At 42.0% G+C, this 72089-nt stretch overlaps 1 protein-coding gene across 3 annotated transcripts; it reads right to left on the bottom strand.

Moving 5' to 3' along the window:
• Positions 1-41450: 41450 nt before the first annotated feature.
• On the bottom strand, positions 41451-69969 carry LOC142655651 (HUWE1-associated protein modifying stress responses). Of its 3 annotated transcripts, none has more exons than XM_075830087.1 (5): positions 69871-69969; positions 69436-69754; positions 68745-68825; positions 51822-52097; positions 41451-43242 (listed from the first exon to the last, which is right to left on the bottom strand). In XM_075830087.1, exons 2-5 carry the CDS (start codon positions 69629-69631, stop codon positions 42998-43000), a joined length of 798 nt encoding a protein of 265 aa, XP_075686202.1. In that variant the 5' UTR covers positions 69632-69754; positions 69871-69969; the 3' UTR covers positions 41451-42997. The 3 variants fall into 3 exon arrangements, with proteins under 3 accessions (XP_075686202.1, XP_075686204.1, XP_075686203.1); XM_075830089.1 differs by having other exon boundaries at positions 69436-69742; positions 69871-69956; XM_075830088.1 differs by having other exon boundaries at positions 69436-69742; positions 69816-69916.
• Positions 69970-72089: the final 2120 nt, after the last annotated feature.

The following is a 72089-nucleotide window of genomic DNA, read 5'->3' as shown; positions in this document are numbered from 1 at the left end:
TCCTCTCCTAGCGTCGCTACTTATCCCTAATTTATATGGCCTTATTCACATGGACGTGTCCGTTTTGCGCACGCAAAAAACATTGTGTTTTGCGCGTGCAAAAGGTCCGTGTGGCATCAGCATATGGTGCGTGGCTGCGTGATTTTCGCGCTGCCGTTATCATTATGACACTCTGTTTTTGTTTACAAACAGAAAGGCACGTGGTGCTTTTCTGTTTTCATTCATTTATTTTACTACTGTAGCGCGCATTACGCATGGCACTCGGAAGTGCTCCCGTGTGCCATGTGCGATTTGCACGCACCCATTGACTTCAATGGGTGCGTGCTGAGCGAAACTCGGGCAAGTATAGGACATGTTGTGAGTTTCACGCAGCGCACATACATTCACTAACAGTCTGAACGGCCCCATTCACTAACATAGGTCCGTAGAACGGACGTATAACACGTTCGTGTGAATAAGGCCTAAGACTGTCAAAGTCAAGTTTTCTCTTCCCATTCAAGTAACCCTCTCCTTGCCTTCCTCCTCTTATCTTTAGCCATCAAAGTCCTACTTACCATACGTTGACAATCTCCTCATTTTGCATGCGTTCCTACACCCTTTGATCCACTTTTCTACCCTTTTATCCCAATGCGGCCACAGTAGCTCTCTGTTTCCTTGACTCCAGGGACGCTCTCGTAGCGCCGCCTGTGTTTTAACTCCAGACGCATCTCCATATGACACACATTAACCAATTGTGAGTACCGATCCACCCCCTGTTCCACCTATTGATCCCTCAGCTCCACTTGTTAATCCACCACATCGCTGCACCATTAACCCTAACCTTGCGTTCTCCCCACGAGCATGGTTGTCCGCTCGCCTCGCACCTGATAGTCCCTGTTAGTTTATTCATGTATTATTATTTTCCACCATTAATTATTCCCTGCTTCATCCTAATCATCTTTCTTCATCTCCCAGTTTTTAACATACACAATTATTAATTAACACTCGTAATCTCCCTGTTACTCATTAAATTAATTATGCATTCTCATGTGACTCTTTGCATCACCATGACCGACTTCAGAGGTGACCTTTGACCTTGCCGTTTTTGGCGGTTTTTCTCAGTTTTTTTCTTTCCTTCCCTCACTATTTAAATCACCTCCTCAGGCCTCATGCACACGACCGTAAAAACTCCCGTTATTACGGGTCGTAATTACGACCCGTAATAACGGGCTCATAGACTTCTATTGCCGACGGGTGCCTTCCCGTTTTCTCACGGGAAGGTGCCCGTGCCGTTGAAAAAGATAGAACATGTCCTATTTCAGGCCGTAATAACGGCACGGACAGTCCATAGAAGTCTATGGAGCTCTCGTAATGACGGGTGGCTACATGTGTGCACCCGTCATTACGGCAGCGTTGCTAAGCGACGTCAGTAAATAGTCACTGTCCAGGGAGCTGAAAGAGTTAACTGATCGGCAGTAACTCTTTCAGCACCCTGGACAGTGACTACCGATCAGAATAAACCTGTAAAAAATAAAAATAAAAGACGTTCATACTTACCGAGAACTTCCTGCTTCCTCCAGTCTGGTCTCCCGCCCGTTGCCTTGGTGACGCGTCCCTCTCGACATCCGGCCCGACGTCCTGGATTACGTTTCAGGCCATGTGACCGCTGCAGCCAATCACAGGTCAATCACAGGCTGCAGCGGTCACATGGACTGCCGCGTCATCCAGGGATGTCGGGCTGGATGTGAAGAGAGGGACGCGTCACCAAGACAACGGCCGGGTAAGTATGAATTTCTTTAACTTTTATTACAGAAAGGGCTGTCCCTTCTCTCTATCCTGCACTGATAGAGAGAAGGGGCTGCCGATTAGTGCAGTGCTATTTTGCCGCCAAAAACGTGCCCGTAAATACGGGTGGAATACGGGTGACACCGGACCCATATTTACGGGCACGGGCTCGTAAATACTGGTGCAAAACGGGTGGAATACGTGTGACACCGGACCCGTATTTACGCCAGTATTTACGGGTGGGAAAAAATACGGTCGTGTGCATGAGGCCTCACAATGTAATGCACTTAACCTGATGAAGACGCTAGTCCAGTGTCGAAATGCGTAGCCTATCTAATTGCCTATTTAAGTATTTTATTTACAACCCAATAAATCCCTTTTATTACCTCCCTGTCTGGACTTGCAATTGATGTTAGCAGCGCTGTATTTTTGGTTCTAATTTTTCTTCTTATATGTCTCATTGAGCAGTTGTCTTTGTACTACCAGTTTGGACCTAGCTGCAGCTACATCACCTCATAATATTATTACCTGCCTACATTAGAGTTGTGCCTACCCTTGCACAACTCCAAAAGGTGAGCAAAATCTTCATTACTGTACTTTCCCTGGATTTTCTCTTGTGATCTGCATCATGTGGCGCCATGGTATTTTCTAGTTTTTCCTCTATGTAGCCTAAAATGACTATGATGCCTGGAGTCCCGTTCACATGTACCGTGGTTGGGCTGGGAAATCTGGCTGACACACGGACCGTTTTTCACGGCCCAATCACGGACATGTGAATCCAGACCTTAATGTCATTTATTTACCATCATGGAGCCGGTACTGCACAGGGTCCTGCTCAGACCCTATTATGTAATCTCTACCCAAGTGACTACTCAGCGCGATCTGCCTGGCCCTGTTGCAATTTAGAGTGCTTACATCTGCAATATTGGAGACCGCCTGAGCTCGTGACTGGCATTGGGATGTTTGAGCACAATGGGGTATAAATCTGTTAAAGGGAAGGTGTTGCGAAAAAAATATATTTTATATAAATTTGCTTTTAGTATGTTATTAAAATAAATTGTATTTATTTGTGTTTTTGTGTTTTACTTTTTTCTTACTTTTACTTCACTATGGGGGCTGCCCTTTTTTTTTTCATCTCTGTATGTGTCGATTAACGACACATACTAAGATGCTATACGGCACATACAATCCCATAGAGAATGTGAACGGGAGCTGTTCCATTCTCAGGAGCGTGCGTTGTCTGTGTGGGAACTGCAGATGCGCAGTTCCCACACAGACCAGAGCGAAGCTCGATCATGGAGCGAAATCCGGCGCCATTTTCATGTGGAATGGAAGCCGCTGCCGGACAGTAAGATGACGGCTTCTGGCCATAAGTTCAACGAAGCAAAGGCGCCGCACAAGGAAGAGGAGCGTCGGTGGCAAGAACTTGTGTGTGTGTGTGTGTGTCTATATGCAGCAGAGCTGAGTATGTGTCTGTATGCAGCAGTGCTGAGTGTGTCTATGCAGCAGGGCTGAGTATGTGTCTGTATGTAGCAGAGCTGAGTGTTTCTGTATGAGGAAGAGCTGAGTATGTGTCTGTATGTAGCAGAGCTGAGTGTGTGTGTATAGCAGAGCTGAGTGTGTGTCTATATGTAGCAGAGCTGTGCGTGCTCGCGTAGCAGAGCTGTGTGTGCTCGCGTAGCAGAGCTGTGTGTGCAGAATGTGCAGAAGAGCTGTGTGTGTAGCATGCGCAGCAGAGCTGTGTCCTATTTTTGTGCAGCGGAGTATGCACAGGCAACACTGATCCTTCATAGCCGCTTATCAACTGTTTTGAAAAATAAGCGGTGAGCACCCCCCCCCCCCCACACACACACACACACATCCCCCCAAACATGCAAATTCAAGCGTAATCAAGCATTTTTTGATGCGTTTTTTTGGCACGTAAAATGCGCAAAAAAAAGTGTCAAATACACACCGTGTGAACATGTCAACTGAAAAGTCATTCACTTCACTTTCATCATTCTAAGCGTATGTTCCCACGCAGTGTATTCAGCCGTTTTTCGGGCCGTAAATGTCCCGAAAAATGTCTGAAAAATCGGAAGCAGAACGCCTACAAACATCTGCCCATTGGTTTCAATGGTAAATGCGGCATTCTGTTCCGACGGGGCGTTTTTTACGCGGCCGTTTTCCAAAAACGGCACATAAAAAGACGCCCGCCAAAAAGAAGTGCATATCACTTCTTAGAACGTTTTTGGAGCCGTTTTTCATTGACTCTATAGAAAAACAGCTCCAAAAACGGCCGTAAAAAATGCAGCCAAAAACACGAGTTTGATTAAAAAATGGCTGAAAATCAGGAGCGGTTTTCCCAGGGTTTAGTAAGCGTGTGAAAATACCCTTAGCCTTTTGGTGTGTCCTATAGCTTCTGCCAGCTGCATTTGTACAATCACACCCAAAATGGCAGCCGGACACTGCTTAGCAGTTTGAAGACACCTTTTCCTGGCTTGTAGGAGGGGGGGTGAGATTCCCTCCCACATTTACGGCAGCTGTGAGTCAGGTTGCTTTGACTTATTCACCTTGCTGTAATTCTGGGAAGTGCTCCCTCTGGTGGCCAACATAGGAAAACATGTCAAATTATTATTTCATTTTTAATACTTTCCACCATGTGGAAGAAAAAAAAAAAATGCAGCAAAAAACTTAAAAAATATTATAGAAATAAGTAACTTACTTAAAAAAAAAGGTTTCATTCGCGACACATTCCCTTTAAGATTAAGACGAGATGGTACAGAGTCCCATCCAAACTCCACAGTTAATACCCCGAGGTCTATCCCATGTGCTGGAGATGTGGTACCCAGGTGGGTGATCCCTTACACACTGTCTGGAGCTGCCCCAGATTGCAAGTCTTCTGGGACAATGTTTGGCGCGTTACTACCAAATTTACCGACTTTACGCTCCCCAAGTCACCACATTTCTTCCTGCTTCATCTGTGTGATATCACTCTCTCCGCTTGTTAAGGGGTAGTTGAGGAATGCCCTTCTCCCCACCCCCTCCCTTTCCTCTTTATTCCCTTCGCACGGACCTATATTAGTCTATGGGGCCATGCGGACATGTGCGTGATTTTTACTCAGCATGAGTCCGCTGAAAAAAAGTCACGACATGTCCGTTCTTTCGGCGTTTTGCGCGATTCACGCACCCATTGAAGTCAATGGGTGCGTGAAAACCATACATGCCGCACGGAAGCACTTCCGTGCGAACTGCGTGATTCGCGCAACAGCTGTCAAAAGGATGAATGTAAACAGAAAAGCACCACATGCTTTTCTGTTTACAAACATCCAAATGGAGTGTCTTAACCCCTTCCCTCTTTAGCCACTTTTGACCTTCCTGACAGAGCCTCATTTTTCAAATCTGACATGTGTCACTTTATGTGGTAATAACTCCGGAATGCTTTCACCTATCCAAGCGATTCTGAGATTGTTTTCTCATGACACATTGGACTTTATGTTACTGGCAAAATTTGCTCGATATGTTCAGTATTTAATTGTGAAAAACACCAAAAATTAGCGAAAAATTTAAAAAATTTGCATTTTTCTCAATTTAAATGTATCTGCATGTAAGACAGGCAGTTATACCACACAAAATTGTTGCTAATTAACATCAACCATATGTCTACTTTAGATTGGCATCGTTTTTTGAACATCCTTTTATTTTTCTATGACCTCACAAGGCTTAGAACTTTAGCAGCAATTGCTCACATTTTCAAGAAAATTTCAAAAGGCTATTTTTACAGGGGCCAGTTCAGTTGTGAAGTGGTTTTGAGGGCCTTATATATTAGAAACCCCCAAAAAGTCACCCCATTTTAAAAACTTCACCCCTCAAAGTATTCAAAACAGCATTTAGAAAATGTCTTAACCCTTTACACATTTCACAGGAATTAAAGCAAAGTAGAGGTGAAATTTACAAATTTCATATTTTTCTGCAGAAATAAATTTTTAATACAATTTTTTTTATAACACATAAGGTTTTACCAGAGAAATGCAACTCAATATTTGTTGCCCAGTTTCTGCAGTTTTAGGAAATATCCCACATGTGGCCGTAGCGTGCTACTGGAATGAAGCACCGGCCTCAGAAGCAAAGGAGCACCTAGTGGATTTTGGGGCCTTATTTTTGTTAGAATATATTTTAGGCACCATGTCAGGTTTGAAGGGCTCTTGCAGTGGCAAAACAGTAAAAATCCCCCAAAAGTGAACCCATCTGGGAAACTAGACACCTCAAGGAAATTATCTAGGGGTGTAGTGAGCATTTTGACCACACAGGTTTTTTACAGAAATTATTGGAAGTAGGCCGTGAAAATTAAAATCAACATTTCTTCAAAGAAAATGTAGGTTTAGCGATTTTTTTTTCTCATTTCCACAAGGACTAAATGAGAAAAAGCACCGCAAAATTTGTAAAGCAATTTCTCCCGAGTAAAACAATACCTCACATGTGGTAATAAACGGTTGTTTGGAGACACGGCGTGGCTGAGAAGGGAAAGAGCGCTATTTGGCTTTTGGAGTTCACATTTAGCAGGAATGGTTTGCGGAGGCCATGTCACATTTACAAAGCCCCTGAGGTGACAAAACAGTGGAAACCCCCAACAAGTGACCCCATTTTGGAAACTATACCCCTTGAGGAAATTATTTAGGGGTATAGTGAGCATTTTGACCCCACAGGTTTTTTGCAGAAATTTTTGCAAGTAGGCTGTGAAAATGAAAATCTACATTTTTTCAAATAAAATGTAGGTTTAGCTAATTTTTTTTCATTTCCACAAGGACTAAAGGAGAAAAAGCACCATAAAATTTGTAAAGAAATTTCTCCCGAGTAAAACAATACCCCACATGTGGTAATAAACGGCTGTTTGGACACACGGCGAGGCTGAGAAGGGAAAGAGCACCATTTGGCTTTTGGAACTCAAATTTAGCAGGAATGGTTTGCGGAGGCCATGTCACATTTACAAAGACCCCGAGGGGATAAAACAGTGGAAACCCCCCACAAGTGACCCCATTTTGGAAACTACACCCATTGAGGAAATTATCTAGGGGTATAGTGAGCGTTTTGACGCAACAGGTTTTTTGCATAAATTATTGGAAGTAGGCCCTGAAAATGACAATCTAAATTTTTTCAAAGAAAATGTAGGTTTAGCTAATTTTTTATAATTTCCACAAGGACTGAAGGAGAAAAAGCACCGCAAAATTTGTAAAGCAATTTCTCCCGAGTAAAACAATACCCCACATGTGGTAATAAACGGTTGTTTGGAGACACGGCGTGGCTGAGAAGTAAAAGAGCGCTATTTGGCTTTTGGAGTTCACATTTAGCAGGAATGGTTTGCGGAGGCCATGTCACATTTACAAAGCCCCTGAGGGGACAAAACAGTGGAAACCCCCCACAAGTGACCCCATTTTGGAGACTCTAAAAATCTAGGTTTAGCAAATTTTTTCTCATTTCCAGAAGGACTGAAGGAGAAAAAGCACCACAAAATTTGTAAAGCAATTTCTCCCGAGTAAAACAATACCCCACATGTGGTAATAAACAGCTGTTTGGACACACGGCAGGGCTTAGAAGGGAAAGAGCACTATTTGGCTTTTTGAGATCACATTTAGCAGGAATGATTTGCGGAGGCCAGGTCACATTTGCAAAGCCCCTGAGGGGACAAAACAATGAAAACGCCCAAAAAGGGACTCCATTTAGGAAACTACACCTCTTCAGGAATTCATCTAGGGGTGTAGTGAGCATTTTGACCCCACAGATGTTTCATAGAATTTATTAGAATTAGGCAGTGAAAATAAAAACAGTCCTTTTACTTCAATAAGACGTAGCTTTAGCGCAAATTTTTTCATTTTCTCAACAAATAAAGGAAAAAAAGAACCCAACATTTGTAAAGCAATTTCTCCCGAGTACGGCAATACCCCATATGTGGTCATAAACTGCTGTTTGGGCAAACGGCAGGGCTCAGAAGGGAAGGACCGCCATTTGGAGTGCAGATGTTGCTGGATTGGTTTCTGGGCGCCTGTGGGCCCAAAACAGTGGAAACCCCCCAGAAGTGACCCCATTTTGGAAACTACACGCCTCAATGCATTGACCAAGGGGTGTAGTAAGCATTTTAACCCTGCAGGTGTTTTGTAGAAATTAGTGTTCACTCGATGTTGCAGAGTGAAAATGGGATTTTTTTCCATAGATATGCCAATATGTGGTGCCCGGCTTGTGACACCATAACAAGACAGCTCTCTAATTATTATGCGGTGTTTCCCGGTTTTAGAAACACCCTACATGTGGCCCTAATCTTTTGTCTGGACATATGACAGGGCTCAGAAGTGAAGAGTACCATGCGGAGTGGAGGCCTAATTTGGCGATTTACAAAGTATTGGTTCACAACTGCAGAGGCTCAGATGTGAAATAATAAAAAGAAACCCCTGATAAGTGACCCCCACTATGGAAACTGCACCCCTCAAGGCATTTATTAAGGGGTGTAGTGAGCATTTTCACCCCACAGGTCTTTACCATAAATGAATGCGCTGCGGATGGTGCAAATTAAAAATTTATATTTTTCCCTAGATATGCCATTCAGTGGCAAATATGTCATGCCCAGCTTATGACGTTGGAGAAACACACCCCAAAAATTGTTAAAAGGGTTCTCCCGGGTATGACGATGCCATATATGTTGAAGGAAACTTCTGTTTGGGGACGCTGTAGGGTTCAGAGCCGAGGGAGCACCATTTGGCTTTTGGAGAGCGGATTTTGCTTGGTACTATATTTGTTTGAGTATTGCTGGTGTTTTATAATGTGGGGGTACATGTAAGCGGGGCGGAGTATATAAGGGGCATAGTCAGGTGGTATATAAAAAAAATAATAATCCATAGATGTGTGTTACGCTGTGAAGCAATCCTTTCCGCACAGGCCAGTGTCGCACTGATAAATGGTGTCATTTCCCCCTTTTGGTCCACACTCCGCACCTTTTGTAGTTTGGGGAATTTTGCTGGGAAAGTGTTGTCTTGGTATAATACGGGCACCGTCGCTTCCAGCGGATATGTTTGGGCTCTCCCCTTCCTGGTTCCCTAATTTTAGGTCCTTGATAAATCGCCTCTTGAAACAGAAGAAATGTTCCCCTCGGGCACAACTGCATATTTTTTTAGTTGGAGCCATAACTAATTTTATTTTTCATAGACGTAGCGGTATGAGGGCTGGTTTGTTGCGGGACGAGCTGTAGTTATTATTGGTACCATTTTGGGGTACATGTGACTTTTTGATCACCTTTTATCCTATTTTTTGGGATGCCAGGTAAACAAAAAAACGCAATTCTGGCACAGCTTTTTTCGTTTTTTTTATACAGCGTTCACCATGCGTTATAAATTACATGTTAACTCTATTCTGTGGGTCAGTACGATTCTGGCGATACCTAATTTATAGCACTTTTTTATGTTTTACAACTTTTTGCACAATAAAATTACTTTTGTAAAAAGAATGTATTTTTTCTGTCGCCAAGTTGTGAGAACCATAACTTTTTAATTTTTTTGTCGACGGAGGTGTATGAGGGCTTGTTTTTTGCGGGACGAGCTATAGTTTTTATAGGTACCATTTTTGGATACGGGCGACTTTTTGATCACTTTTTATTCTAATATTTGTAGGGCAAAGTGACCAAAAAACAGAAACTTCGGTAAAGTTTTTTAAGTTTTTTTTTTACGCTGTTCACCGCGTGCAATAAATAATATAATATTTTGATACCTCAGGTCGTTACGGTCGTGGCGATACCAAATACATATGGTTTATTATTATTTTTCAATAATAAAGGACTTGATAAGAGTAAAAGGGGGATTGTGTTTTATTTGATTACTTGAAACTTTTATTGTTTTCAAACTTTTATTTTTTGCACTTTTTTTTACACTTTTTTATACTTTTTTTTACACTTTTCTTCAAGTCCCACTAGGGGACTTGAAGGTCCAACGGTCAGATTTTTTTTTCTAATACATTGCACTACCTATGTAGTGCAATATATTAGATCTGTCAGTCATTCACTGACAGCAAGCCGATTAGGCTTCGCCTCCCGGCGGGGCCTAAATCGGCTTCCGTAATGGCAGAGCAGGAGACCATTGTGTCTCCTGTTGCCATAACAGCAGTCGCCAGTCCCGATTGCCTCTCAGGGCTGGCGATCTGCTAGTAACCGCTACGATGCAGCAATCGCTTTCGATTGCTGCATCGAAGGGGTTAATGGCAGGGATCGGAGCTAGCTCCGGTTCCTGCCGTTACAGGTGGATGTCAGCTGTACAGTACAGCTGACTTCCACCGCTGATGACGCCGGATGAGCTCCTGACCCGGCGCCATCTTGCCGGCAGCTACGGAAGCCGGTGCTAGGCAGACCGGGAGGCCAGTATTAGGCCTCCGGTTGCCATTGCAGCCACCGGAACCCCGGCAATTTCATTGCTGGGGCTCCGATGAGCTGCAAACACCTTAAGTGCAGCGATCGCGTTTGAGCGCTGCACTTAAGGGGTTAATGGCGGGGATCGAAGCTAATTTCGGTCCCCGCCGTTACAGTCGGATGTCAGCTGTAAGATACAGCTGAGATCCGACGATGATGGCACCGACTCAGCTTCTGAGCCGGTGCCAAACATTTGACGTAAATGTACGGCATTTTTTCGGGAAGTCAATGCTTTCCATGACGTACATTTACGTCAAATGTCGTGAAGGGGTTAATGATGGCGGCTGCGCGAAAAGCACGCAGCCGCACATCATATGCTGATGCCCCACGGAGCTGTCAAGTGTTTTTTGCGCACGCAAAACGTTGCGTTTTTGCGTGCGCAAAAACGCCACGCTTGTGTGAACCCAGCCTTACTCCTATTCCCTTTCCTTTACCTCTTTCTCCTCCTCTTGGAGGTTTCGTCTAGTACTGTCTAATCAGGGGTCTCAAGCACGCTCTGAGACTCTGGAATTCCCTGACATCGCTGTCCACATATGAACAGCGATGTCTGGGGCTTCCACAGAGCCGGAGTCCCGGGCAGAGCGCTGGTGTCGGCTCTGCTCCGGGACTCTGTGGAATTCCCTGACATCGCTGCCCATATATGGACAGTGTGTCAGGGTCTTGCCCAGAGCGGAGCAGAGCGCTGGTGTCGGCTATGCTCCTGGACTCTGTGGAATTCCCTGACATCGCTGTCCACATATGAACAGCAATGTCTGGGGCTTCCCCAGAGCCGGAGTCCCGAGCAGAGCGCTGGTTTCGGCTCTGCTCCGGGACTCTGTGGAGAAATCCCTGACATCGCTGTCCACATATGAACAGCGATGTCTGGGGCTTCCCCAGAGCCGGAGTCCCGAGCAGAGCGCTGGTGTCGGCTCTGCTCCGGGACTCTGTGGAATTCCCTGACATCGCTGTCCACATATGAACAGCGATGTCTGGGGCTTCCCCAGAGCCGGAGTCCCGAGCAGAGAGCTGGTGTCGGCTCTGCTCCGGGACTCTGTGGAATTCCCTGACATCGCTGTCCACATATGAACAGCGATGTCTGGGGCTTCCCCAGAGCCGGAGTCCCGAGCAGAGCGCTGGTGTCGGCTCTGCTCCGGGACTCTGTGGAATTCCCTGACATCGCTGGGGAAGCCTCTGACATCGCTGTCCATACATCGACAATGATGTCAGGGGCTTCCCCAGAGCAGGAGTCCCAGTGATGTCAGGAGCACAGCTGGAGTCCCAGGAAGAGCCTACTAGCGCTCTGCCTGGGACTCCAGCTCTGGGGTTGCCCCTGACATCTCTGTCCATATATGGACAGTGATGTCAGGAGCAGAGCTGGAATCCCAGCCAGAGTGCCAGAAGCGGCTCTGCTCCGGGACTCCAGCTCTGGAATTTATATTTTAGAGGCAAAGCACAGCAGCCTCATAAAATCTAGGAATTTCTTTAACCTCTTCCCGCAAAATCACGTACAGTTACGTGATGGAAACTGGTGTTTTAACGCATTTCCACGTAACTGTACGTGAAGTCGATAGAGCTGGCTCAGGAGCTGAGCCAGCGCCATCACCACCGGTTGCCAGCTGTATGTTACAGCTGGAACCCTGAGGTATCTGCCAGGACTGGAGCTAGCATCCGATCCGACCGATTAACCCCTCACATGCTGCGTTCAATAGAGATCGCAGCATGTGAGTAGTTTTTAGCCACGGGCACCCCAGCAACGTGATTGTTGAGTTGCCGGTGGCTGCAATAGCATTTTTCAGAATTTAAATGCATCTGCTTGCAAAACAGACGGTTATACCACCCAAAATAGTTACTAGTTCACATTTCCCATATGTCTACTTTAGATTGGCATTGTTTTTTGAACATTCTTTTATTTTTCTTGGACGTTACAAGGCTTAGAACATAAACAGCAATTTCTCATATTTTTAAGAAAATTTCAAAAGCCTTGATTTTAAGGTACCTGTTCAGTTCCGAAGTGGCTTTGAGGGGCCTATGTATTAGAAACTCCCATAAAACACCCCATTTTGAAAACTAGACCCCTCAAAGTATTCAAAACAGCATTTAGAAAGTTTATTTAACCCTTCAGGCATTTCACAGAAATTAAAGCAAAGTAGAGGTGAAATTTGCAAATTGAATTTTTCTTGCTGAATTTCAATTGTATTCAATTTTTTTCTGCAACACAGAAGGTTTTACCAGAGAAACACTACTAAATATGTATTGTCTAGATACTGCAGTTTTTTAGAAATGTCCCACATGTGGCTCCAGTGTGCTCGTGGACTAAAACACAAGCCCCAGAAGCAAAGAAGTGAATTTTGAGGCCTCTTTTTTTATTAGAATATATTTTAGGCAGCATGCCAGGTTTGAAGAGGTGTTGAGGTGCCAAAACAGTAGGAATCCCCCAAAAGTGACCCCATTTCGGAAAACTACACCCTTTAAGGAATTCACTTATGGTTGTTGTTACCATTTTGACCCCACAGTTTTTACACAGCACGTATTTGAATTGGGCTGTGAAATTAAAAATTAAATTTTTTTCCAATAAGATGTCATTTTTGATAAAAATTTCTTATTTTCACAGGGAACAAAATACCCCATTTTGTTGCCCAATTTCTCCTGAGTGCAGCAATACCCCATTTGTGGCGATAAACTGCTGTTTGAGCCCATGGGAGGCCTCAGAAGGGAAGGAGCGCTGTGTGTTCTTTGGAGTGCAGATTTTGATGGATTGGTTTTCGTGTGCCATGTCGCATTTGCAGGGACCCCAGAAGTATCAAAGCAATGGAAACCCACCAGAAGTAACCCCATTTTGGAAACTACACCCCTCAAGGAATTAACTGATGGGTAATGTGACCATTTAGACCCCATAGTTTCTTCAGAGAACTTATTTGAATTGGGTTGGGAATTTAAAAAAAAAATAATGTTTTCCAATAATATGTAGTTTTGGCTGAAAATTTCTTATTTTCACAAGAAATAAAATACCCCATTTTGTTGCCCAATTTGTCCTGAGTGCGGCAATGCCAAATTTGTGGTGACAAACTGACGTTTGGGCCCATGGGAGGGCTCACAAGGAAAGGACCACCATTTGGCCTACTGGGGATTTTCTGGTGCGCTGTCATGTATGCAGAGGCCTCTAAGGTACCAGTACAGTTGAAACCCCCAAGAAGTGACCCCGTTTTAAAAACTACACCCCTTAAGGCATTCATCTAGAGGTGTAGTGAGCATTTTGACCGGAGACATACACCCCATAAACTGTAATGTGTGTTCTCACGGGTATGGCAATACCCTCAATGTGGCTGTTATCACCTGCCTGGGCACATAGCAGGGCTTAGAAGGGAAAGATGAGGGGATAAGCTGTGCGGAGTGCATCATGGTAAGTAAAACTGGAGTAATTAAAAATCAAGGGATGTATGATACATTTTGAAGCACTCTTTCATACGAAGCCTTAGTTTATCGGGACATGTGTCACATTGATATATTGTGTCCTTCCTTATCCCCCTCTTATAGCAGACTTTGTACCTCTTTTGACTTTTTCCTTTCTTGCCAGTTTGGGGAACTTCTCCTGGAAAGTATTGCCCTGGTACGATGCGTGTGGCCCCGCTTCCAGAAGTACTGGGTGCCCCCCCTTCTTGGTCCCTAAAAATTAGTTTCTTGATAACCACCTCTTGAAATTCCAGGAAAGTTCCCGTCTGGCCTGCACATCGACGTAGCACGTACGCATTGTATCAATGCCATCGGTATGATGTGCACGGCCAGCTTCTTATACCACACCGCATGGCGCTGTAGGGCTTCAGGACTTGATCTGACAAGTCCACCCCTCCCATATACCTATATACCTTGGGTCTCTGTACTGGTACCTCGTACATCTCTCTTGTCCTTGTACTTGACACACAATATGTTGCTGCTAGATTGTGCCCTGCTCTCACCCCTTCTGAGTGTTTGCCCAAGCAGAGTCTTAGGGAGGCCTCTCAGATTTCTTCTAGCAGTGCCGCGTGCTGCAGGACTTCTGGAAGCGAGGCAGTTGAAGAGTGGGACACTGGTATAAAAATTATCCAGGTAGAGGTGGTAACCCTGGTCCAGCAGTGGGTGCACCAAATCCCACACAATTTTTGCATTAACTCCCAGTAAGGGGGGGGGGCATTCTGGGGGCTGAGCACTGGTGTCCTTCCCTTTATATATCCTAAATTTGTAGGTATACCCTGATGCCCTCGCGCACAGCTTATACATCTTCACACCATACCTTGCCCTCTTACCATGCAGGAACTGGCGGAATTGAAGCCTCCCTTTAAAATGTACCAAGGACTCATCAATAGAAATACACGTCTCGGGGGTGTATGCTTGGGAAAACCGGGCACTGAAACGGTCTAATAGGGGTCTCCGTTTATACAAACGGTCAAAACTGAGGTAATCTTGGAGTAGGCAATGCTCATTAGGAGAAGCGAAGTATTGCGTCATTTATTTATTTTTAGGTTCCAGTTCACTTCTGTTGCTTTGAGGGGCCTATATATTAGACACCCCTATGAAACACCCCATTTTAGAAACTAGACCCCTCAAAGTATTCACAACAGCATATAGAAAGTTTATGAACTCTATGGTGTTTCACAGGAATTTAGAGCAAAGTAGAGGTGAAATTTACATATTTATTTTTGTCAGAAAATCATTTTTACACCATTATACCACAAAAGGTTTTACCAGAGAAACGCAACTTAATACTTATTGCCCAGATTCCTCCGTTTTGAGAAATATCCCATATGTGGCCCTAGTGCGGTAATGGACCGAAGCCCCGGCCTCCGAAGCAAAGGAGCACCTAGAGAATTTTGAGGCCTTTTTTTTATTAGACACCATGCCCGGTTTGAAGAGGTCTTGTGGTGCTAAAACAGTGGAAACCCCCCAAAAGTGACCCCATTTTGGAAACTAGACCCCTTGAGGAATTCATTGTAGTTTTCTTGGGGTGCATGAGACTTTTTGATCAGTTTTTATTCTATTTTTATGTGGCGTGGTGACTAAAAAACAGCAATTCTACTATTGTTTTTTTATTCTATTTTTTTTTTACAGCGTTCACCGTGCGCTATAAATGAAATATTCACTTTATTCTGCGGGGCAATACGATTACGGCGATACCATATGTTTATAGTTTTTTTTATGTCTTATGGCGTTTACACAATAAAATAAGTTTTGTAAAAAATCATTCACTTTTTGTGTTACCTTATTCTAAGAGCCAGAACTTTTTTATTTTTCCATCAAGAAAGCCGTGCGAGGACTTATTTTTTGCGTAACGAACTGTAGTTTCAATCATTACCATTTTTAGGTACATGCGACTTTTTGATCTCTTTTTATTCAATTTTTTGGGAGGTGAAGTGACCAAACAATTGTGATTGTGGTACAGCTTATTATTATTTTCTTTTACGGCGTTCACCGCACGGGATAAATAACGAAATAATTTTGTAGTTCAGGCCGTTACGGACGCGGCGATACCAATTATGTATAGTCTATTTGTTTATTTATCTATTTTTAGTAATAATAAAGGACTGATAAGGGAAAAAGGGGGATTTTTACTTTTATTACTTTTAAAACTTTTATTTTCTTATTTTTAAACATCTTTTTTTGACTTTTTTTTTAACTTTATTACCTTGTCCCACTAGGGGACTTGAGGGCAGGAGGCCCTGATCGCTACGCTAATACACTGCACTACATGTCAGGACCCACTTGGCTTCCGTCGATGGCATAGCCGGGCGTCATTGTTTGCTGTCTGTTTGCCATAGTTACAATCGCCGGCCGCTATCGTGTAGCAGGCTGGCGATTGTAGCTTAACCCCTAAAAATCTGAGATCCCTATTGAACGCGGCTTTTAAGGGGTTAATCAGCGAGGGCACAGCGATCGGTCCCCACTGTAGGAGCTGCGGCAGCTGCTGTACGAGACAGCAGCTGTCACAGCTCCTGTATGTGTCGGGAGGACGGCCGAAATGGCCGTTACTCCCGTGACGTACTATTAGGTCATGGAGTGTGAACGATACAGCTACCATGACTTAACCCCTTCAGGACTGAGCCTGTTTTGGCCTTCAGGACGAAGCCGATTTTTCAAATCTGACATGTGTCACTTTATGTGGTAAGAACTCCGGAATGCTTTTACCTATCCAAGCGATTCTGAGATTGTTTTCTCGTGACATATTGTACATTATGTTAGTGAAAAAATTTGATTGATAAATTCAATATTTATTTGTAAAAAACACCAAGATTTGTAGAAAATTAGCAAAAATTAGCAAAAATTAGCATTTTTCTCAATTTAAATGTATCTGCTTGTAAAACAGATAGTAATACCACCCAAAATAGTTACTAGTTAACATTTCCCATATGTCTACTTTAGTTTGGCATCGTTTTTTGAACATTCTTTTATTTTTCTAGGACGTTACAAGACTTAGTACTTTAGCAGCAATTTCTCATATTTTCAAGAAAATTACAAGAGGCGATTTTTACAAGGCCTTATATATTAGAAAGTCCCCAAAAATTACCCCATTTTGAAAACTGCACCCCTCAAAGTATTCAAAACAGCATTCAGAAAGTGTATTAACCCTTTAGGCGTTTCACAGGAATTAAAGCAAAGTAGAGGTGAAAGTTACAAATTTAATTTTCTTCTAACAAAATTCATTTGTAATAAAAAAAAAACTATACCACAGAAGGTTTTACACGAGAAATGTAACTTATTATTTATTGCCCAGATTCTGCAGTTTTTAGAAATACCCCACATGTGGCCCTAGTGCGGTCATGGACTGAAACACAGGCCTCAGAAGCAAAGGAGCACCTAGTGGATTTTGGGGCCTCCTTTTTTTAGCATATATTTTAGGTACCATGTCAGGTTTGAAGAGGTCTTGTGGGGCCAAAACAATAAAGACCCCTAAAAGTGGCCTCATTTTGGAAACTAATCCCCTCAGGGAATTTATCTAGGGGTATAGTTAGCATTTTGAACCCACAGTTTTTTTGCTAAATTTATTTGAATTAGTTTGTGAAGATGAAAATCTACTTTTTTTCTGAAAAAATGTAGAAATTTTTAATTTTTTCAAGGAATAAAAGAGAAAAAACACCCCAACATATGTAAAGCAATTTCTCCTGATTATAGCAATACCCCATATGTGGTAATAAACTGCTGTTTGGACCCACAGCAGAACTCAGAAGGGAAGGAGCACCATTTGGATTTTGAAATTCTGATTTTGCTGGAATAGTTTTCAGTGCCGTGTCGCGTTTGAAATGCACTGGAGGGAACAAAATAGTGGAGACCCCCGGAAAGTGACCCCATTTTGGAAATTACACTCATCAAGGAATTTTTCTAGGGGTAAAGTTAGCATTTTGACCCCACGGTTGTTTTGCTGAATTCATTGGAATTATTCTGTAAATGTAAAAATCTGCTTTTTTTTCTGAAAAAAGGTAGCCATTTTAAATTTTTGCAAGGAATAAAGGAGAAAAAGCACCCCAACATTTGTAAAACAATTTCTCCCGATAATGGAAATATGCCATATGTGGTAATAAACTGCTGTTTGGACCCACAGCAAGGCTTAGAAGGGAAGGAGCACCATTTGGCTTTTGGAGCTCAAATTTAGCTGAAATGGTTTTTGGGTGCCATGTCGCATTTGCAAAGCCCCTTTGAGGCCAAAACTGTGGAAACCCCCCAAAAGTGCAAATTACACCACTTAAAGAATCTATCTAGGGATATAGTGGGCATTTAGACCCCACAAGTCTTTTGCAGGATTTATTAGAATTAGGCCGTGAAAATGAATATCAACATTTCTTCTACTAAAATGTTGCATTTTTTTCAATTTCACAAAGGATAAAGGGGGAAAAAGCTGCCCAACATTTGTAAAGCAATTTCTCCCGAGTACGGCTATACCCCACGTGTGGTCATAAATGCATTTTTCATTAGAAAGTAATTAACCCTTTCTGGACTGATCCATTTTTTTCCAAGAGCCACAACTTTTTTATTTTTCAGTCAATAGAGCGGTATGAGGGCTTATTTATTGAGGGACGAGCGGTCGTTTTTATTGGTACCATTTTTTGGTACATACAACTTTTTGAGCACTTTTTATTACATTTTTAGGTAAAGCCAAGGTAACCAAAAAAACAGCGATTTTGCCGTTTTAAATTCTTTATTTTTCACGTGAGACGCTCCATACATCACCCCCCACACTAAGACATGCTATGTTGTGGTGTGCGAAGGGGTTAATGCGCAGCGCATGGTGCGGAGTGAAAATTAAAATTTTCCACTCATATGCCATTTTAGTGCACTATATGTTATGCCCAGTTTGTGCCACTGAAGACAAATACCTCATAAAATATTAACCGGGTTCTCCCGGGTATGGCGATGCCATATCTGTGGACATAAATTGGTGTTTAGGCACGCTGCAGGGCTCAGAAGGGAGGGACGCCATTTGGCTTTTGGGGCGCAGATGTAGCTTGGCAGTTGTTCTGTTTGGAGTTTTACTGCTGTTTCAGTTTATAATGTGGGGGCATATGTTATTTGTGCGGGGTACATCAGGGTATATAATAAGAGGGTATAATAATGACATTATGTTTTGGGGGTGTTTCTCTGCTAAGGCCACAGGACTACTTCACCGCATCAATGGGAGAATGGATGGAGCCATGTACCGTCAAATCCTGAGTGACAACCTCCTTCCCTCCACCAGGACATTAAAAATGGCTCGTGGCTGGGTCTTCCAGCACGACAATGACCCGAAACATACAGCCAAGGCAACAAAGGAGTGGCTCAAAAAGAAGCACATTAAGGTCATGGAGTGGCCTAGCCAGTCTCCAGACCTTAATCCCATCGAAAACTTATGGAGGGAGCTGAAGATCCGAGTTGCCAAGCGACAGCCTCGAAATCTTAATGATTTACAGATGATCTGCAAAGAGGAGTGGGCCAAAATTCCATCTAACATGTGTGCAAACCTCATCATCAACTACAAAAAAGTCTGACTGCTGTGCTTGCCAACAAGGGTTTTGCCACCAAGTATTTAGTCTTGTTTGCCAAAGGGATCAAATACTTATTTCTATGTGCACAATGCAAATAAATATATATAATTTTGGCTATGTGATTTTCTTTTTTTTTTTTTTTTATATAATCTATCTCTCACTGGTAAAATTAACCTAGCCTAAAAATTCTAGACTGTTCATGAATTTGACAGTGGGCAAACTTACAAAATCAGCAAGGGATCAAATACTTATTTCCTTCACTGTATGTGGCCGGTGTCGCAGTGATAAATGGCGCCCGATCTTATCTGCTTTTGGACACTGCGCATTTTGCATCGCCATATTCTGGGAGCCAGAACTTTTTTATTTTTTCACCACCGGAGGTGTGGGAGGGTTTATTCTTTGCGGGACAATCTGTAGGTTTTCATTGGTACCATTTTGGGGTACCAGAAATTTTTTTGATCACGTTTTATTCCATTTTTTGGCAAGCAAGGTGACCAAAAACCATCAATTCTGACAATGTTTTTTATTCGTTTTTTTATGGCCTTCACCCTGGGCTATAAATGACCATTATACTTTATTCTGCGGGTCGATACGATTACAGCGATACCAGATGTATATAATTTTTTTATGTTTTGCAGCGTTTGTGCAATAAAATCACTTATTTATAAAATAAATAAATTTGTGTCACCATATTCTGAGAGCCATAACGTTTTTATTTTTCAGTCAAAAAAGCGGTGTAAGGGCTTGTTTTTTGCGGGAAGGGATGTAGTTTGTATTGGTACCATTTTGGCGTACATGCGACTTTTTGATCACTTTTTATTGTATATTTTGGGAGGGTTGGTAACCAAAAAAATTGTGATTCGGGCACTGTTTTTCGTTTATTTTTTTCGCGGTGTTCATCGTGCGGGAAGAATAATATTAGTTTTATAGTTGGGGTCGTTACGAACGCGGCGATACCAAATATGTGTACTTTTTTTCCTATAATAAAAGACTTATTATAGGAAAAAAAGCATTCTTTGTTTATGTCACTTATAACTTTTATTTTTACACTTTTTAAAAACATTTTTCTTACTTTTTTCACTTGTCCCACTAGGGGACACTTAGACTTGCAGCTTTGATCGCTGCTAGAACAAATTACACTACACACGTAGTGTAATGTGTTCTTACTGTCATTGTGACGTAACAGTAAGGCTGGGTTCACACGACCTATTTTCAGACGTAAACGAGGCGTATTATGCCTCGTTTTACGTCTGAAAATAGGGCTACAATACGTCGGCAAACATCTGCCCATTCATTTGAATGGGTTTGCCGACGTATTGTGCAGACGACCTGTAATTTTACGCGTCGTCGTTTGACAGCTGTCAAACGACGACGCGTAAATTGACTGCCTCGGCAAAGAAGTGCAGGGCACTTCTTTGCAACGTAATTTGACCCGTTCTTCATTGAACTCAATGAAGAGCAGCTCAAGATTACAGGCGTCAAAGACGCCTCGCATAATACGAGGAGCTGCTTTTACGGCTGAAACGAGGCAGCTGTTTTCTCCTGAAAACAGTCTGTCATTTCAGCCGTAAAAGCCAGCTAGCGTGTGAACATACCCTCACACTGACAGGAAGCATCGGAGGACCGGCCGGAGGCTGATCCTCCGAGGCTTCCGTACATGGCAACACGGAGGTCATTGTCTGGCCTCTGGTTGCCATGATAAGGATCGCCAGCCCCCGCAAATACATGTGGGGGGCTGCCGATCCGCTGTAAACCTCTTCGATGTGGTGATCGCAATCGACCACCGCATCGAAGGGGTTCAATTGCCGATTTCAGCGGCGACAGGCCGCTGATCGGCAACGGGGAGAGCAGGGCTGACACCCTGCACAGTTAACCGCCGCTGCGGTGTAGCGCCGCGCGGCGGTTAACTGTTAAAGCGCGGACGTAACTGCACGCACAGGTGCGCGAAGTTACTGCTCACCTGGACATGCATTTACGCCAAGGTGCGGGAAGGGGTTAATAGTACATCCAGGAGCGGGAAGGGGTTAACCCCTTCGATGCAGCGATCTAATGCGATCGCTGCATCCTAGCGGTATGTAGGAAATCGGCAGCCTGCCATGCGATGGCAAGGCTAGCGACTGCTACTATGGCAACAGGAGGCATAACAATAGCTTTCTATCTGCCATTACGGAAGCCGATTAGGCCACGTCCGGAGGCGCAGCCTGAATGGCTTGCTGTCAGTAAACAACTGACAGTTCTAATACATTGCACTACATAGGTAGTGCAATGTATTAGAACATCAAACAAACAGTTGGAGCTTCAAGTCCCCTAGTGGGACTAAAGAAAAGTGTAAAAATAAAAGTTGTAAAAAATACAATAAAAATTTCAAGTAATAACATAAAACACAAATCGCCCCTTTTCCCTTATCAAGTAATTTATTATTGAAAAAAATAATAAAGCCATACATATTTGGTATCGCCGCGTCCGTAACGACCTGAACTATAAAAATATTGTTATTTGTCCCGCACAGTGAACGCCGGAAAGAAAAACAAAAAAAATACTGCCATAATTGCTGTTTTTTTGGTCACTTTGTCTTCCAAAAATTGAAATAAGAAGTGATCAAAAAGTTGCATGTATCCAAAAATGGTACAAAAACTATAACTCACTATAACTCGTCTCACAAAAAACAAGCCCTCATACACTAAAAAATTAAAAAGTTATAGTTCTCACAACTTGGCGACAGAAAAAATACATTCTCTTTACCAAAGTAATTTTATTGTGCAAAAAGTTGTAAAATATAAAAAAGTGCCATAAATTAGGTATCGCTGGAATCGGACTGACCCGCAGAATAAAGTTAACATGTAATTTATAGCGCATGGTGAACGCTGTATAATAAAAACCTAAAAAACTATGTCAGATTTGCTATTTTTTGGTCACCTTGCCTCTCAAAAAGTAGGATAAAAAGTGATCAAAATGTCACATGTACCCCAAAATGGTACCAATAAAAACTATAGCTCGTCCCGCAAAAAAACAGCCCTCATACCACTACATCTATGAATACATAAAATTAGTTATGGCTCCAATAAGTCAGGAAAGAAAAAATATGCAACTGTGCAGGACCAAGGGGAACATTTCTTCTGTTTCAAGTGGCAAATTATCAAGGCCCCTAAAATTAGGGAACCAGGAAGGGGAGTGCCCAAACATATCTGATGGAAGCGAGGGTGCCCGTATTATACCAGGACAACACTTTCCAGCAAAATTCCCTAAACTTCAAAGGTGCGGAGTGTGGGCCAAAAGGGGGATAAGAAAGGACATTTATCAGCGCGACACTGGCCTGTGCAGAAAGGATTGCTTCACAGCGTAACACACATCTATAGATTATTATGTATGGTTTTTTACCCTATTATTATACCACCTGACTATGCCCCTGATGTACTCTACCCCATTTACAAACAGAAAACCCCACATTATAAACAGAAACACCAGTAAAACTCCAAACAAAACTACTACCAAGCAAAATCTGCGCTACAAAAGCAAAATGGCGCTCCCTCCCTTCTGAATTCTACAACATGCCCAAACAGCAGTTTACTAACACATATATGGCGTCGCCATACCCGGGAGACCCCTTTTTGGGGTGTGTATCTCCAGTGGCACAAGCTGGGCACCACATATTTGCCACTGAAATGGCATATATAGGGAAACATTTTCATTTTTACTTTGCACCTACCGCAGCGCAATCATTCATGGAAAAGACCTGTGAGGTGAAGATGCTCCCTACACCTCTTAATATCTTAATAAATGCCTTGAGGGGTGCAGTTTCCAAAATGGGGTCACTTCTGAGGGGTTTCTTTTATTACTTCACATCAGAGCCCTGAAATTGTGAACCAATACTTTGTAAATTGCCAAATTAGGCCTCAATTTCGCATGGTACTCTTTCACTCCTGAGCCTGGTCGACTGTCCAGGAAAAAGATTAGGGCCACATGTAGGGTGTTTCTAAAACCGGGAAACACAGCATAATAATTAGAGAGCTGTCTTGTTATGGTGGCACAAGCTGGGCACCACATATTAGCATATCTATGGAAAAAATCAAATTTTCCCTCTGCAACATCGAGTGCACACCAATTTCTGCCAATCACCTGCGGGGTTAATATGCTCACTACACCCCTAGGTGAATACATTGAGGCATGTAGTTTCTAAAATGGTGTCACTTCTGGGTGGGGGATCCACTATTTTGGTCCCACAGGGACTTTGCAAATGCGACATAGCGCCCAGAAACCAATCCAGCAAAATCTGTAGTCCAAAAGCAAATGGCACTCCTTCCCTTCTGAGCCCTACTGTGTGCCCAAACAGCAGCTTATGACCACGTGTGGGGTATTGCCGTACTCGGGAGAAATTGCTTTACAAAGGTTGGCGTTCTTTTTCGCCTTTATTTGTTGAGAAAATGAAAAATTTTGAGCTAAAACTACGTCTTATTGAAGTAAAAGGATTTTTTTTATTTTCACTGCCCAATTCTAATAAAATCTATGAAACACCTGTGGGGTCAAAATGCTCACTACACCCCTAGATGAATTCCTCAAGGGGTGTAGTTTCATGAATGGAGTCACTTTTGGGGAGTTTCCACTGTACTGGTTCCTTAGGGGCTTTACAAAAGCGACATGGTGTCAAGAAACCAATCCAGCAAAATCTGTGCTCCAAAAGCCAAATGCCGCTCCTTCCCTTCTGATCCTTGCCGTGTGCCCAAACAGCAGTTTAGACCACATAAGGGGTATTTCCGTACCCCAGAGAAGTTGCTTTAGAAATGTTGTCGTTCTTTTTTCCTTTATTTGTTGAGAAAATGAAAAATTTGGAGCTAAAGCTACGTCTTATTGGAAAAAAAGGATTTTTTTTTTATTTTCACTGCCCAATTCTAATAAAATCTATGGAAACCCCTGTGGGGTCAAAATGCTCACTACACCCCTAGATGGAGTCTTCAATGGGTGTAGTTTTCTAAATGGAGTAACTTTTTTGGCGTTTTCACGGTTTTGGTCCCTCAGGGCCTTTGCAAATGCAACGTGGCCTCCGCAAACCATTCCTGCTAAATTTGAGCTCCAAAAGCCAAATTGCGCTCTTTCCCTTGAGCCCTGCAGTGTGTCCAAACAGCCGTTTATGACCACATGTGGGGTATTGTTTTACTTGGGAGAAATTGCTTTTCAAATGTTGCAGTGCTTTTTCTCCTTTAGTCCTTGTGGAAATTAGAAAAAATTAGCTAAACCTTTCTTTGAAAGTATGTTGATTTTCATTTTCACAGCCTACTTCCAACCATTTATGCAAAAAACCTGCAGGGTTCAAATGCTCACTATACCCCTAGATAATTTCCTCAAGGGGTGTCGTTTCCAAAATGGGGTCACTTCTGGGGGGTTTCCACTGTTTTGGCACCGCAAGAGCTCTTCCACCCTGACAATGGTGCCTAAAATATTTTCTAATAAAAACGAGGCCCCAAAATCCCCTAGGTCCTCCTTTGCTTCTGAGGCCGGTACTTCAGTCTATAAGCACACTAGGGCCACATGTGGGATATTTCTAAAACCTGCAGAATCTGGGCAATAGATTTTGAGTTCAATTTCTCTGGTAAAATCTTCTGTGTTACAAAAAAAGAGACTAAAAATTAATTTCTGCAAAAAAAATATGAAATTTGTAAATTTCACCTCTACTTTGCTTTAATTCCTGTGAAACGTCTAAAGGGTTAAGAAACTTTCTAAATGCTGTTTTGCATACTTTGAGGGGTGAAGTTTTTAAAATGGTGGTGACTTTTCTAATATATAAGGCCCTAAAAGTCACTTCACAACTGAACTGGCCCCAGTAATAATAGCCTTTTGAAATTTTCTTGAAAATGTGAGAAATTGCTGCTAAAGTTCTAAGCCTTGTAACGTCCTAGAAAAAAAAATAAAAATGTTCAAAAAACGATGCCAATCTAAAGTATGAGGGATGTTAATTAGCAACAATTTTGTGTGGTATTACTATCTGTCTTACAAGCAGATACATTTAAATTCAGAAAAATGCACATTTTTGGAATTTTTCGCTAAATTTTGGTGTTTTTCACAATTAAATACTGAATGTATCGAGCAAATTTTGCCAGTAACATAAAGTCCAATGTGTCACGAGAAAATCTAAGAATCGCTTGGATACATAAAAGCATTCCAGAGTTATTACTACATACAGTGAAGGAAATAAGTATTTGATCCCTTGCTGATTTTGTAAGTTTGCCCACTGTCAAAGACATGAACAGTCTAGAATATTTAGGCTAGGTTAATTTTACCAGTGAAAAAAAAAAAGAAAATCACATAGTCAAAATTATATATATTTACTTGCATTGTGCACAGAGAAATAAGTATTTGATCCCCTACCAACCATTAAGAGTTCAGCCTCCTCCAGACCAGTTACACGCTCCAAATCAACTTGGTGCCTGCATTAAAGACAGCTGTCTTAAATGGTCACCTGTATAAAAGACTCCTGTCCACAGACTCAATTAATCAGTCTGACTCTAACCTCTACAATATGGGCAAGACCAAACAGCTTTCTAATGATGTCAGGGACAAGATCATAGACCTGCACAAGGCTGGAATGGGCTACAAAACCATAAGTAAGACGCTGGGTGAGAAGTAGACAACTGTTGGTGCAATAGTAAGAAAATGGAAGACATACAAAATGACTGTCAATTGACATCGATCTGGGGCTCCATGCAAAATCTCACCTCGTGGGGTATCCTTGATCCTGAGGAAGGTGAGAGCTCAGGAAAAAACTACACGGGGGGAACTTGTTAATGATCTCAAGGCAGCTGGGACCACAGTCACCAAGAAAACCATTGGTAATACATTACGCCATAATGGATTAAAATCCTGCAGTGCCCGCAAGGTCCCCCTGCTCAAGTAGGCACATGTACAGGCCCGTCTGAAGTTTGCACATAAACATCTGGATGATTCTGAGAGTGATTGGGAGAAGGTGCTGTGGTCAGATGAGACTAAAATTGAGCTCTTTGGCATTAACTCAACTCGCCGTGTTTGGAGGAAGAGAAATGCTGCCTATGACCCAAAGAACACCGTCCCCACTGTCAAGCATGGAAGTGGAAACATTATGTTTTGGGGGTGTTTCTCTGCTAAGGGCACAGGACTACTTCACCGCATCAATGGGAGAATGGATGGAGCCATGTACCATCAAATCCTGAGTGACAACCTCCTTCCCTCCGCCAGGACATTAAAAAAGGCTCGCGGCTGGGTCTTCCAGCACGACAATGACTCGAAACATACAGCCAAGGCAACAAAGGAGTGGCTCAAAAAGAAGCACATTAAGGTCATGGAGTGGCCTAGCCAGTCTCCAGACCTTAATCCCATCGAAAACTTATGGAGGGAGCTGAAGATCCGAGTTGCTAAGCGACAGCCTTGAAATCTTAATGATTTACAGATGATCTGCAAAGAGGAGTGGGCCAAAATTCCATCTAACATGTGTGCAAACCTCATCATCAACTACAAAAAACGTCTGACTGCTGTGCTTGCCAACAATGGTTTTGCCACCAAGTATTAAGTCTTGTTTGCCAAAGGGATCAAATACTTATTTCTCTGTGCACAATGCAAATAAATATATATAATTTTGACAATGTGATTTTCAGATTATTTTTTTTATATAATCTATCTCTCACCGGTAAAATTAACCTAGCCTAAAAATTCTAGACTGTTCATGTCTTTGACAGTGGGCAAACTTACAAAATCAGCAAGGGATCAAATACTTATTTCCTTCACTGTAAAGTGACACTTCAGATTTGAAAAAATTGGCTGTATCCTTAAAGAGGCTCTGTCTGTCACCAGATTTTGCAACCCCTATCTGCTATTGCAGCAGATAGGCGCTGTAATGTAGATTACAGTAACGTTTTTATTTTTAAAAAATGAGCATTTTTGGCCAAGTTATGACCATTTTTGTATTTATGCAAATGAGGCTTGCAAAAGTACAACTGGGCGTGTTTAAAAATAAAAGTACAACTGGGCGTGTATTATGTGCGTACATCGGGGCGTTTTTACTTCTTTTACTAGCTGGGCGTTCTGACGGGAAGTATCATCCACTTCTCTTCAGAACGCCCAGCTTCTGGCAGTGCACAGACACACAGCGTGTTCTCGAGAGATCACGCTGTGACGTCACTCACAGGTCCTGCATCGTGTCAGACGAGCGAGGACACATCAGCACCAGAGGCTACAGTTGATTCTGCAGCAGCATCGGCGTTTGCAGGTAAGTCGATGTAGCTACTTACCTGCAAATGCTGATGTTGCTGCAGAATCAACTGTAGCCTCTGGTGCCGATGTGTCCTCGCTCGTCTGACACGATGCAGGACCTGGGGAAGTGACGTCACAGCGTGATCTGCCAGAAGCTGGGCGTTCTGAAGAGAAGTGGATGATACTTCTCGTCAGAACGCCCAGCTAGTGAAAGAAGTAAAAACGCCCCGATGTACGCACATAATACATGCCCAGTTGTACTTTTAAACACGCCCACTTGGACTTTTGCAAGCCTCATTTGCATAAATACAAAAATGGTCATAACTTGGCCAAAAATGCTCGTTTTTTTAAAATAAAAACGTTACTGTAATCTACATTGCAGCGCCTATCTGCTGCAATAGCAGATAGGGGTTGCAAAATCTGGTGACAGAGCCTCTTTAAGGCCAAAACAGGCTGTGTCCTTAAGGGGTTAAGGCAGACATGGGCAAACTACGGCCCGCGGGCCACATACGGCCCGTTAGGCTTTTTAATCCGGCCCGCCGAACTTGTCCAAGATATATCCGTCCTCAGCAGCTGCTAGTTCGCGCAGGAGGACGGATATATCCGTCCTGTGATCGCGCGGGTACTGACAGTTTACCCACGCGATCAGCGGCAGGAGCATGGTTGTTATACACAGCCTGGCTCCTGCTGCAACTGCCGGAATCGAAGCACGCGCCGATTCCGGCAGTTTAACCCATTAAATGCCGCTGTCAACAGTGACAGCGGCATTTAATGTGTTTGACAGAGGGGGGAACTCCCTCTGTCTCCCGATCGGCGCCCCCGCAAACAAATCGCGGGTCGCCGTCGGGTTTCCATGACAGCCGGGGGTCTAACAAAGACCCCCAGGTCTGTCTTCAGCATCTGCCTGTTAGGCGATGCCAGAGGCATGACCTAACAGGTTGCCTGTCAGTTTTACACTGACAGGCAATAATGCTTTGGTATACGAAGTATACCAAAGCATTATATATGCGATCGGCATATCGCATAGTGAAGTCCCCTGGTGGGACTAAAAAAAAAAAAGTAAAACCGTTAAATAAAGTTTGTGAAAAAAAAAATAAAAAAAATTACAGTCAAAGTCAAATAAAACTACTTTTTTGCCCCAAAAAGTGGTTTTATTTAATAAAACGGTCAAAACAAATCACACATACACATATATGGTATCCCCGCGATCGTAACAACTTGACCAATAAAATGAACACATTAATTAAACCGCCGGATGAACGGCGTCCAAAGAAAACGCAAAAAACAACGGCAAAATTCTCTCTTTTCTCCCATTCCCCCCATAAAAAATAAAATAAAAGTTCATCTATAAGTCCTATGTACCCCAAAATAGTACTAATGAAAACTACACATTGTCCCGCAAAAATCAATCCCACGTACGGCCACATCGACGGAAAAATAAAAAAATTACGCCTCTTGGAACGCGGCGATGCAAAAACAAGTAATTTTTTTCTAAAAGGGTTTTTATTGTGCAAACGTAGAAAAAACATATAAAACCTCTACATATTTGGTATCCCTGTAATCGTGCCGACCCATAGAATAAAGTTAACATGTTATTTACGCTGCATAGTAAACGGCGTAAATTTATAACGTGAAAATTAATGCTGGAATAGCTGCTTATTTTCAATTCTCTCCTAAAATAGAGTTAATAAAAGTTAATCAATATGTTATAAGCATCTAAAAATGGTACAATTACAAAATACAACTCGTCCCGGAAAAAACAAGCCCTTATACGGCTATGTCGACGGAATAAAAAAAGTGTTACGACTCTTGGAATACGACCGTGGAAAAACAAAAAATAATCCTTGGTCATTAACGTGCAAAATGGCCCGGTCATTAAGGGGTTAATGTGGCGCGTATTTCTCTTTATTTCACTTTAATTTTCACTTCGTTTCACGTCACCATTAAGCCCTTCGGTTTTCAAAGAGTACAATATCAGCCGTCACTTTGCCACGAAGCATGCAAACTATGCTAGCAAGCAGTCAACACAAGAACGGGCGGCTACTGCTCAGAGGTTGGCAGCTAATTTACAGAGTCAACAGAACTTTTTTCTTGATAAATCACAGTGCGTATGTTATTTTAATCTATTTACATTTCCTCCTCCCAGTATCTGCGAAATAGTATGTAAATGCCATATCTTGCATATTCCTTGAGACAAATTTATTAACTGATAAGGGCTATTTTTCACATTTGAAAGACAGTTAATAAATTGGGTTGTAGTGTTCTTACTGTGCTATGAGGTTTGCACACACTACATTTAATGCTTTAGTATATCCGGCCCAAACACTCCCTCCAAATGCTCCTGGCCCGGCCCCTCCGTCAAATTTTAGAACCCATTGTGGCCCGCGAGTCAAAAAGTTTGCCCACCCCTGGGTTAAGGGCTCGTCCACATATAACTGATTTGCTGCATTTCGGCATCAACTAGCAAAAAATCTGCAGCATTTCAAGCGTTTGTTACTGAGGAAAATAATGCGAAATTTTGCTGCGTTTTTTTCAAGGGCTGCGTGATGGTGATATTTCTTCTTCCAGTGATGTAATTTCCACCCATGTAAGAAATTTGGCAGCGTTTTCACAGCAAATTACGCAGGAAAATCAGAAAAACGCAGGAAATCAGTCCTTTCCGCAGCAGTAATTGACATTCTGCGGAACTAAAATTACACACTGCAGGTGAAATTCTGCACTGCATTTTTCCGCAGCGTGTGGCTGACAATTATTAAATCACACCTACTTCGCTGCTACTGTATTCTGCTGCATATTTTCCATCCGCAATTCCGGACAGAAAATTCGCAGCAATTCCATTAAGTGAGGAATAGCTCTAAAGGTCAGCAGAAAAAAAAAGTAGGATATCAGAATCTACTGCTCTGCAGTCCACCAAAATGAAAACGTGCTAGGACTTTGAGAGGGCACAAAGCTGCAAACAGCAGGTGTAGAGACTCCTTCACTTCAAACTGGCACGAGTCCCGAAAAACAGGAGACTCCCACCATGTTTATCAGTCAGAATAGATCTATTTTTTTTCCCTTAAAGCTGCATTGCACATGTATGTTTTATTATAGGCTATGCTATTAGAGAAATTTATTTAACCCCTTCCCACCTCAGGACCTACTATTCGGTCACGCTAAGTAGAGCGTTCGCGCTCCGTGACCGAATAGTAGGTCACGGGAATAACTGCCCTTCCGCCACCCCAAAGGCACTTTTATGAGCTGCAGCTCCTTCCCCTGTGACAGATCGCGTTGTCCCCTGCCGATTAACCCCTTAGGAGCCGCGTTCAATCGCGGCTTCTTAGGGGTTTAAAGCACCATTGACAAATAATAAACAAAACCAGAATCACAATTTTTTTTGGGTCACTTCACCTTCCAAAAAAATTTAATAAAAAGAGATCAAAAACTTGCATGTACTTAAAAATGGTACTGATCGAAACTACAGTTAGTTACGCAAAAAAAAAAAGTCTTTACACAGCTTTTTAAAGGACCCCAGGGCTGTGTGTTCAGTATTCCTGCTGTTAGGGCACACTATGTTTTGCCCTAAAAGCAGCCTGTGTCGTAGTGACACAAAACTTATTTGCATGCTTCTGTATGCTAATACACTATACAAAGTTAAAGAGGCTCTGTCACCAGATTATAAGTGTCCTATCTCCTACATAATCTGATCGGCGCTGTAATGTAGATAACAGCAGTGGTTTTTATTTTGAAAAACGATAATTTTTGAGCAATTTATGAGCTAGTTTAGATTAATGCTAATGAATTTCTCAATGGACAACTGGGTGTGTTTTTACTTTTTACCAACTGGGTGTTGTACAGAGGAGTGTATGAGGCTGACCAATCAGTGTCCTACACTTCTCATTGTTCCAGCCTAGCATGATCCACAGCACAGTGTGATTGTGCAGTGAAAGAAGTAAACACGCCAAGTTGGAAATAAGAGAAAACACTCCCAGTTGTCCATTAGAAAGGCTCATTTGCATAAATATAAAATTGCTCATAACTTAGCCAAAAATGATCGTTTTAAAAAAAACAAAAAAAAAACGTTACTGTTATCTACATTGCAGAGCCGATCACATGCAATAGGAGATAGGGATTTGATAATCTGGTGACAGAGCCTCTTTAAATAAAAGTTGTTAAAGTACACCCCTTCATGTGAATAAAAAAAAAAAAGGAAAGGTCATGTAGCATAAATTGTATTTTATTGCCCAGACATTACATAAAAAAAATCTACACTTATTAGGCATCTACACGACCGTAATAACCTGAACAATTAATATCATTTATTTCGCAAAAAATGTGAGCGGGATTAAAAGAAACACAAAACAATCCCGAAAATGTTTTTGTTCTATATTCACTCCGCAAAAATTATAAAATACACAGAACATTTTTGCGACCCCCCCCCCCCCCCCCCCAAACATGTCAGGAAGAAAATAAAAATCTTCCTCCATTAAAACAAGCCCTCATATAGCCAGGTCAATGAAAAAATAAAAATAGTTATGGCTGCTGAAAGGCAGAGAGGAAACATTTTTGTGGTCATGGCATTTTCCAGCCTGGTTAATTAAGGACGCAGCAAATCTCACTTTATGTGGTAATAACTCTGGAATGCTTATACCTATCCGAGTGATTCTGAGATTGTTTTCTTGTGACACATTGGACTTGATGTTAGTGGTAAAACTTGGTCAATATATTTGGAAAAAATTTGCATTTTTCAGAATTTAAATGTATTTGTTTGCAAGACACATGGTTATACCACACAAAATAGTTACTATTTCACATATCCCATATGTCTACTATATGTTGGCATCATTTTTTTTTTAACATTCTTTTGTTTTTCTAGGATGTTACACGGCTTAGAACATAAGCAGCAATTTCTCATATTTTCAAGAAAATGTAGTCTTTTTTTAGGTACCAGTTCAGTTCTGAAGTGGCTTTGAGGGGCCTTTATATTAGAAACCCACATAAATCACCCCATTTTAAAAACTATACCCCTCCAAAGTATTCAAAACAGCATTTAGAAAGTTTGTTAAGCCTTTAGGCGTTTCGCAACAATTTATAGCATAGTAGAGGTGAAATTTACAAATTTGATTTTTTTTGCAGAAAATACTTTTCATTCAATTTTTTTCAATAAAACAGAAGGTTGTACCAGAGAAACGCAACTCTATATTTATTGGCCAGATTCTGCAGTTTTTAGGAATATCCCGCATGTGGCACTAGTGTGCTAATGGACTGAAATACAGGCCTCCGAAGCAAAGAAGCACCTAGTGGATTTTGAGGCCTCCTTTTTATTAGATTATATTTTAGGCACCATGTCCGGTTTGAAGAGGTCTTGTGGTGCCAAAACAGTGGAAACCCCCAAAAGTGACCCCATTTTGCAAACTACACTCCTCGAGGAATTTATCGAGGGGTATAGTGAGCATTTAGATCATACGTTTTGTTGTTGTTTTTTTTGCTGCATTTTGTGGAATTAGGCTGTAAAATTTAAAATCACATGTTTTTCCGATAAAAGGTACACATTTTTAATTTGTACAAGGAATACAGGAGGAAACACCCTAACATTTGAAAAGCAATTTCTCCCGATTATGGCAATACCCAACATGTGATCATAAACTGCTGGTTGGACAAACTGCAGGGCTCAGAAAGGCAGGAGCGCTATTTGGCCTGTAGATTTTGCTAGATTGGTTTCTGAGCGCCATGTCGCATTTGCAGAGCTCCTGAAGTACCAGTACAGGGGACCAGTACAGTACCCCTTAAAAGTCACCCCATTTTGGAATCTAGACCCATGAGGAATTTATTGTAGTTTTCATGGGGTGCATGCAACTTTTTGATGAGGATTTATTCTATTTTTTTTAAGAGGCGTGGAGACGAAAAAACAGCAATTCCACTATGGTTTTTTTAGTCTTTTTTTTTTTTTATACAGCGTTCAAGCGCTATAAATGACATTCTGCGATACGATTACGGCGATAGCATATGTTTTATAGTTTTTTTTTTTTTATGTCTTTTGGCGTTTGCCCGATATACTTTTTATAACAAATCATTCACTTTTTGTGTTGCCATATTCTAAGAGCCATAACGTTATTAACCCCTTAAGGACGCAGCCTAGTTTTCAAATCTGACATATTTCACTTTATGTGGTAATAACGTCGGAATGCTTAAACCTATCTAAGCGATTCTGAGATTGTTTTCTCGTGACACATTGGGCTTCATGTTCGTGGTAAAATTTGGTCGATATATTCAGTGTTTATTGGTGAAAAATTGCAAAATTTAGAGAAAATCTTGAAAAAATAGAATTTTTCAGAATTTAAATGCATCTGCTTCTAAAACAGACGGTTATACCAGCCAAAATAGTTACTAGTTCACATTTCCCATATGTCTACTTTAGATTGGCATCGTTTTTTGAACATTCTTTTATTTTTCTTGGACGTTACAAGGCTTAGAACATAAACAGCAATTTCTCATATTTTTAAGAAAATTTCAAAAGCCTTTTTTTTAAGGTACCTCTTCAGTTCTGAAGTGGCTTTGAGGGGCCTATGTATTAGAAACCCTGATAAAACACCCCATTTTAAAAACTAGACCCCTCAAAGTATTCAAAACAGCATTTTGAAAGTTTTTTAACCCTTCAGGCATTTCACAGGAATTAAAGCAAAGTGGAGGTGAAATGTGCAAATTTCATTTTTCTTGCTGAATTTCAATTGTATTAAATTTTTTTCTGCAACACAGAAGGTTTTACCAGAGAAATACTACTAAATATGTATTGTCCAGATTCTGCAGTTTTTAGAAATGTCCCACATGTGTCTCTAGTGCGCTCATGGAATAAAACACAAGCCCTAGAAGCAAGGAAGCACCTAGTGCATTTTGAGGCCTCTTTTTTATTAGAATATATTTTAGGCAGCATGCCAGGTTTGAAGAGGTGTTGAGGTGCCAAAACAGTAGGAATCCCCCAATAGTGACCCCATTTTGGAAACTACACCCCTCAAGCAATTCATTTATGGTTGTTGTTACCATTTTGAACGCACAGTTTTTTCACAGCACCTATTTGAATTGGGCTGTGAAATAAAAAAAATGTCATTTTTTCCAATAAGATGTCATTTGTGATCCAAATTTCTTATTTTCACAGGGAACAAAATACCCCATTTTGTTGCCCAATTTCTCCTTAGTGCGGCAATACCCCATTTGTGGTGATAAACTGACGTTTGGGCCCATGGGAGGGCTCAGAAGGAAAGGAGCGCTATGTGTTTGTTGGAGTCCAGATTAGCTGGATTGGTTTTCGGGTGCCATGTCGCATTTGCAGAGCCCCAGAGGTATCAAAGCAATGGAAACCCACCAGAAGTGACCCCATTTTGGAAACGACACCCCTCAAGGAATTCATTTATGGGTGTTGTGACAATTTAGACCCCATAGTTTCTTCACAGAACTTATTTGAATTGGGCTGGGAATTTAAAAAAAAAAAATTTTTTCCAATAATATGTCGTATTGGCTCAAAATTTTTTATTTTTACAAGAAATAAAATACTCCATTTTGTTGCCCAATTTGTCCTGAATGCGGCAATACCCCATTTGTGGTGATAAACTGTGGTTTGGGCCCATGGGAGGGCTCAGAAGGAAAGGACCACCATTTGGCCTACTGGGGATTTTCTGGTGCGAAGTTATGTATGCAGAAGCCCCTGAGGTACCAGTACAGTTGAAACCCGCAAGAAGTGACCCCGTTTTAAAAACTACACCCTTAAGGCATTTATCTAGAGGTGTAGTGAGTATTTTGACCGGAGACCTACACCCCATAAACTGTAATGTGGGTTCTCCCGGGTATGGCAATACCCAACATGTGGCTGTTATCAGCTGCCTGGGCACACAGCAGGGCTCAGAGGGGAAAGACGAGGGGGGATAAGCTGTGCAGAGTACATCAGGGTAAGTAAAATTGGGGTAAATTATAAACCAAGGGATGTATGATAAATTTTAAAACACTTTCATACAGAGCTCTGGTTTTTCGGGAGACGTGTCACATTGATATATTGTGTCCTCCCTTATCCCCCTCTTATAGCAGACTTTGTACCTCTTGACTTTTTCTCTTGCCAGTTTGGGGAACTTCTCCTGGAAAGTGTTGCCCTGGTACGATGCGTGTGGGCCCGCTTCCAGAAGTACTGGGTCCCCCCCCCCCCTTCTTGGTCCCTACAGATTAGGTTCTTGATAATCACCACTTGAAATTCCAGGAAAGTTCCCCTCTGGCCTGCACATCGACGTAGCACGTACACATTGTACAAAGCCATCTGTATGATGTGCACGGCCAGCTTCTTATACCACACCGCATGGCGCTGTAGGGCTTCAGGACTTGATCTGACAAGTCCACCCCTCCCATGTACCTATTGTCGTCCAGGATGCAGTCTGGTTTGGGGGTCTCTGTACTGGTACCTCGTACAGGTACATGGGTACTGGTGTGGCATCTCTCTTGTCCTTGTACTTGACACACAATATGTTGCTGCTAGATTGTGCCCTGCTCTCACCCCTTCTGAGCGTTTGCCCAAGCAGAGTCTTAGGGAGGCCTCTCAGATTTCTTCTAGCAGTGCCGCAGGACTTCTGGAAGCGTGGCAGTTGAAGAGTGGGATGCTGGTATAAAAATTATCCAGGTAGAGGTGGTAACCCTGGTCCAGCAGTGGGTGCACCAAATCCCACACAATTTTTGCATTATCTCCAGTAAGGGTGGGCATTCTGGGGGCTGAATACTTGTGTCCTTCCCTTCATGTATCCTAAATCTGTTGGTATACCCTGATGCACTCTCGCACAGCTTATACATCTTCACGCCATACCTTGCCCTCTTACCCGGCAGGTACTTATGGAATTGAACCCTCCCTTTAAAATCTACCAAGGACTCATCAATAGAAATACACTTCTCGGGGGTGTATGCTTGGGAAAACCGGGCACTGAAACGGTCTAATAGGGGTCTCTGTTTATACAAACGGTCAAAACTGGGGTCATCTCGGGATGAGCACTGCTCATTATCCGTATAATGTAAGAAGCAAAGTATTGTCTAATTTATTTATTTTTTTAGGTTACAGTTCAGTTCTGAAGTTGCTTTGAGGGGCCCATATATTAGAAACCCCTATCAAACACCCCATTTTAGAAACTAGACCCCTCAAAGTATTCACAACAGCATTTAGAAAGTTTATGAACCCTTTAGGTGTTTCACAGAAATTTAGAGCAAAGTAGAGGTGAAATTTACAAAAATTTTTATGTCAGAAAATCCTCTTTATACTATTTTTTTTATAACAAAGTTTTATCAGAGAAACTCAACTCAATACTTATTGCTCAGATTCTGCAGTTTTTAGAAATATCCCACATGTGGCCCTAGTGTGATAATGGACTGAAGCACCGGCCTCAGAAGCAAAGGAGCACCCAGTGGATTTTGAGGCCTCTTTTTTATTAGGCACCATGTCCGGTTTGAAGAGGTCTTGTGGTGCCAAAACAGTGAAAACCCCCGAAAAGTGACCCCATTTTGGAAACTAGACCCCTTGAGGAATTCATTGTAGTTTTCTTGGGGTGCAAGATCAGTTTTTATTCTATTTTTAAGAGGCGTGGTGACTAAAAAACAGCAATTCTACTTTTGTTTTTTTGTTCGATTTTTTTTTTAACAGCGTTCACCGTGCGCTATAAATGACATATTCACTTTATTCTGCGGGGCGATACGATTACGGTGATACCAGATGTTTATAGTTTTTAGGTCTTATGGCGTTTGCACAATAAAATACGTTTTGTAAAAATCATTCACTTTTTGTGTTGCCTTATTCTAAGAGCCAGAACTGTTTTATTTTTCCATCAATAAAGCCGTGCGAGGACTTATTTTTTGCGTAACGAACTGTAGTTTCGATCATTACCATTTTTAGGTACATGCGACTTTTTTATCTCTTTTTTTTCCATTTTTTGGGAGGTGAAGTGACCAAAGAATTGTGATTCTGGTACGGTTTATTATTATTTTCATTTACGGCGTTCACCGTGCGGGATAAATAACGACATAATTTTGTAGTTTAGGCCGTTACGGACGCGGCAATACCAATTATGTATAGTTTATTTATATTTATTCAAAATAAAGGACTGACAAGGGAAAAGGGGGGATTTTTACTGTTATCACTTTTAAAACTTTTATTTTCTTATATTTACACAACTTTTTTTAATTTGTTTTTGACTTTATTACTTTGTCCCACTAGGGGACTTGAGGGCAGGAGGCCCTGATCGCAATTCTAATACACTGCACTACATGTATTAGAGCTGTCAGCTACTCACTGACAGCAAGCATAGTGGGTCCTGACTTCGTCAGGACCCACTAGGCTTCCGTTGATGGCGTAGCCAGAGTCCATTGTTAGGATTCTGGTTGCCATAGTCACGATCGCCGGCCGCTATCGCGGATCAGGCCGTCGATTGTGACTATTGAACGCAGCTTCTAAGGGGTTAATCGGCGGGGGAGCTCCGCGATCGGTCCCGGCACATTGAGCAGTGATAGTCTGCTGTCTGAAACAGCAGCTGTCACAGCACATGAACGCGCCCTGCGCGAACGGCGCCGTGTTTACTCCATGACCTACTATTAGGTCACTGAGCACGAACGCTATAGCTAGCATGACCTAATATTAGGTCATGGAGCGTTAAGGGGTTAAAGGTCCCCAGGGCTGTCTGCAAAAAGTTTCCTAGTCTCCAATTGCATCACTAGGTTTCTGGTGATACAATCAAAGGAGCAAGTTTCACCATGAGGTGGTCATAGACTGCAGTGATCAAAGGATTAAAATCTGGGGGGGGGGGGTAAGAGTTCACACCGTTCCCAGCCGTATTCACTAGGTTTCCCGAAGTACTTGAGCTGTTAGTAACAGCTCCTGCTTCTATAGCTGCACCAAAAGGCATCGCTGTAGATTAAGGACGTGCATGATCTGACCAGTGGGCGGTTATTAAGGGGTTAAAAAAGTGAGGCATCAAACAAGCCTATACATAATACATCCAACCATATACTATGAACATTAGTAAAACTGCAATAAAAACTCATTAAAAGGGGCTTTCCAGTACTTCATTTCTACAGTCTGACGAAACACAATATCAAATTGAAAGTACTTTGCCATTTACTAACATTTAAGACTACACCCCTCTGAAATTTGGACTTCTGATGACATCCCGACCGTTCACCGCTGAGGGCTTCTTCCCGATAAATGCATCTTCCTATCATCAGACGCCCATTCGGTGGGCCGTTCATGGCGAGCAGTCATTCTCCTGGAGCATGCGCAGTTCAAGGAAAGGCTGTTCCACGCATGGCCAGTACAGCAGCCTCGAGTGCACCTGCGTTGCCCGCTTATAAGCTAATGGTTTGCACTGCGCATGCCCATAACCAATCCCTGCTCATAAATTTAAATATAGGACCTCATATTTTATTCAATCATTATGTAGACTAAATGTACCGTGAGCACCAAGATGGTGGTGGAGGTGGAGTTGTTCTGGGCAGTTCTGCAGCTACCCCACCACACAGCATGCTGGGAGAGGCACACAGGATGCTGGAAGCATCTATACATCGTAACAGCACCATGCAAACAAACAGATGCGTGAGAAAAAGAGCAGAAAAGCAGAGGGGGGAAACCTGGAAGAAATCTAAGTATTGAGAGGTCAAGTAAGACGGCCAGTCAGTTTAAAAAAAATAAAATCATGTGTGTCGGAAAACCCCTTTAACCAGTTGCTGACTTGCCATAGATTATATACGTAGCGGTCACCTAACTCTACAAGAAAGTCTTTAACACGTCCTGCGTAGCTTTCCCCTTCATGCCTCTCCACTCCGTTACATAATCACTTATTAAACAATAGCGAAGCCCTACATAGTCTGAGAAAGACAAGACCAAATAAATATAGGTTATGCATGGGTGGGTATACTGCGCTAATAAATAAAAAAAAAATAGTTGTCATGGCATACCCTCTAAATTATTCTGCACCACCCTGAAACTAGAGCAGAAAATGAAATACATATTAGTTATCCCAAAAATCTATTTCTCTATTTAGGACCATTAGGGCTCATCCACACGCTCCGGAATTGACACGTTTTTTCCACCCGGAAATTTAGCTGAAAAAACACCACTGCAGAATACAGCAGCATAGTGGATGAGACTGACCAAATCTCATCCACATGCTGCGTCAAATTTCCGAGCCAAAATTGACCTGCGTTGCGTATTTTTCGGACTGCAGCATGTCAATTCCTGCTACGGAAAGGGTGCAGAATTGCTGCATTTTTCAGGAGATGTCTCCATCTCCTAACATTGAGAAAAACATAGAAATTTATGCACCATTTTCTGCCACAAAAAAAAAAAAAAGGGTGCACCTTTGCCATTCAAAATTCAGAAAATTTTCTGCAGCAATTCTATTATGTGTGGCCAAGTCCTTCGTGTCACAAGAATTGTATTTGCTGGAAGTTACTACAGCAATTCTAATAAGGACTGAAATGCAGAACGATTTCCCACTTTAGGCCTAGTTCCGTTTTTGGTAGGCAGAAAAAAATAAAAACCTGCCTCAAAATTCCTGGGCCTTAGACAATATTTCCCCAAAAACTCAAAGCCATCATCTAACTTATGGTGAAGTGTAAAAAGGCACCACAAGGTTGTTAATGGTGGAGTTTTATTACTTAAAATTTGCAGTCAAAACCAGAAGTGTTGCTTAAATTTGCCAAAAGGAAAAGGTTTTTTTTTGTTTTTTTAAAATAAACTCACACAATGTTATAAGGGCAGCTTTAATATATAACGTGGCACATCCCAAGCACCGGTTGTAAAAACAGTGACGTTCCATTCAAATGCTTTTACCAAGAAATCTTTTCATAGCCCTTCCATTATGCTTGTTGTCTATTCAGGGATCAACCTACTAAAAGTGGCAAATTTCAATATATGAAACCTAATAACAGAACATGTACAAATATCAACTCAGATGATTGTCAGATGTGGACGCCTTCATACACTCCTATTGGTAGCAGCGATTCATACACGTGAATGGTAGAAAGTATTATGAGCTCTAGTTCAAGACCTCGGCCTCCTGCAACGGAAGACCATGTAAAAAAAAAAAAAATTAGGCTTCTGTCAAGAGTTGACATGGTCAATGATCACACATCCACTGACAGGTAGTCATTTAAAAGAGCTTTCCCATCAGGGACATTTATGACATATCCAAAGGATATGTCATAAATGTCAGATATATGCAGATCCCACCTATCCCCCCCCCCCCCCTCCCTAAATCCCATTTTACCTTTTTCTGCTTCAGCTACCTCCTAGCCATTTCATGACTATATGGTAGGGAGTTACATAAACAGTGTAACTCACTGGGCTAAGCTGTTCCCGTAACTCCCAATATAGTGAATGGCAGTTACGGAAGCAGAGTAGCATGCGAGCTACGCTGTTCCTGTGACTACCACAACAAAGAGCAGTAGAATAGAGTTTAGGGGGCCCCGTTCTAGAGATAGGTGCAGGTCCCAGAGCTGGGACCCGCATCTGTGACTTCTCACTGATGGGAAAACCCCTTCAAGAGCCAAGAAGGAATATCAATTTGTTTGATATACAGTTGGTTCCAGATACAGTATCAGCAGTATCCAGCTGAACAGAGCAATAGTTCTGATGTGTCCAATATGGGTAACATCAGGAACATTGCAAGGACAAGCGGTCTCTAGTCGGAGAGTTGGATGGAAAACCCTTTTTAAATAAGAGTACCCTAAGTGTTGAGGTGGCAGATAAAATCATTTTAAATAGATAAAGAAAAATAATATTTGATAAAATTGTGAAAACCACACTTTTACATGTTCTTTTTCGCACAGGTTGTTGCTGCCAAATCAGCCGTATAAAAATGTTCTCAACTAAAAACTTCAAAAATGATGGTGCTCAGCATTCACGCCAAGAGCCATGATTCGTAGTCACCAATGACCAGCACAGATAAGCATACCCTACTAATGAAAAACACATGCAAACTGTCTCTTCCAATGTCACTGTACAGGACTACGAATAAGGCACTCCAATGTTTTGGTCTCCACCCCCCCCCCGCCCCAACACACACCCCCTCCCCCAACTATCAGACCATTTACCACTATTCGCAGGAGTGCCTTTATTGCCATAAAAAATGAAGTTCAGTTTACACAATGTCACGGATGAAGTCTGGTGACAAAACACATGGATTCAGAAAACAGCAGATTAAGGCCAAATGCTTCTGCATTATTGGTTGCAGGTTCTAAATTATAACATTCCCAATAATACAAAAGTTATACAGATCAAAATTTTCAACATTATACAGAGCTGGATATTTCTCAAGTGGCCAGGAATAAGTCCAATGTGTTTACACTGTGCACCAAAGTAATACAAAGGAACCTTCTTTTAGCAGCCCTTTTACTGTTTGGGGCATCCATGAGCTACTTGACAAGCGGTACAGTACCATCTTTCTGTACAGAGCGTATAGTGTTCAATTCCAACTGTAAGCTTAAACACATGTAAATAATTGAGGTGAAGTCTTACACTTCCTAAATATTATTGGTTTACATGAAAAGGATATTTAAAGCACTATAAAACAAAAAAAAAATCTAAAACTGGGTAGCCATTCTAAGATTTAGTCGGATCATTCAAAACAAACCTTTGAGTCTAGGGCAAAGAATGAAGCTGCAGCAAGCACTGAAATGTGTCAGATGGCATGCCACAGAGAGAGAAAAAATACCACTAAAAGGTTATAGTCACCTTATCGCTCACAAAGGAATATACAGAACACAATCCCAATATGTCTAAATTGTTCATTACGTGTATTTTGGGGGCAAAAAACGTCTGTATGGCTGCAGAGAAAAATAAATAAAAACCATGGGTGAAAGGGAAACTATACCTTCAGTAAACAGAATAAATACACCATTGACCAAAAATGTACAAGGAGAAAGTTCTAGAAATAGTTTGTTTTTTTGTATTTTTTAGGGTTTAGTGTGGCTTATACAGTTACAATTACCTAACAAGGTTACAACAAGCATGTAAATAAGTGCATACATATGCTTAAACTGACCAACTTTAAAAGCCTATGGAGAATCATTTGGAGACGTTTTAATATTGGCATGTCAGCGCACTAACACATACAAAGTGAATCCAATAACCTTCCTCAAGTGGATTCATTGTGTATGACCATCATAGCACCTCCGTAATTCATCACACAATAACCAGAATTTAAACAGAAAAAAAATAAAATGCTTACAACTTTGAACAGTGTATGAAAAACACAATGGAAGCCTACAGAAGTGATGTGTGCCCACTAATGTCCCGGGCAAACTCAAATGGCAATACTGTTGAAACAAAAACACAGATAGAGGGGAGAAAAAAAAAAAATGATTTCTTTCCCTTTGCAAATACAAGTAAGGTCACTTCGCATTTAATGTACGGACGTTCACCTAGGATGATCTTACCATATACTACACAATTTCAGATGTTCTGTTAAGTGTAAAGTTCAAAGAAAGCCAATATGCATCTACTGTAATATTTAGAACTTCCTTATGGCAATTGTTGAATTCACTCGTTTTAAACAGTGAAAAGGGAAGATGGTTCCTTCCAGACAGTATGTTGAGGATAAAGTGGCTTTCAAGCAGCATGGTGGATTTTTTGATTTTTGTAGGATTAGATCATTCTGTTGCGTTTATTGGTTGGCGAGTCCGTAATGACGTTGCTGCACTGGGCTGAGGTGCGCTTTCTAGTACCACCATTGTCCAAGTGGAGTGCCATTTCCTCCGATATGAAAGTATTCAAATCGACATCAAGAAGTCCATTTCTCCTACGGCTGGTATTAGAACTTCCACCAACATGAGTGGGTGAGCCCGGAGTACTTGAACGAACACTTATACTAGCCATTGCACCACTCAGACCTGAAATTAAGAAAACAACTGTAACAAACAGAAGACAATTTCACTTGCCAAAATTGCATATTCAAGCTTTACCTACACAGACAAGCAGATATATATATATATACCCCGCCTGCACAACACTTTCATATGGAGGTGGTGTTAGGATGTATTCGTATGGCAGAATCTATATTAACTAATCGATGGCCTCACGTGCCAATTGAAAACTTGCCTTAAAGTGGCCATCTAACATAAGATTCACCATAAGTTTAACACAGAGGTGATTAAACATTGGAATCATCTTAACAGTAACATGGACATCTGGTCCTACATGGCTTTGTGGCGATACCACACAATCTAAGGCCTCATGCAAACGTCAGTATTTGGAAGCCAAAACCAGTAGTGGAACAAACAGAAAACCTAGAATGAAAAGATTTGCACCTCTTCCGTGTTTTGAACCCACTCCTGGTTTTGGCTTCCAAATACGGACGTGTGCATGAGGCCTTAAAGGGAAGGTGTCATGACATTTTTTTTTATATAATATTGCTTTTAGTAGGATACTAAAATAAATTTTATTTATTTGTGTTCTTGTGTTGTACTTTACTTTTTTCTTACTTCTCTATGGGGGCTGCCATTTTTTTTTTTCATCTCTGTATGTGTCGATTAACGACACATACAGAGATGGAATACGGCACATACATCCCCATAGAGAATGCGAACGGGAGCCGGTCCATTCACTGCAGCGTATGTCGTCTGTGTGGGAACACAGACCAAAACGAAGCTAGTTAGAGCGAAATCCGGTGCCATTCTCATGTGGACCGGAAGACGCTGCCGGACAGTAAGACTACGACATCCGGCCGCGGCTTCCGGCCATATGTTCAAGGAAGCGAAGACGCAAGGCATAGGAGCGGAGGCGGCAGCAGGAGCAGGTAATTTAGGTTTGTGTATGTGATGTGTGTATTATGTTAGTGTTATACTGTCTGTTTGGCACTGTATCTAATCCTCCTACACTGTGCAGTCGCTCAGAAAATGGCGGCACAAAGTGTAGGTGGTTTGAAGATTCAAACCCCTCCTTCTCCTGGCACTAGCCAGAAGAAGGGAGGGGGGGGGGGATTATGTGAGGACACTAGAGCGAGTGTGTCTACCCCAAATTTGTAGCATAAAGCAATGAAGTTGCTTTACCACATTGACCATAATGCAATTTTGGAAACTGCTCCCTCTAGTGACCAGCACATGGAAATGTTATAAATTAGAATCTAATTTATAATTTTTCCTGACTTGTGAAAAATGTAAAACAATGTGTAATCACTTAAAGGGAATGTGTCGCTAGAATTTCTTTTGTTTTTTAAAAAACAGTTATTATTTAAGGGACAAAAACTATTGCAGGGTCTTGAAGCAGTGTTCTATCGGTTGTCAGCCACAGTTTATACACTTACCTTTCTTAACCCCTTAATGACCAAGCCATTTTTTACATTTTTCCATCGTCTCATTCCAAGAGCTTTAACACTTTTATTTTTGCGTCGACATAGCTGTAAAAGGGCCTGTTCACATCACCGTTCATTTCCGTTCTGGGTTTCCGTCTGAAGTTTCCGTCGGGTGAACCCCGCAACGGAAAGTGAAATTGAAACCACAGCTTCCGTTTGTCACCATTGATCTCAATGGTGACGGAAGCATCGCTAATGGTTTCCATTAGTCACCATTCCGGCAGGTTTCCCGACGGAATCAATAGCGGAGTCGACTCCGCTATGGATTCCGTCGGAATACCGGAAACCTGCCGGCACGGTGACGAACGGAAACCATTAGCGATGTTTCCGTCACCATTGAGATCAATGGTGACTGAAACGGAAGCTGTGGTTTCAGTTTCACTTTCCGTTGCAGGGTTCACCCGACGAAACTTCTGGAACGGAAATGAACGGTGATGTGAACAGGCCCCAAGGTCTTGTTTTTTGCGGGACAAGTTGTATTTTTTAATAGCACTATATAGATGTACATATTTATTGATTAACTTTTATTAACTTGTTATTTGGGGGGGGGGCGATAGAAAATAACCAGACATTACGCCACTCTTTTTTGCTTCCTGGATCTACGCCGTTTACCGTGTGGTATAAATAACACAATAACTTTATTCAGCGGGTTGTTAAGATACCAAATTTGTATAGATTTTGTATGTTTTACTACTTTTACACGGTAAAAACGTTTGTTTTTTCCCAAAATTATTTGTTTGTGTCTCCATATTTGAAGAGCCATAACTTTTTTATTGTTCCGCCGATGCAGTTGTATGAAGGCTTTTTTTTTTGCGGGAAGACTTGTACTTTTTATTGGTACCATTTTGGAGTAGATGCAACTTTTTGATCACTTTTTATCACATTATTTTAAAGTCAGGATTTATAGAAAACCGCAATTTTTCCATAGTTTTTTTACGGCATTCACTGTGCGGGTTAAATAATGTAATAGCTTTATAGTCTGGGTAGTTACGGACGCAGCGTTACCAAATATGCATAACTTTTACTTTATTTACTTTTTTTTAATAGTAAAGCAGTTTGTAAGGGGAAAAAGTGGGTTTTTCTTTTTTTTTTTATTAACTTTATTAAACTTATTTTTTTTTACTAGTCCTACTAGGGCACTTTAATATGCAATCATCCGATCGCTATTATAATACACTGCAATACTTTTTGTATTGCAGTGTATTACTGCCTGTTCGTTTAAAACGGACAGACATCTGCTAGGACATGCCTCCAGCATGACCTAGCAGGCATTCACTGCAGGCAGACCTGGGGGCCTTTATTAGGCCCCCGGGGTGCCATTGGAGACAGACAGACACTCAGTCCAAAAAAACACGTACCGCAGGTCAATTTCTGCGCAGAATTTTTATGCAGAATGTGGATGAGATTTGTTAAATGCTGCTACTGTATTTTTTTCGTGTGAACTTCCGGCCGGGAAAAACGTGGCAATTCCGCAGCGTGTGGACGAGCCCTAACACTTCCATCAAATCAGCCCCACAAGTTATAAAAAATGGAAGCAAATTGAAGAAGCTGTCCAGGGTTAGAAAAGAACATTACTGCTTTCTTCCAAGAAACAGCAGCACACCTGTCCACAGGTTGTATGGGCTATCTGTGCAGCTCCGCTTCATTCACATCAATAGCGGAGCTGCAATACCAGACAGTTGTGCCGCAGGTTTTGCAAGACAGCAGCCATGTCTTTCTAATCCTGGACAACCCTTTTAACTCTGATGTAGTGGACTCTGCCTCTGATAAGATATTTGTACAATAACTTTTAGATATTAATTTGCATGTTTTTAACTTCGGAAAGGTCAGCGCAGATTGTAATAAATACAGCCCTAGAGGTTTTTTTTGAAACCATTTTAGAATGTGGGTTCCTTTTGTGTTAGGCCTCATGCACACGACCGTGTTTTTGCGGCCGCAATTCCCCCGAAAATCCACGGGAGAATTGCGGCCCCATTCTTTTCTATGGGGCCGTGCACAAGACCGTAGTTTTTGCGGTCCGTGCACGGCCCGGGAGCCCAGACCGCAGAAAGAACGGGCATGTCTTATTACAGCCCAGTTCTGCGGTCCGGGCTAATTGAAAACAATTACTCTGACCCAGGCAGTTTAACACCTCAGATTTCACGCTCAATAGCAACTGCAGCACCTAACGTGTTTGACAAAAGTGGGGCTCCCCCTGTCAGCCCAATTGCAGTGTGCCAATGGGTTACCATAGTAGCAGGGAGCCTAACAAAGGCCTCCAAGTCTGCCATCAGTAACTGCCTATTAGGCCATGCCAGACACATGGCTAAATAGGTTGCTTGTCCGTTATACACAGACAGGCAAGATTGTTTTGGAAGTCAAAAACATTATACAAGCGATCAAAGAATAACGGCTTCAAATCTCCTAGTGGGGGGGAAAAAATAAAAAAAATAAAAGTGTTTCATAAAAATAATTCTCGGGGTAGAGAAAAAAAAACAAAAAGTGATCAATAAATAGTGTAACTACAAAATAGTACCAATAAAAACTACATCTCGTCCCGCAAAAAACAAGCCCTCATATAGCAACTTTATTCCCAAAAAAACATTACGCAAAAGTACTGAAACGTAGTCAAACACTATACATATTTGGTAACGCCGCACTCGTACCGACATGTAAAATAAAGTTAACGTGTTATATCTACTGCAAGGTAAATGTCAAATGGCAGGATTGCTGGGGATTTTTTTGCACTCCCTGCCAAGTAAGGCTTTAAATAAAAGCTAATCAATGAATTATTTTTCCCCCAGAAATAGCACCATTAAAAAAATAAAATAAAACTGGATAGTCCTAGAAATAGATTAGTCATTAAGGCCCAATCAGGCCTGTTCACCACAAACACTGTAGGCATATCACTAATGAATTCAATAAATGTCAGATTACAGTGGTTGGACGCCTGCCAAATTACTGGAATACTGTGGAAAGGGCACTTGGACAGTCATGCCCCTTCGCCGTCTGTCAGCTCCATTCAGCTTTTTATGGTTGACAGCATGGGCGGTCATACCACTGCTGATCGCACATTGGTGGCATATCAATAGGATTAGTTTGGTGAGCCAATCTTTTTAATCGGCAAATTAAGAAAGGGGTGGTCTAAAGCAACCAAATCCTTAAGAGTGGCGTCTAATCGGACCCGTTAAACCATCAATCGTAGAACATTCAAAAGTTGTATCTGTGGAAGTGGATGGTTCTGATTGCCTGGAATAGGAGTGAGTGAGGGTGTTTTCACCCCTTAACGTGCACTTACGTCAAGGTGCAGGGGGAGACATATGGAGTGCTGCAAAACACAGCCAACACCCGGGACTAACGGACAGGAACAGCGATCGCTCCGTGCCTCGTGATCACAGCATCTGAGGCATTAGAGAGAGGGCGCCCCCTCCGACAGCTCATCGGCGGCCCCATAGCACGATCGAGTGTCGCCAATGGTTGTCATGGCAGCCCAGGGGCCTAATTAAGCCCCCCAGGTCTGCCTTCCCCCTGCCTCTGTTAAGCCCTGCCTGTGGCAGGGCTTAACAGATGCCTGTGAAAATGACAATATACTGCAATAAGTTATTATTGCAGTATATTGTACCAGCAATCTAACAATCGTGGGTTCAAGTCCCCTAAGGGGACTAAAAGAATGTGGTTTAAAAAAAAAAATAATAATTCTAAAAACCAGTGTTTTTCCATTTACGTAATGTAAAAATTAAGAAAAACAAAAAATTGGTACCGCTACATCAGTAAAAGTCCGGACTATTACACTATACCATTATTTAAGGAGCGCGGTAAAAGCCGCAAAAAGACATAAAAAACACCACAATCGCAGTTTTATCGTCAAATATAACGGCACCGATATCTAAATAACGGAGAAGGGTAGAAAAAAAAAAAAAAGTGAAGTGCCCCAGGGTTTGTGCAGCCCCGCCCATTACATGATGCACATGTACGGTCAGGTGAAAGGTTCTTTAAGCAAAGCCAACGTTTAAATTCATTCATATCAATTCTATGTATTATTTATTCTAATTCAATGTATTGTTGCGAGGGCTTATTTTTTGAAGGAGTTGTAGTTTCAATGGACTCTATTTAAAGTACCATACAACGTACTGGGAAACCTGAAATTTTTTTTTTTTATAGAATTGGGGGGGGGGGGGGGGGGGGGGGTAGTGGTGCCTCCATGTTTTTGGTTTTCTTTTTAACCCCTTCCCGTCATAAACAAACTTTCAGATTTTTTTTTCATTTTCGTTTTTTCCTCCCCACATTCCAGAAGTCACAACGTCTTTATTTTTCCGTCGATATAGTACTAGGAGGGCTTGATTTTTGCGGGACGAGTTGTAGTTTTTCGTAGCTATTTTGCCGTATAATGTACTAGGAAACGGGAAAAAAAATTATTTGTGGGGTAGAAAATGAAAAAAAAAAAAAAAACAGCGATTCCTGCATGGTTTTTTGCGCGTTGTTTTTACGGAATACACTGTGCAATTAAAACATGGAACTTTATTCTGTGGGTCAATACGATTACGGCGATACCAAATATATGTAGTTTTTTTTCTATGTTTTACTACTTTTACATGTAAAAACCTAAGTGTAGAAAAGAAAATTTATTTTGCGTCGCCAAATTCCGAGAGCCATAACTTTTTTATTTTTCTGTCAATTAAGTGGTATGGGGGTTTATTATTTGCGGGATAAGCTGTAGTTTTTAATAATACCATTTTGGTGTAAAAGCGACTGTTTGATCACTTTATTTAATTTTTTGTGGGAGATGAGGTGATCAAAAAATAGACATTCTGGCTTTTACAATTTATTTTTTTTATGGCGTTCACCATGCGGGTTAAATAACGATATATATTATAATAGTTCAGACTTTTACGGACGCGGCAATACCAATTATGTTTATTTTTTTTTACTATGCTCTAGGGGGAAAATTGGAAAAAGGGGGTTTTTTTGAACGTAATATTATTTATTTTTTTTTTTACACCATTATTTTTACTTTTTTTATTAGTCCCCCTAGGGGACTTCAACCAGCGATCCTTGGATCGCTTGCACGATATACTGCAATACTAATGTATTGCAGTATATCGTGATTCTGACAGGCACCTATTAAGCCCTGCTGGAGGCAAGGCTTAATAGGTGTACAAAGATGGCAGACCTGGGGGCGTTCATTAAGCCCCCAGGCAGCCATAGCAACCATCTCGATTGCGTTGCGGGGGGCGCGATGAGCTGTCGCCCCTCTTTGACGATTTAAATGCTGCGGTCAGTATTGACCGCAGCATTTAACGAGTTAAACTAGCGGGATCGCGCTCGATGCCGCTAGTTATTCTGAAGTGTCGGCTGTAACATACAGCCGACACCGTCATCGTATGGAGAGAGCTCACTACGTGAGCCCGCTCCATACTTCCCCCTACCCGACTTTGGCATATGGATACGTCAAATGTCGGGAAAGGGTTAAATATTTCACCATGCGGGAAACCGGCAACTTAACTTTATTCTGCTGGTCAATAAGATTACAGCGATACCAATTTTATATAGGTTTTTTTTTTTACTACTTTTACATTTGTTCTGTGTTGCACCATTCTGAGACCCGTAACATTTTAGTTTTTTCATCGATTGGTACATACGACTTTTAGATCACTATCAAATTTTTCTAGCGCTAGAGTAAGCAAAAAAACTGCGACATTTTAAATATTTTTTTTTTAGTGTCCACCGTGCGTGTTAAATAATGTTATATTGTAATAGAACAGACTTTTATGGACACGGTGATGCCAATTTTGTTTATTTTCTTTTACATTAAAGGAAAAATGGGAAAAGGATTTTTGAACTTTTAATATTTTTTTTCACTGAAAATGTCATACTTTATTAGACCCACAAGGGGATTTGAACCGGCCACCCGTCTTTCTAATGGCTTAGATGCCGCGGTCAATATTGACCGCGGCATCTAAGTGGTTAAAGGGCCAGGAAAAGCATGATTGCTGTTCCTTGCCGTTAGTGTGCGAGCTCGCTCCATATTTTAGCCCCCCACACCATGATGTGCATCGGAATAAGTAAACAGAGCAGGGAGCGTCAAATCTCCCTGCTCTCAGCTGCCAGAGGCAGCTGAGGGCTGGGGGCGTCCCTGCTCTGCCGGGTGAGATCGATATTAGTATCGATCTCACCCGTTTAACCCCTCAGATGCGGTGCTCAATAGCGAGCACCGCATCTGAGTGGTTTTGGAGAGAGGGAGGGAGCTCCCTCTCATCCCACCGACACCCGGCGAGAAGATCGCCGAGTGTCTGTCTCCGATGGCAGCTGGGGGCCTAATAAAGGCCCCCAGGTCTGCCTCGGGTAAATGCCTGTTAGATCATGCCGCAGGCATGACCTAGCAGATGCCTGTCAGTGTTAAAGGAGTGCTTAACATTTGCTACTTACCAACCATCTGAACACCAGCACCATATTAATCTTACTAAACTCAATATAACCTTTCGCTATCATATACCTGCGTAACATTAGCTGCTGCACATTTATTTAGCACATATATGTTCGACTACTTCTACCCTTTGATGTTCGATTAGCTTACTTTCTATGAAATCTCACGTTTCCTAAGGGTATGTGCACACGATGAGAGGCTTTTACGTCTGAAAAGACACCGTTTTCAGGAGAAAACAGCTGCCTCGTTTCAGACGTAAAAGCTCCTCCTCGCATTATGCGAGGCGTCTGACGCTTGTAAATCTTGAGCTGCTCTTCATTGACTTCTTTGCCGAGGCAGTCAATTTACGCGTCGTCGTTTGACAGCTGTCAAACGACGACGCGTAAATTACAGGTTGTCTGCACAGTACGTCGGCAAACCCATTCAAATGGGCAGATGTTTGCCGACGTATTGTAGCCCTATTTTCAGACGTAAAACGAGGCATAATACGCCTCGTTTACGTCTGAAAATAGGTCGTGTGAACCCAGCCTTATTGTTTCAGAAACTCATTGGGCAAGCGATTAGTCCATTTCCTACAGCTGCCTCATCTTTATTCCTCCCTAGAAGTTAAGCCCTGGTGTGTCATAAAATTCATCTCTTTACTAACTGTGGTTACAAGAAGTGTTAACTCTGGAATGTGATGTACAGTAAAGAGGAATATGCAGAAGTGAAGTTACCATGGAGAGCTATTGCTTCTCGGAATGGCTGCAAATCAGTCTCTACGGATGAGTCAGTTTCTGAAGGTGAAGCTCGGTTGGGAGATACAACAGTTAGTCTTGGTGGTGCACGTGTGTTTCGTGGAGGTGGAATTTTGCCACATAGAAAGCTAATTAAATCCTCTCTACGAATAGTTCGTCGCCGCTTTTTCACCCAGGCTAAAACATCCTTATTGCGTCGCTGATAGCCAACGTGAATTCCAAGATCAAAGGTCCGCTGATGAGTATCCACACTTTCTAAAATGTAAAGAAAAAAGCAAATTAAAAAAATTTAAGGAAAGTTTCATTACTCATACATTAAGAATTTGAAGAGCATCGGTAACATTTTAGGTAACCTTTAAAGGGAACCTGTCACCAGCATTTCACCTATTAAACCAGCAATACCTGGTGGCAGTGGGTGAAAAATCATTTCTATATGACCTATAATTGTCGTCTTAGTCGGCTCTGTAGCTTTAGTATTCAGTTTAATGTTTCCACACCGTATGTTAATGAGAATAAAAGAGTCATATCTTCGTTTGAAACGAGTCATAGCTCCATTCCTCAAGTCTTTCCGAGTTCACCCCGTCTCCTTACTTTTGATTGACAGCTCCTCGCCTTCCCCCAGCACACGAAATCCAGCACTTGCACATTGATGTCCTCTTCTCGGGTGTGCGCACAAAGGACACCGGATTAATACGATAAAAGGTGCAAAATGATTGCAGACCGTTATTTACAGTTGGCAGGAGTTTAGGAGAGGGGAGAACCGCAATGAACTTTTTATAGCAACGGCCAGTGAGGGATAAGTAAAGTTCAATAGGCGAAATGCTAGTAACAGGTTCCCTTTAATACTATACACAGTGCATAACAAATTTAAGATTGGTTTCCATAGGCAGATGCATTTTAGAAGAATATTAGTTTGCCGTTTTGATGTGAATCAAGAAATTACATGACTTCACACATTTTAAAACAGGACATTGTTGTGCGCTTTCAAAGCTGAACCAATGCCAAAGTAACTGGGACTCACCAAGTGCAGCCAGGTGGGGGTGGGATTTTTTTTTACCCCTTAAAGAGGCTCTGTCTCCAGATTCTCAAATCCCCATCTCCTATTGCATGTGATCGGCGCTGCAATGTACATAACAGGAACGTTTGTTTTTTTTTTTTAAAAAACGTTCATATTTGGCCAAGTTATGAGCTATTATATATATATATATATATATATATATATATGCAAATTTGCTTTGAAATGGACAACTGGGCGTGTTTTTTTTCGTATGCCCAACTGGGCGTGTATTGTGTTTTTAACTGGGCGTGTTTACGTGTATGACGCTGACCAATCAGTGACCAGTCAGCGTCATACACTCCTCTACATTTATTTACACAGCACATGGTGTTCTTACTAGAACGATGTGCAGCCACATACACAAGTGTCCTGATAATGAATACACATGAAATACAGCCTGGATGTCATGTGTATTCTGAATCCTGACACTTCTGAATCTTTTCTGTGAGATTCCAGCAAGCCACGCGTAATCTCACGAGATTACGAGGTAAACGAGATTTTGTTTCCCTTGCTGGAAATCTCACAGAAAAGATTCAGAAGTGTCAGGATTCTCAATACACATGACGTCCAGGCTGGATGGTCATGTGTATTCATTATCAGGACACTTGTGTATGTGGCTGCACATCGTTCTAGTAGGAACACCATGTGCTGTGTAAATAAATGGAGAGGAGTGTATGACGCTGACTGGTCACTGATTGGTCAGCGTCATACACAAGAAACTCGCCCAGTTAAAAACACAATACACGCCCAGTTGTCCCTTTCAAAGCGCATATATATATATATATATATATATATAGCTCATAACTTGGCCAAAAATGAACGTTTTTTTAAAAAAAAACAAAAAAAAAAAACATATTACTCTTATCTACATTGCAGCGCTGATCACATGCAATAGGAGATAGGGATTTGAGAATCTGGTGACAGAGCCTCTAACTAAACTTTGCAAAAAGCTTTGTGGTTGGCCCAAAAGCCACAAATGTTTGTCAGGACAAAACTTGGGTACAAACTATCCAATGCAGGAGGTATTTTTATTCAAAAGGCTACTTCTCCATTATTCACATGAATCCCTTCACATCAGTCCTTCCGTGTCACTTTCCACACTCTTGGGAAGATTAATCTAAGTGAATTAGCTGTAGGGTTGTCACAATACCATAATTTAGACTTAGATACCGATACTTTGTGTAGTATTGCGATTTACGATACCAAAACGACACTTTGCCAACAGTAATAAAAAAAAAAAATCTTCCATTTTCTGATATGAGGCACGTGGTGAGATGAATTTTGAGTAACCCCATCATGTTTCCCAGTCATAATTGAAAACATTGGGTTAATGTGTAAGGTACATGATTGGGTTAATTACTACTAATGTGAGGCACATGGAGGTTAAATTCATCACACCTCGTGCCTTACATTAATAAGTGAAAAAAAGTTTATTTTTTTATAGCGTACAGATCATAAACGACGCAAAATAATTAGTTGTGCAGGTTATTACAGCCACGCCAATACTGAATATGTATATTTTATGTATGGTCTTATTTTAATGTTTATTGAATAAATCTGCATGTGTAAATAAAAAAATAAAAAAAGAACCACTTCATGTTTTTACTTTTTCATTTTTAAACTTTAATGTACTCGCACATATTTATATGCCAGTACATTAGCCTGTGTACTGATTGTACACAGGCAGTTGTTAGGTCATACCATATTTCCTGTTAGGGCACACTTAGGTAAGACAGCCCTGGGGTCCTTAAACCCCTTAAAGAGGCTCTGTCACCAGATTTTGCAGCCCCTATCTGCTATTGCAGCAGATCGGCGCTGCAATGTAGATTACAGTAACGTTTTTATTTAAAAAAAACGAGCATTTTTGGCCAAGTTATGGCCATTTTTGTATTTATGCAAATGAGGCTTGCAAAAGTACAACTGGGCGTGTTTAAAGTAAAAGTCCAAGTGGGCGTGTATTATGTGCGTACATCGGGGCGTTTTTACTACTTTTACTAGCTGGGCGTTCTGATGAGAAGTATCATCCACTTCTCTTCAGAATGCCCAGCTTCTGGCAGTGCAGACACAGCGTGTTCGAGAGATCACGCTGTGTCGTCACTCACAGGTCCTGCATCGTGTTGGCCACATCGGCACCAGAGGCTACAGTTGATTCTGCAGCAGCATCAGCGTTTGCAGGTAAGTAGCTACATCGATTTACCTGCAAACGCCGATGCTGCTGCAGAATCAACTGTAGCCTCTGGTGCCGATGTGTACTCGCTCGTCTGACACGATGCAGGACCTGTGAGTGACGTCACAGCGTGATCTCTCGAGAACACGGCTGTGTCTGCACTGCCAGAAGCTGGGCGTTCTGAAGAGAAGTGGATGATACTTCGTCAGAAAGCCCAGCTAGTAAAAGTAGTAAAAACGCCCCGATGTACGCACATAATACACGCCCAGTTGTACTTTTGCTTTTCAACACGCCCAGTTGTACTTTTGCAAGCCTCATTTGCATAAATACAAAAATGGTCATAACTTGGCCAAAAATGCTTGTTTTTTAAAAATAAAAACGTTACTCTTATCTACATTGCAGCGCCGATCTGCTGCAATAGCAGATAGGGGTTGCAAAATCAGGTGACAGAGCCTCTTTAAGGACACGGACAATTTTGGCCCCGAGTACAGAATTTTTTTTTTATATTTCCCTCTTTGCATCCAGACGCTCATAACTTTTATTTTTTGTACAACGTAGTTGTAGGAGACGGTTTTTTGTGGGACGAGTTGTACTTAATGTAGGTACCAATTTGTTAGGTACAAATACATTATCGTTAAATTTCTATTAATTTTTATTTTGGCGAAAATGCAAAAAGAATAAAAAAAATAAAAACTAGCACAGTCTCCGATCATATTTAACTCCTCAGATGCAGTGCTGAATAGCGGGCACCGCATCTGAGTGATTTTAGAGGGAGGGGGCTCCCTCTCTCATCCCACTGGCATCCCTGCGTGCATCGAGGGGTGCCGATGTGTTCTATGGCAGCCTGGGGGCCTAACAAAGGCCCCCAGGTCTAACTTTAGTAATAGACCATGCCAGATGCATGGACCCAACAGGTGCCTGTCAGTTTTACACTGACCGGCAATAATACACTGCAATATCGAAGTATTGCAGTGTATTATAATAGCGATCTGAAGTCTGCACAGTAAAGTCCCCCAGTGGGACTAAAAAAAAGTTAAATACTTTTTCCCCTTACAAAATACTTTATGAAAAAAAAAGTAAAAAGTTACTCATATTTGGTATCGCCACGTCCGTAACGAACCCAACTATAAAATTATTACATTATTTAATCTGCATGGTGAACGCAGTAAAAAATATAATAAAAAAACAACGCCAGAATTGCTGTTTTCTGTTCATCCTGCCCTCAAAAGAATTTGATAAAAAGTGATCAAACCGTCGCATCTACTCCAAAATGGTACCAATATAAACTACAAGTCGTCGCGCAAAAAGAAAAAAAAAAAAAGCCCTCATACAGCTGCAGCGGTCAAAAAATAAAAAAAAAGTTATGGCTCTTAAAATATGGCGACAAGAAAATAATTTTGAAAAAAAAAAAAAAAAAGTAGTTTTTACTGTGTAAAAGTAGGTAAAAAAATAAATAAAAATCCATGTAAATTTGGTATCGCCCCAATCGTAACGACCCGCTGAATAAAGTTATTATGTTATTTATACCAAACAGTAAGCGGCGTAAAATTAGGACGCAAAACAAATGGCGAAATTAGTTTTTTCCCAGTACCCCACTAAAAAAAAGTTAAATAAATTATATGTACCCCGAAATGGTGCAATTATAAAATACAACTTGTCCCGCAAAAAGTCCTTATACAGCTATGTTGACGCAAAAAAAAAAAAAAAAAGTTAGAGCTCTTTGAATGAGACGATGGAAAAACGTAAAAAATTGCTCGGTCATTAAGGTTTTAAGGGGTTAAAAAGTTTATTATTAAAAAAAAGTGTATTTTTTTTACTTTTTATTTATCAGAATTTTTTTTTTATCTCATAAAAGGGATTTATCATTTTGATTTTGTAACTAATGTACTGGCATAGATCTATATGCCAGTACATTAGCCTGTGTACTGATTGTACACAGGCAGTTAGGGCATACCTCAGTACGGCCTAACAGGAAATATGTTCAGACAGCCCTCGGGGTCCTTCAATGGACCCTGGGCTGTCTGGCCATACAAGTTATGGGCTTTGATCGCGTCAGTTATCTTCTGTGACACGATCAAAGTCCAAAAAATTCAATATTTGAAGCAGCACAAATCCTGTTATCAAAGTCCAGTCTCCCCTCCTTGAACGCCGCTATCATCGCTGCATTTAAAGGGTTAACGGCGGAGAGATGTTGCTCTTCTCTCCGCTGTCAGAGGGGCCGTGGCTGTGTATTACAGCTGTTGCCCAGCTCTCAATCGCGCGCACAGACGGCTGTCAGACAGGACGAGAATGCTCGTCCTAATGAGCCAAGTACCCGCCGCTCAGGACGAGCATTCTCGTCTTGTGTCGGCAACCAGTTAACGGACCCTGGGCTGTCCTTCAATCGCGTCACAGTGATTCGCTGTGATGCGATCCAAGGGACATCCCCCCCTTCTCATTTTCCCCTTGAATGCTGCAGTCAGCTTTGATCGCAGCATTCAGGGGAATAATGGCAAGAGATGAGTGGTTTCTCTCATCTCCGCCGTTAGAGCGGGGCTGCAGCGGTGTAATACAGCCATTGCCCTGCTCCGGACAACAAGTGCACGCCCAGCCAGCATGAGGTGATGCGGCAGGCACTGCACTAATGAGGACAGAACATGAGGGTCCCGCCAGTGCGCCCGCCATGTCTTCAGTGCCGCCGCTCATTAGTGCAGCGCTGATCGCATCACATCATCCGGACCGCACACACTTGTCAGTATTCAGGAGTGGGGCAATGACTATCACACAGCCGCAGCCCCACTCATACATTCATGTGCTCCAATGCCAAGCTGTGCGGCGGCACAGCTTAGTATTGAAATACATGAAATAACAGTGTCGAACCATTTGAGGGTGCACGGCATCGAAACAGTATTGACGTTTTGATGCATCGTGCATACCTAATTAGCTGCCTGTAAAATTAGAATCAAGCACGTCATACACATTTGTTACTTGTTGGACACTTTCCACATCAGCGAATACTTCCCCTCACATCTCAAGTGGGTAAAAATGCCCTCATTTTATATTGTTCTTTCAATAAAAGTTCAGTTAATCATCCAATTTCAATTTCCCAGCATTATGGACAACTCCAGTTCCCCTAGATGCCAACAGATCTGCCACTCATATCAACCAATGACTAAACAATAATCCTCTAGTACACAGTGACAATCATAAGCTCAATGACCTTCAATTCTGCTGTCTCTAAACTTTTACAACTTCCTAATTCATAATTTGTCCCAGCCCCTCTGATTTATCTGTGCAGAAATACTGAAGGGATCTCCACCTTCTGCATGCTCTCCTCTCTATGTCCTTACTCAAAAGCCAATTACTATAGAACACCAACTCCATCCTCGATCTAGTGTTGGATGATCAAATTAAATCTATAACTTCGCCAGCAGCGGTAAGTACCGTGAAACAGCAGCACCCGTATAGACCCAAATCCACCTCCCCTGACTTCTTCACCCTCCTCCGCACACCCCTTCACCGGCCCCACCTGCCATTTTCTGAGGAAGACGACAAGATGAGACCCGGACACACACTGGATTCTGCAGGCTCTGAAGGGAGAAACTTTAGCCAAGTCAGATAGAGGACAATTATGAAGACTCCCAGGGCCCAGAGACAGGAGAGCGGACTTACATAGCATGGCATTGCATACATCAGTCTTCGTATGAAGCCGCTTACTTTTAATAACTTTCATGCATCGCCTGCTCTCCGTGCACCAGAAAAGAAAAAGTCTATGCCAGATGCATGATGGCATAGACCTTCCCTATAAATCACACCTACTGATGTAAATAGTAAATGTGTCAGGTCACGGGTAAACCAGCCCCCTTCCACTAAGCCCACCCACTTTTTGATAAAGGCCCCATTGATTTTTTTTTCGCAACTGATGCATTTGTGCCTTTTGTATGCCTGAAAACATTTGATCAAATTCCCACCATAGGCTAATGTATAGAGGGGAGACTAATAAACAGGAGAATCTCTCTAAATCAGACAGTCTCTACTCTGTAGAATAGACAGTGACTGTATGCGCATGCTTAGTAACAGGAGCAAAGAGAAATTAAGGACTTGCTGCGCATGCAATTCCTGTAAGGCCCCATGCACACGAACGTGCTTTTACAGCCGCAGTTCCCCCGAAAATCCACGGGAGAATTGCAGCCCCATTCATTTCTATGGATTCCACGGTCCGTGCATGGCACAGGTGCCTGGACCGCAGAAAGAACAGCAGTGTTCTGCGGTCCAGGCTCATAGAAAATAATGGACACAGCCACGTGCACAGCCCACGATTTGCAGCCGGCTCGCGGGTGACTCTGGGGCTAGCCGACCAGAAAATCATGGCTACGGTTGTGTGCATGAGGCCGAAGTAAAACAATTCTCTCTATAGGATTTTAGTTTGTTTAGCAAAAACAAGAAAAATAGATTTAAAAAAAAATAAATAGATGATAGATATATATATATATATGAAGAAAATATTCTAGGCTGGAATCCCACGTTTTTTTGTTTTTTTTAAATCAAAAACAAAAGGTGGATACAAAAGTCTCATCAGTCTTCCCTTTATACTTTTCCTGGATCAACTCCTAGCTTTGACTCAAAAAGCTGTATGTGTGATTCCAGCCTTTGCCCGAGGACTGCCTTCAGACTAAATCATACTTCCCCTCTCAACTTACAACCAAAGTCAATTATTCAGTACTTTCCACTCCGCACGCCTGTGTCTGAGTGGAGGCCATGGCTTGTAGACCGACATTCTCATACAATCAGGTTCAGCATGAACAAAAAACAGATATTGTAGATGACAATATTTGATTTTACTCTAGAATTAAATCAGATATAACACACTGGTTTCCCATATTTGGCCTTTCCTCAGGCATCATAACTAGTGATCCTAGGAGCTTAGATCCTACCTGGAGAGCTGCACAAACCCCTGTGACCCATCAATGAAAGGGTTTACATCACTTCACTATCCTAAACTCCGCTCCATCAGTTTCTTCCGTAAAGAGTAACTGCACTTTCAAACTTTTGATGTGCCATCGAGACATGTGAAAAATTTGGATTGGTGGGGTCCGGGTGCAGAGATCCCCACCGTCACTGAAACGAAGGCGCAGAAGCACTATGATCCGTAGGCTATGAACTGTGCTACCCGTCAGGCTGAAGACTGCTCATATAGAACCTTCGTTTCATCGATGGTGGGGGTCTCAGCACCTGAACCCCCCACCGAGCCAAACTTTTAAAATGTCTCTGACACATCAAAAGTTTGATTAGAGTGCAGTCACTCTAAGGTCCTTTTACACTGGACAATGATCAGGTGAACAATTGCTAGTACAAACACTGGTTCCCGATCATTGCCTCGAGTAAACAAGGCAGTGATCAGCCAAGGAACGAGCAGGGGAAAAAAATATATATAATTTTGCGGTTGGTTTTAGTCATGTGACTGATCCGGCAGCTCCTGTTTTTCCTTGTTCTGCTCCTGTGGCTGAGCAGAATGGAAAAACCTGAACGTAGAACAGCATTATAGTCACCTCCTCTCCCTAAAGAATACGTCTTTATGGACAGAATCCTCTCCTATTCAGTATACACTATTTTTCTTCTGCTATACTGTTACTTGTTAGGATTTATATGTGCTTGTTCCTGTACATTACTTGCATTTTCTTATTTCTGTGTAAAAGTACTACAGAAGAGGATTGTGCCATATAGAAACAATATTTCTAAATACCCTAACCTATGCTCTGCATGTACGTACACACAACTAACTACATTTACAAGCCAATGCTTGGAGAAACCATTTGATACCCAAGTACTTTTACTGCAAGGGTCAGGTTAACAAGCAGTAATCTGATAATATTGTTTGTGGAGAAACTTCAAAATTCCCAACTCCTTGGCCCTATGCACACCCTCAAATTTGCACAGATTCTTTCCATAGCATGCGTGGGGTTTTGTGAAACATTAGTCACATTGCAATACTCCACCCTCGTGATAACTCCATTTATAGGGGTCACTTGCCAATTTTCAGTACGAATTCCACATAGAATATCCACAACTAATGGCCTTAGGATACATTAAAGAGGCTCTGTCACCAGATTATAAGTGCCCTATCTCCTACATAATCTGATCGGCGCTGTAATGTAGATAACAGCAGTGGTTTTTATTTTGAAAAACGATCATTTTTGAGCAAGTTATGAGCAATTTTAGATTTAGTTTCTTAATGCCCAACTGGGCGTGTTTTTACTTTTGACCAAGTGGGTGTTGTAAAGAAGTGTATGAGGCTGACCAATCAGTGTCCTGCACTTCTCATTGTTCCAGCCCAGCGAGATTGTGCAGTGAAAGAAGCTGGGCTGGAACAATGAGAAGTGTATGTCACTGATTGGTCAGCCTCATACACTTCTTTACAACACCCACTTGGTCAAAAGTAAAAACACGCCCAGTTGGGCATTAAGAAACTAAATCTAAAATTGCTCATAACTTGCTCAAAAATGATCGTTTTTCAAAATAAAAACCACTGTTGTAATCTACATTCCAGCGCCGATCAGATTATGTAGGAAACAGGGCACTTATAATCTGGTGACAGAGCCTCTTTAACTGTAGCAGTCAGACACATAATTTGGTTTGCTTTTAGCACAAACTGGCTTTTTTTGCGCCCAAAAAACCTGTGCTTTTAAGCTTGCGACTGTTTTTTGCAAGAATACAGGTGTACAGCTTTTAACCCCTTCCTGACATTTGACGTATCCATACGCCAAAGTCAGGTAGGGGGAAGTATGGAGCGGGCTCACTGAGTGAACCCACTCCATACGATGAGGGTGTCGGCTGTTTGTTACAGCCGACAAATCAGAGTAACTTTAACTACTTAAATGCCGCGGTCAATAGCGACCGCAGCATTCAAATCGTTAGAAAGAGGGGGTGACCCCCCCCTAACAACTCATCGCGCAACACAATCGCGGGTGGGGTCATGGATGCTACAGCTGCCTGGGGGGCCTAATGAAAGCCTGTCAGAATCACGATATACTGCAATGCATTAGTATTGCAGTATGTCGTGCAAGCGATCTAACAATCGCTGGTTGAATTCCCCTAATGGGGACTAAGAAAAAAGAAAAAAAAAAAAATATAGTAAAAATGAGTAAAACAACGTTTTTTTTCCATGTAAAAAAATTCATTAAAATTAAGTTAAAAAAAAAAAAAAAAAAAAAAAAAAAAAAGGCTTAACTATTACAATATATCATTATTTAACCCACACGGTTAACACCGTCAAAAATAAATAAATTGTAAACACCAGAACCTCTATTTTTTGGAAGAAGAAGAAGAAGAAGAAGAAGAAGAAGAAGAAGAAGAAGAAGAAGAAGAAGAAGAAGAAGAAGAAGAAGAAGAAGAAGAAGAAGAAGAAGAAGAAGAAGAAGAAGAAGAAGAAGAAGAAGAAGAAGAAGAAGAAGAAGAAGAAGAAGAAGAAGAAGAAGAAGAAGAAGAAGAAGAAGAAGAAGAAGGTGATCAGAACATCACATGTACCCCAAAAATGGTAGTATTAAAAACTACAGCTTATCCCGCAAAAAGATGAGCCCTCATACCACTTAATCGACTGAACAATGAAAAAAGTTATGGCTCTCAGAATTTGACGACAATAAACATTTTTACACCTAGGTTTTTACCCAAGTAGTAAAATATAGAGAAAAAACAAAATACATATATTTGGTATCACCATAATCGTATTGATCCACAGAATAAAATTAACATGTTTTAATAACACAATAAATTCCGTAAAAATGACGCGCAAGAAACAATTGAGGAATCGCTGTTTTTTTTCATTTTCTACCCCACAAATAATTTTTCCCCATTTCCTAGTACATTATATGGCACAATAAATGGTGCTACGAAAAACTACAACTGGTCCCGCAAAAACCAAGCCCTCATAGGACTATCGACTGAAAAAAAAAAAAAAAAAAGAAAAAAGTTATGGCTTTTGGAAAGTGGGGAGGAAAAACTAAAATGAAAATCTGAAAGGGCTGCGCCGAGAAGGGGTTAATAAAAACATTTACAACTACCACTAGTTACTTTTTCATGCTTTTGGAAGAGGAGAATGTTGAACCAGCACATGCGAACCTTAGGCCCCATTCACATCAGATTAAGGCGCTACCTTTATCTTGTACGTCTGGAAAGCTCCCGACGTACAAGATAAATGCGTCCATAGGGCTCCCTTATCCCGACAGAGACATCAACAGAGTGTCCTTTTGGCCTCTGTCGGGAAACCTTTTTTTTTTTATGAGGGATGGAGTAGCGTAGTTGACTGCACTATTCCATCCTGAGGGTTCACACAAAAAAAAAAACAAAAAAAAAACACCACACTTTTTTTTTTTTTTTAACATGGGAGCCTATGGGTGACGGATGCCACCATATGGCATTTGGCACAGGTTTGCCTCGGGGAGCTCCTGACATCACTGTCCATATAGGGATAGTGAAAGTCAGGAGCTCCCGCAGTGTTGAAGGCCCTGGGCAGATGCTATTAGATGGCTCTGTCCCGGGACTCCGGCACCGTGAAAACACCTAAAGTCACTGTCCATATATGGACAGTGACGTCAGGAGGAGTGCTGGAGTCCCCCGAGCAGAGCATCAGCTGACGCTCTGCTCACCGAATCCAGCGATAGGGAAGTCCTAAAGTCACTGTCCATAAATGCACAATGACTTCAGTAGTTTGACAGGGCCGGTCCCCAGGCAACATACCACATTGTACGCCATACAGTGGGATAAGTTTGGGCCTTTGCAGGAGGTATACGTCAGGGGTCTTCCTGACGTATACCCCCCAACATGATGTGAACAGGGCCCTGCTATGTAGAAGCAAGTGGCAGAAAATAGGAACAATTTGTAGTTTTCTATATTCTCTTAAGGCACTGTTCACAAAGCGAGCCAGCCTGATGAATCAGTGCAAGCAGAAGGTGGGGGGGGGGGGGGTGGACGAGACATTTTCCGTAGTCATGCAGGTTCACACCATTAGACTTATGATCCGACAGGGAGTGTTTCAAGGAAAATAATCTTGGAACTTCTATTGCCATTTCTAGACTATTTCTTTACATTCAATACTTCACCTTCATAATAGCTCAGTCTATAGAGGTCACTGGTAAGCGATATTCTATATCCAATACTATAGAACTGGCATACATACATTGCCATTATAATCTGGCATATGCATGTTCTTTTAGACAATTCTGCCATTCATATGTTGCAACGACTGAATCTGAAAGCCCAGCTGTACAAGTTCACACTTGACAGTAGAGTTGTGGCAGGATTCTGCATCACGTAAATGGCTGCCACAGTTCACATAAAAACACAATTTCTAAGAAATGTTCTACACTGGCCTGTATTGAAAACAGCATCACAAAAGTACACAATGGAGTAGTGATACCCATGGTATTACCCCATCAAGATCAATAGTATAAAACCGGGACAAACGTAAACAAAATCACTAAAGAAAGCAAACCACTGTTCCACCCCAAATTGTCTGAATAGGATATTTTAAGACTCGCAATAGCTCTCTAGCCACAGTGACAATATACTGCTACGGGGAGGGGATTGGGAGAATAAAGATAATAAATAATATGATCACCCCTGTATTAACTAACGTAAAAAATATCACAACTTCTTTTAAATATGGAGCACATTGTCTGCTACAGTTTTCAAAGCCCTCACAGATCAGTTATTAGAAGGTTATTCTAACCAGACAAACGCTACAAATGTCTGAAAGATCAAGGTCCTACCTCTTGGTGCCCCATTTTGCAATACAAGGTGGTCAAAAAAAAAAAAAAAAAAAAAAGGCAGAAAAAAATGGAGAGCCAACTCACAAATAGTCTAAGGCCCCATGCACACGAACGTAAAAACGCCCGTAATCAAGGGCCCATAGACTTCTATTGGCCACGGGTACCTCCCCGTATGCTTAAAATATAGAACATGTCCTATTTCAGGCCGTAATTACGGCACGGGCAGGCCCATAGAAGTCTATGGGGCTCTCGTAATTACAGGTGACTACGTGTGTGCACTCGTAATTACGGGAGCGTTGCTAGGCGACGTCAGTGTATAGTCACTGTCCAGGGTGCTGAAAGAGTTAAACAATCGGCAGTAACTCTTTCAGCACCAGGGACACTGACTGCCGATCACAATATAGATAAAGCTGTAAAAAAAACAAAAAAAAACAGGACCCACTATGCTTGCTGTCAGCGAATAGCTGACAGCTCTAATACACTGCACTACGCATGTAGTTCAGTGTATTAGAACAGCGATCAGGGCCTCCCCCTCAAGTTCCCTAGTGGGACAAAGTAAAAAAAAAAAAAAAGTTGTGTAAAAATAAGAATAAAAGTTTTAAAAGTAATATTCCCCCTTATCAGTCCTTTATTATTAAAAAAAATTAACAAATAAACTATACATAATTGGTATCGCCGCATCCGTAACGGTCTGAACTACATAAGTATTTCATTATTTATCGTGCACGGTTAACGCCATAAAAGAAAAGAAACCATACCATAATCACAATTTATTGGTCACTTCGCCTCCCACAAAAAAATTGAATAAAAAGGTTGCATGTACCAAACTATGGTACTGATCGAAACTACAGTTCGCTACGAAAAACAACATGTCCTCACACGGCTTTCTTGATAAAAAAAAATAGTAGAATTGCTGTTTTTTAGTCACTAGGCCTCATAAAAAAATAGAATAAAAACCCGATCAAAAAGTCGCATGCACCCCAAGAAAGCTATAATGAATTCCTCAAGGGGTCTAGTTTCCCTTGTACTGGTACCTAAGAAGTTCTGCAAATGCGACATGGCACCCAGAAACCAATCCAGCAAAACCTACATGCCAAACAGCACTCCTGCCGTTCTAAGCCCTACCATTTGTCCAACCAGCAGTTTATGACGACATATGGGGTATTATCGTAAATCGGGAGAAATAGCTTTTCAAATATTGGGGTGCTTTCTCCTGTATTCCTTGTACAAATTAAAAATTTGTACCTTTTATCGGAAAAATTTTATTTTCAATTACACAGCCTAATTCAACAAATTGCAGATAAAAACCTGTGGGACCTACACCACTCAAGGAACTTAGAGGGGAATAGTGGGCATTTAGTTTGCCAAATAGAGAGTCACTTTTGGGGGGTTTCCACTGTTTTGGCACCACACGACCTTTCCAAACCAGACATGGTGCCTAATAAAAAGGAGGCCCCAAAATCCACTAGGTGGTCCTTTGCTTCTGAGGCCGGTGCTGCAGTCCATTACCATACTAGGGCCACATGTGGGATATTTCTAAAAACTGCAGAATCTGGGCAATAAATATGGATTGCGTTTTTCTGGTAAAACCTTCTGTTTTACAGAAAAAAAAATGGAATAAAAAAGGATTTTCTGACCAAAAAAAATAAAAATGAAATTTGTAAATTTCACCTCTACTTTGCTTTAAATTCCTGTGAAACACCTAAAGGGTTAATAAACTTTGTAAAAATGCTGTTTTGAATACTTTGAGGGGTCTAGTTTCTAAAATGGGGTATTTTATGGGGGCTTCTAATACATAGGCCCCTCAAAGCCACTTCAGAACTGAACAGGTAGCTAAAAAAAGGAGGCTTTTGAAATTCTCTTCAATAGGAGAAATTGCGGTTTATGTTCTAAGCCTTGGAACATCCTAGAAAAATAAAAGAATGTTCAAAAAAATTATGCCAACATAAAGTAGACATATGGGAAACGTGAACTAGTCACTATTTTTGGGTGGTATAACCATCTGTCTTACAAGCAGATGCATTTGAATTCAGAAAAATTCGATTTTTTTTCAAATTCTCTCACAATTTTGCAATTTTTCACAAATAAACACTGAATATATCGACCAAATTTTACCACTAACAAAGCCCAATGTGTCATGAGAAAACAATCTCAGAATCGCTTGGATAGGTATAAGCATTCCAGAGTTATTAGCACATAAAGTGAAATATGTCAGATTTGAAAAATGGGCCCTGAGCCTTGAGGCCAAAACTAGGCTGCGTCCTTAAGGGGTTAACTGGACATACCATAGTCGGCTATACTGCATTAAATTTGCAGGAAGGCCCAACAGAAGCTTAAAGAGGCTCTCTCACCAGATTTTGCAACCCCTATCTGCTATTGCAGCAGATCGGCGCTGCAATGTAGATTACAGTAACGTTTTTATTTTTAAAAAAACGAGCATTTTTGGCCAAGTTATGACCATTTTTGTAGTTATGCAAATGAGGCTTGCAAAAGTCCAAGTGGGTGTGTTTAAAAGTAAAAGTCCAAGTGGGCGTGTATTATGTGCGTACATCGGGGCGTTTTTAATACTTTTACTAGCTGGGCGTTCTGATGAGAAGTATCATCCACTTCTCTTCAGAACGCCCAGCTTCTGGCAGTGCAGATCTGTGACGTCACTCACAGGTCCTGCATCGTGACGGCCACATCGGCACCAGAGGCTACAGTTGATTCTGCAGCAGCATCAGCGTTTGCAGGTAAGTAGCTACATCGACTTACCTGCTAACGCCGATGCTGCTGCAGAATCAACTGAAGCCTCTGGTGCCGATGTGGCAGACACGATGCAGGACCTGTGAGTGACGTCACAGATCTGCACTGCCAGAAGCTGGGCGTTCTGAAGAGAAGTGGATGATACTTCTCATCAGAACGCCCAGCTAGTAAAAGTATTAAAAACGCCCCGATGTACGCACATAATACACGCCCACTTGGACTTTTACTTTAAACACGCCCACTTGGACTTTTGCAAGCCTCATTTGCATAACTACAAAAATGGTCATAAACTTGGCCAAAAATGCTCGTTTTTTAAAAATAAAAACGTTACTGTAATCTACATTGCAGCGCCTATCTGCTGCAATAGCAGATAGGGGTTGCAAAATCTGGTGACAGAGCCTCTTTAAGCACAATGTGCCATGCTTTGCTCGCACAGCCCTGTAATATGTCTGAGAACACACCACACACGCACAAAACTAGGTAAAAATGGGACAGTGTGACAATCTGACCAATGGACAGCGCAGAACAAGCGGATCTCCACAAGCAGCCGCAAGACATTAGAGCAGACTATAAACTGCCACTGTCAGCTGTGTGTTTCCTGCCGAGTAACTGCCAGTTTAAAAAAAAAACGACAATGTAGCAAATCCCAGAACAGAATCCTCAGCTACATAGAAGTCTATAAGAAAAAGTACAAGGAGATAGATATCTCAGGGGACCGCAGTACAAGGTCTATTCTACTGGAGCCATTGCACTTCCATCCATTGTTATACTGTACCACCTATTTGGGTGAAGATAGAAGAGCAGAACTTAAAAAATGTACAATTATGCAAGTCCAGCTTTATTTTATTATCTGCCACCAAACCAAAAGCACGAACAAATGTATGGAGGATGCTCATGTGTTTGTTTACATGAAGGATGCCCCTAGTGTTAAATACAGGAACTGCCAAAACAGAATAAAATCAATCTGTGTCAAGCCCACACTGAAAGAGTTAGTATCTCATACCACATGGATGGCTGAAAGTCCACACACCCTGTCAATGATTCCACTAGGGGGAAGTTTACATGCATTTCCTGTGGGTCATCCCTAAAACCTTTAGATTAGACCATTAAAGATGACTCCGTCTTCGTCAGTACTACCGGACTGCACACAGGTGACAGGGAAGCCATGTCACCCAGCACACAAACCCTACCTTTATATAGATTGGTGACAGCTGTTGCGGCATTCTGGAAAGTGGCCCACAGTGGCTGGCCCTGCTGCTGACACACGCGATCTGGAAGGGAAAACAGAAAGGGCCGCTATAAATGCAAATAAGGAGCAGATTGACTACACGATGCGGAGCGGCCATTTTGATCACCCGGTCGGTTCCCTGTTAGCAGTGGCATGTTGGGGGGCAGGGGAGTATCAGACATAACAGAGGCGCCCACTGACCAGGAAACAATACAGAGCTGCCAAGACGGCCACTCGACAGAGAGCAGGACGGAGAATTATTCACAATAGAGAAGTAACGCCATTTTGTAATCAACCTCTCGCTTCCGCCAGCTTCTTCCGGCAGGGAAGGAGTAACCGGGCACACAGCTGTCATGTCGCTAAGAGGTCGCGTGAGCACAGACGACCGCCACTGGCACAATATCGCTGCCACGGGTGTCACCAGCCCCTCTTCGCATTCACGGGGTTACAGGGAGGAAGGGAGGGGCAGTGCTGAAATACCCCAGTGAAGCGCTGCTAGTGTACTGAGGTAAAGCCATCCGCCATCTTGTTATTTTCGCCTCTGTTGCTGGGTGAGGTGGGGGCTGCGGATCTCCTCGCCCCAGCCTCCGAGGAGCCCAAGTAGGCCTCAGCCTGGCCCTATGCCCACAATGAAGTCCTCCCCTAGAACTGACCTTTGTAAAGCTGCGCCACGGCGGTGGCAGAGTTCTGAAACAGATGCCATAGTTTATGTTGCCCGTCCTCGGTGTCGGCCTCTGGCTGCTCCTCTTGCTCGGCCTCTGCTAGACACTGGCGCTCCCATTTGGTGAACCAGTATTCGGGTCCGTGTTCCTGGATTTCCGCCTCGCCCTCCTCTTTCTTGTCCTCCATTTTATGCCGTCCCCCGTGCTTGTTGTTCTCCTCCTCCTCCTCCGGGGTAGGGTGGTAAGCAGTCAGAGCGCACGGCTGACGCCCTTCGCTTTAGGTCTTCGTCGCCGCGCTCTAAAAATAAGTCTGTGTCACGTACAAAAGGTAGAGACAACGAGAGATAAGAGCGCCCCGTCAGCTACCTCACCCCCATATTTCCTCCGTGCTGACTCCAAACAAACTGAACCTGTGACGCCGCTGACCTGACACTAAGTGTAAGCTCGGCGAAAACCTGCTAGTACGAAATGACTGCCCACTGGCGTCTTCTCTCGTCACTATTGGTAGAACTGCCGCTTTGAACTCCAGGACTATCTTTTCATTGGGTAATGCTGCTGTACGTTTAACTACGTCACAAAGGGTGGAATGCTTCAGTCAAGCTTGGTTAGAGGCCGAAAGTCAACAGTGCGCATGTGCGTGAATCTCAGTCGTTATGGATGGCATTCACAGGGGGAGCAGCACTTTTCTTGCTCTTCTGGTGTTGTTTTTCTGTAATATTGCTGTCATAGCACATTACAGTGTGGTTGTCCCTAACTCAGCTCCAAAAATATAGTTGTTTCTAAATAAATAGGTCAATATTATTTGAACAACGGTCCTCATTGTAATATATATACAGGGTTCGTGAACCCTCTACTGTCAATTATAAAAATATATACAAGTTACCTAGGCGTTCCATGACTGTATAAAAGGACCAGGCCGCGAACCTTCTATACAGTGCGTGATGTTAGGTGCCACCCTGATAAAGGTGGCAGAAACAGCCTCTAAGTGACCCCTTCCTGCCATTGTTGTGTAGTAGGATTTTAGGAAGGGGGACTTCATGGATATCCCCATTCTCCCCAAAGGTCACAGGACACCAGGAGGACCCCTCTCCCTGCCCGCTTCTGGATTAATTTTCTCATCTTATTGATACCTAGCAGCTTTGCCCACACAGTGATATACGGCACAGCACAGTTGCCAACAGTCCCAAATTTGTCTATTTTTGAGGGCAATCCCGGCAAATATTTGTCAAACGCAGGGGCGGCACTTCTCTTTCTTTTTTTCTTAATCGAATAGGTAACAAATAATACTTATATTGGCCACATCAGATGTCATGTGTGCCCGGAGCTCTTGATGCATCCCATGATTTTATTTTCCTTGGCAGCAGCTGACTGGCACTGGCTGTTATAGTTCAGTTTACTGTCCACCATTATTCCCAATCCTTTTTCAGTGGCAGTTTAAATCTCTGTTCACATCTGTGTCAGGGCCAGAGATTGTGATACATATTTTCCAGCAGGGTAAAAAATGCTCCTCTAAATTTTGAGGAGCATTTTTTGCCAAGCAGGAGTATGTACTTTACAGTTTCTCTAATTAATAATACGTAGGCATAAAAACTGGCTATTTCTGCAGGGAAGCATTACTATAACTTATAACAATGCTTCCATACATAAATAGAGAATTTATCTAATGCTAAACCTATTTTAATACACTTTACATTATAGCGCTGGGAGAGGGCACTACTGCTACACCCCCCTCACCAACGAGTGCAAACAGGAGCAGCATTTCTAACAAGCACCATACACTACCAGTCACCTACCATTATGGGGATGGTATAATCAGGGGCGTATCTAAAGGCTTATGGGCCATGGTGCAAGAATTCAGCTTGGGCCCCCTACCACTCCCCAACACCACAAGACCCCTGTCGCACCTATGGCCAGCCGCCTTGCCCAACAGCCCCCCCAGTATACTTCCCCCATAGCCGCCCCCACACAGTATAATGCTCCCCGTAGATGCCCTCATAAGTATAATGCTCCCCGTAGCTGCCCTCATACAGTATAATGCTCCCCATAACTGCCCCCAGACATCCGGCTGCAATGGCAGGGACCGAAATTAGCTTTGATCCCCGCCATTAACCCCTTAAGTGCAGCGCTCAAACGCGATCAATGCACTTAAGGTGTTTGCAGCTCATCGGACCCCGAGCAATGAAATTACTAATACTGGCCTCCCGGTCTGCCTAGCACGGAAGCCGGTCAGGACCCACCCGGCGGCGGAGCCTGATCGGCTGCCGTAGCCGCCGGCAAGATGGCGCCGGCTCAGGAGCTGTTCCGGCGTCATCAGCGGTGGAAGTCAGCTGTATGTTACAGCTGACATCCACCTGTAATGGCAGGAACCGGAGCTAGCTCCGATCCCTGCCATTAACCCCTTCGATGCAGCATTGGAAAGCGATTGCTGCATCTTAGCGGTTGCTAGCAGATCGCCAGCCCTGACAGGCAATCAGGACTTGCGACTGCTGCTATGGCAACATGAGACACAATGGCCTCCTGCTCTGCCTAATCGGCTTGCTGTCAGTGAATAAAAGACAGATCTAATACATTGCACTACGTAGGTAGTGCAATGTATTAGAAAAAAAATATCAGACAGTTAGTCCCCTAGTGGGACTTGAAAAAAA

This window comes from Rhinoderma darwinii, chromosome 6, assembly GCF_050947455.1.
Source record: "Rhinoderma darwinii isolate aRhiDar2 chromosome 6, aRhiDar2.hap1, whole genome shotgun sequence".
Classification (NCBI taxonomy): Eukaryota; Metazoa; Chordata; class Amphibia; order Anura; family Rhinodermatidae; genus Rhinoderma; species Rhinoderma darwinii.
This window is presented reverse-complemented; position numbering and strand designations above follow the sequence as displayed.

Excerpts from the sequence above, each read along its gene's own strand:
- LOC142655651 (XM_075830087.1), bottom strand. The coding sequence starts at position 69,631 with ATGGAGGACAAGAAAGAGGAGGGCGAGGCGGAAATCCAGGAACACGGA. Across the intron at positions 68,826-69,435 it reads CGTGGCGCAGCTTTACAAAG|ATCGCGTGTGTCAGCAGCAG; the intron begins GTCAGTTCTAGG and ends TTTCCCTTCCAG. Across the intron at positions 43,243-51,821 it reads AGAAGCAATAGCTCTCCATG|GTCTGAGTGGTGCAATGGCT; the intron begins GTAACTTCACTT and ends TCTTAATTTCAG.